The 72,089-nt window shown below is 43.0% G+C and overlaps 1 protein-coding gene across 3 annotated transcripts; it reads left to right on the top strand.

Annotated features, from left to right (window-relative positions):
- Window positions 1-23,460: 23,460 nt before the first annotated feature.
- On the top strand, window positions 23,461-60,079 carry LOC117267587 (uncharacterized). 3 transcript variants are annotated; one of them, XR_013493315.1, is made up of 14 exons: window positions 23,461-28,650; window positions 28,776-28,844; window positions 28,955-29,093; window positions 52,257-52,449; window positions 52,742-53,018; window positions 53,105-53,282; window positions 55,059-55,135; window positions 55,229-55,415; window positions 55,505-55,753; window positions 55,968-56,139; window positions 56,235-56,368; window positions 56,467-56,628; window positions 56,777-56,890; window positions 57,149-60,079. XR_013493315.1 is itself a non-coding variant. In XM_078174857.1 (13 exons), exons 4-13 carry the CDS (start codon window positions 52,436-52,438, stop codon window positions 56,809-56,811), a joined length of 1,440 nt encoding a protein of 479 aa, XP_078030983.1. In that variant the 5' UTR covers window positions 23,461-28,650; window positions 28,776-28,844; window positions 28,955-29,093; window positions 52,257-52,435; the 3' UTR covers window positions 56,812-60,079. The 3 variants fall into 3 exon arrangements, 2 of the variants coding, with proteins under 2 accessions (XP_078030983.1, XP_078030982.1); XM_078174857.1 differs by having other exon boundaries at window positions 53,105-53,237; window positions 56,777-60,079; XM_078174856.1 differs by having other exon boundaries at window positions 56,777-60,079.
- The last annotated feature ends 12,010 nt before the right edge of the window (window positions 60,080-72,089 follow it).

The raw sequence follows: 72,089 nt of genomic DNA, 5'->3' as shown, positions 1-72,089 counted from the left end.
GCAGCTGTGCATGTGCCTGGATGAGGGTTTAGATCCAGTTACTAAAAGAGGCTGGCTGCTAATAGGGGCCCAGTTTTAAATTGAGGAAATACGGTATGTTGATGGTGGGATGGGACGAGAGTACGCCTCAAAATAATCACCGGAACACGGGAAGAACATGCTAACTACACACTCATAAATAACCACAACTCCTGAGGGAACAACAACATAAAATGTTCCCTAGCAGTCTGTTTATTCCCAACAATGAGAACTAATGCCAGTCACTTCACTATGCTCTGGGCAAGCACTTATCCATAACATAACCACAACAACATTTGCATTTTAGCCTTATTTACCATGCTTGGGTTGTAGGCTATGTTACTCAACATGAAGGTAATGTTACAGCAGAGGGATTGCTGAGCAAAATACACAACAATCACTTACCACATCTGCTGGTTTTGTGATGCCGACAGATGGTATGACAGTATCTTTCAAGAAAAGCGTTTGAACCATTCCTGAGCTTCTGCGCTCCATCCTTTCAGTGTAGTCCTCTGGTAAAAAATAGTTGGCGTAAATAAACATTTTCCGGACCGTTTCCACAGGCGTGTGGGGGTCAATGTCCAGCACAAATAGCCATTGTTTCATCTTGTCCATATTTTTGGTTGGTATACTACGTGAAACGTCGCTCTGCTCCATGTCTTCAGCTTGTTACCGCAACCTTTCACAATACATGTGTAAACCATGATTTACAACAACACTCTGTAAACTTTTCTCAAACTTTCTGGAGCGTCCAGCTGACGATACCGCAAATGCAAGGCTGCAAGCAATAACTACGGCACTGGGCGGAGTGACACAGTGTGTACCTGACGCACTGTATCACTCCACCCAGTGGTTTACTCAAGAAAGTAGTTCCGAGTATTTGCTTCATATGTCGTAATGTTACTTATTTATACATTATTATTTCATAGCATGCGGAATGCGCAAGCCATGTGTTTTCCACTAGAGCGTTTTGGAGTCATTTGATGGTGTATTTAATTAGTTTTGAGGGAGAGAGGGGCTGTATCGTTCACCTCCATTTCAGCAGGCAGCTCTGTCCCACTGACCTAAAAACAGCAGGCACTGACAATTAAAGGTATCAGATGCAAATGCTCACCATTCTTGACCCGTGTATCAATTTTCATGAGGATATGAGGCCAGTGAAGCCATCAAAAAGCCAAACGTATTTGATGGAGAGGGTGGCGCCATAGCGGCCATGCTCCTTGACATAGAGAAAAGCTTTTAATAACTTTTGATCAGCATCGTCTCAGGGTGATCTGCACCAAATCTGAAGTTGACTGGACAAAATCTGTAGGAGGAGTTCGTTAAAATACAAAGTTGTCGAAATCACAAAATCGCCACCAAAATGAAAAGTTTAAATCAAAATGTCCGACTTCCTGTTTGGAGTAGACCATTGGGGGCCAGAGACTTTTTTGTGCTTCTGGGTGACATACGCATGTGTACCAATTTTCATCTTCCTACTCCAAAAAAATTCCTATGGGGAGGGGTTTTTGAAAATTTCAAGGGGGCGCTATAGAGGCATTTTGTCCCCCCCATGGGTGATGCCCTATCAGATGTAAGAGCTCGACATTCTTGACCTGTGTATCAATTTTCATGAGAATATGAGGTCGCTGAAGTCATCAAAAAGCCATTCAAGAGATATAAACTTACCATATTTGTAGCGCCCCCTAGTTGCCAAAATTCGCCAAATTCGGCTAATGCCCTCACAGTCTTATGCCAACCAAGGATCTCAAATTTGGTGTTAATAGCATTTAGTTTGACCGAGATATCCAACAGTTTGCATTTTTATAGGTAGCTATAGAAGTTTGTTTGTTAATAATTTGCGCATTTTTTGACTGAATAAAATTCTTTTGATAACTTTAGATCAGGTCCAGTAGAAAAGTGTATATGTCAAGTTTCACGCATATTGGACAAAATCCCAAGGAGAAGTTTGAAAAAGTAGGTTTTCCAGTTTTCACGATTTTGTGAAAAAACCTCCAGGCGCAAGTGGGCGTGGCCTATGGCAAAGTGATTCAGCTCTATTCAGGGAAGCTGGGGATACAAGATTTTTGAATGTGCGACATACGGTGTGGGAGCTATAGGCAAAAACGCATTGGCCTAGGTTATAGCGCCCCCTGCAGGCAGATATACATCGTTTTTTGCGTGTGAGGTACGTGCAGGAGTCTGGACCACCCCTCCAAATTGCACCGCCCTCCCTTGCACGGTTTAGCCTGCAGCACCACTTTTACCTACGGAAGAATAAAAATAAAAATCTTTACAAAAACAATAGGGTTCATAGCACCGCTGGTCCTAGGAAACGCGTCTGCTTGCATACGCATTCCCTCAGCCCCTCTGGCTTGGCCCCCTAATAATTAAAGCTGCAAGCAGCTCTGATCGGGCACTCACTCCCCCATGCAACCGTGGGAGCCTGAGGCACGTGGGGGCTGTGGCGCGAAACTAGAAGAGAGAAAAAACCTGGCAGGAGTGAAAAAACGCAGTGTTTCGTTCATCCAACAGGTGGCGCTACGAGCGTAACCAGATGTGACCAGGTGCGTTCAGGGGTGGACCCTCATCACACATGTGAAATTTCGAGCAAATCGGACAATGCATGAAGGATTTATACCAAGTTGATGTTCCGTGGCGAAGGATGAAAAGTCACCACCGTTGCTGTGGCAGCCTGCAACATGACAGGACACATGTGTCAATGTGGAGATTCATCGCCTTGATCGTCATGTGGCCACAAAATGTAGCTGATCAGGTCAGGAGCTTGAGGTTAGTGTTTGTCAGTTTAAAAGATGGCATTTCCTGTTTCTACAAGAGGGCGCCATGAGCAAGATTGCCTTCGAGCATATGGAGGTGTTGAGGGTGGGGCTCTTATCATGTACAGAAATTTTGAAGCAGTTTGGATGAAGTATGTGGGAGAGAGAGCTGCTTGAATATGCATGGCGATGCATCAAAAATAGCAGCGCCATAGCAGCCACACCCTTTGACCTACAGACATGCAGAGCACAACTTTTGATCGGCATGGTCTCTGGATGATCTGTAAAAAATTTGAAGTCGATTGGATGAAATCCCTAGGACTAGTTCGTTAAAATACAACATCAATCAATCAATCAATCAATCAATTTTATTTATAAAGCCTAATATCACAAATCACAATTTGCCTCACAGGGCTTTACAGCATACAACATCCCTCTGTCCTTATGAGAAATCACGCCAAAATGACAAGTCAAAATCAAAATGGCCGACTTCCTGTTTGGAGTAGACCATTGGTGCCAGAGACTTTTATGTGCGTCTGGACAACATACACATGTGCCAATGTACCAAGTTTCATGTTCCAACTCCAAAAAAAAACCCTATGGGGAGGTGTTTTTGAAAATTTCAAGAGGGCGCTATAGAGGCATTTTGTCCCCCCCATGGGCGACGCCCCTATCAGATGTAAGAGCTCACCATTCTTGACCTCTGTATCAATTTTCATGAGGAGATGAGGTCACTGAAGCCATCAAAAAGCCAAACGTATTTAGTGGCGAGGGATCGATAGTCGCCACGCCGCCACATGGACACCATTAGACGTAGCTTCACAGCGTTCATAAGGAAGCTTCACCAACTTGTTCTGCATGCATTAGAAGTGGAATGAAGTTGATGCGGTCAAGTTTGTGGCACTAGTACATGTTAAAGTAAAAACTGGTCACTTCCTGTTACCACCAGGGGATGCTATGAGTAAGGTGGGATTTTAACATATCGGGGCTTTCAGGGCGGAGCCATCATCATGTCCAGCAACTTTGAAGCTGCTGACATCAAGTACGTGGGCGGGAGAGCTGTTTGAAATTTGATGGCAAGAAAACGAAAAGTTGCCAAAATTTGTCACGCCCTAGAGACTACACCCCTTGACATAGAGAAAAGCTTTTAATAACTTTTGATCAGCATGTTCTCAGGATGATCTGTAGTGAATTTGAAGTCAATCGGACTAAATCCCTAGGAGGAGTTCGATCAAATTTAAGTTGTGGAAATGGCTGTAACAAAAAAATTCAAAACAAAATGGCCGATTTCCTGTTTGGATTTTACCATGACGTCAAGAGACTTTTTTGTGCGTCTCAGTATGATACATGTGCATACCAAATTTCGTTTGCCTACGACAACATAACCCCAATGGGGAGGGGTTTTTGAAAATTTGTAGGGGGCGCTATTACGGCATTTCGCGTCGACCATGTGTAACCACCCAAAAATATCGAATTTCGGATGCGGCCAGACGAATGTGGAAAGTTAGAAGCATTTTGAAATTTGGGAAAGGGGCGAAATTGGGGCACGAAATGTCACAAGAATAATAATAATAAGTAAAGCTGCAAGCAGCGAGGAACGGGCCCTCGCAGTCCACGCGAGTCGGGGCATGCTGCCGTCGGGGGGTGTGCACCTAGATGTCTTGTCAGCTGTAATAAATAAAAAAATAAACGTTTTTTCTTACTTACATTTCCAATATACAGGTAGGCACCCAACCCACGTATGTATTTTTCCAAAAAGTAGAAGCTGAATACATGCCCAATAGTTCAAGGTCTTCTGATTCTTTAAAAGTTGACATGGTGTCTCTAGCTCAAAGTATGAGGGACAAGAAGAGGTTGAAAGTCGATGAGTTTTGAAGAGGATTTGAAGATTTTCCAATTTACTTCCATTCACACTAATTAGACTGCCACCAGAGCACCACCTATTGGCCGATTTGCATCGAATTTTGCACAAACCCTCATCGGGCCATGGAACACAATTACCGCAAGTGTTGTGGTAATCCGACTGTATTTGGTCAAGATATGAAAGACTGTCTGTTTTGAAAACAATGTGCAGGAATTTGTTGTTTTATATTTTGGGCGTTTTTTGGACTATCAAAATTCTTTTAATAACTTTTTGTCAGGAGGGTCCACAGATGCTTCATGCAAAGGTTGGTGCAAATCAGTCAAATCGCCTAGGAGGAGATCGAAATAGTAGGTTTTTCATTGTTCGCGATTTTGCAAATGGAAATTTAATGCAAAAGTGGGCGTGCCTTACATCAGACAATTCAGCTGAATTCAGGGAACACTGAGATATAAGGTTTCAAAACGTGCGACATGTTATGTGGGAGTTGTGGGCTAACAACGCTTTTGCATTGAAAATCGTGCCACCTGCTGGTCATTTTTGGTGTGCGAGTTACAGGGGCCAGTCTACACCACCCCTATCAATTTAATTTTCACAAGTGTTATGATGTTGGCACAGTGCCAAATATTAAATTAGACTGCCACCACAGCGCCACCTAGTGGCAGATTGGTAACTCCTTTGTCAGATACCCTCAGGAGGGCATTGACAATAACTGTTCTAAGTTTCGTGTTAATACGAGCAACTGATGTTGAGATATAAAATACTTCAATTTAAAGAGCGCCACCTGATGGTAATTGCCTGACATTTTGCACAGAGGCTCAGGGGCTAATGAGGAAGTAGTAAACTGATTTTCATGTCATTCGGACACACCAATGTGGAGATATGCAACACTTCCTGTTTTGTACCAAATCTGCAGGAAGCTGCTATTTAATAACTTCAATATTCTTTGGAATATCAAAATTCTTTTAATAACTTTTTGTCAGGAGAGTCCACAGATGCTGTGTGCAAAGTTTCGTGCAAATCGGTAAAATTGCCTTGTAGGAGTTCGAAAAAGTAGGTTTGTCATTTGTCGCGATTTAGCGAATGGAAAGTTACCATGAAAGTGGGTTTGGCTTACACCACACAATTCAGCTGAATTCAGAAAATACGTAAATAGAGGGTTTAAGAATGTGCGACATATTATGTGGGAGTTATTAGCCAAAAACGCTTTTGCATTGAAAATAGCGCCACCTGCTTGTCGTTTTTGGTGTGCGAGTTACAGGGCCCAGTTTATACCACCCCTATCAATTTTATTTCCATGAGTGCTATGGTGTTGGCACAGTGCCAAATATAAAATTTGACGGCCACCAGAGCGCCACCTAGTGGCGGATCGGTAAGTCCTTCATCAGTTATCCTCAGGAGGGCATTGACAATAATTATACCAAGTTTCGTGTTAATCCGCCCAACCGATGTTGAGATATAAATTACTTCAATTTAAAGATCGCCACCTTGTGGTCATCACCCGAAATTTTGCATTGAGCCTCAGGGCCTCATTAGGAAGTAGTAAACTGAGTTTCATGTCATTCGGACACACCAATGTGGAGAAATGAAACACTTCCTGTTTTGTACTAAATCTGCAGGAAGTTGCTATGTAATAACTTAAGTATATTGAATATATCAAATATATATATATCGAATATCGAAATTCTTTCAATAGCTTTTTGTCAGGAGACTCCACAGATGCAGTGTGCAAAGTGTCGTGCAAATCGGTGAAATTGCCTAGGAGGAGTTCAAAAAAATAGGTTTGCAACATTTTACAAATTTGCGGAAAATAACGGGAGGCGGAAATGGCTCGTGGCCTATATCACGAGATTCAGCAAAATTGACTGAACGCGTTGATATAAGGTTTTTGAATGTGCCACAAAGTATATGGGAGTTATAACCCAAAACGCACTTTCCTTGATTATAGCGCCACCTAGCGGTGACCATATGCAACCACCCAAAAATATCGAATTTCGGATCCGGCCGGACGAATGTGGAAAGTTAGAAGCATTTTGAAATTGGGGAAAGGGGCGAAATTGAGATACGAAATGTCGGAATAATAATGATAATAATAATTAAAGCTGCAAGCAGTGATGAACGGGCCCTCGCACCTTCACGCAACTCGGGGGGGCTGGCAGGACGCCTTCTGACGCGTCAGTTCATTTCTGTCAAAGTTAGATATTGCATGCAGGAGTGACTCTGCATATCCTTGATACAGTGCTGGAATAACATATTTCACATGTTGTATCACTTCCTCTTTCCACTAGGGGGAGTTGCAGAGCGCACTAATTATACATCATGTTTTTGTACATCAAATATACACCACAACATGTAACTTTCAGATAAATCGAAAGATAAATGTTTGATGAGACCTACTTCCTGTCGCCACTAGGTGGGTCTATGAGTATCAGGCAATATGGTAATGAAAATGTGTTCAAGGCGGGACTAATATGAATCATGTGAAGTTTGGTGGAGACAGGACCATTTATGCCAAAGCTACAGCAATTTCGTTTTTCATGGCGAGACCTCAAGATTCAACGCTCAGCAGCGGGCGCGCCATTCAACATTGGGCAAATCCTGTGATAACTTTTGGTCACAACGTAGTCACACTTACATACACAAGTTTGGAGCCAATCTGATTAAATCTGTAGGACAAGTTCGTTAATTTACAAGCCCTGGACATGGACAAAAATGCACAAAAGTGGCACAAGTAAATTCAAAATGGCGGACTTCCTGTTGGGTTTGGAGCATGGCTCCAAGAGGCTTTTTTGAACGTGATTGAGTGTTACAGGTGCCTACCAAGTTTCATACATGCAGGTCAAAGAAGCTTTGAGGGCTGCTTAATTGAAATATTCTAGGGGGCGCTGTTGAGCCATCTTGGTGCATCAAAGCACAAAATTCACATCAGACAACAGGACTTGTGACCTGTGATGTGTATGCCACGTTTGGTGAGTTTTCAGGCATCCCTTGTCCCTTCAAAACAACATCGTGTTTAATGGCGAACAAGGCGGTGCCACGGTGACAGCGTTTGATGAAAACTCAAAAGCTTCATTTTTAAGTATCATCAAGGTCTAAGGACTTAGACCAGCAAGTTTGAGGTGGGTTTGATAAAGCTACTAGAAGTGGGACATCAAAGAATGTATAAAGTAGCTTTCTGTTGCCAGTAGGTGGCGCTATGGCGGTGATTCAAAATTCCTCTGTAGATGTGTTCAGGGCTGGACTGTCATCATATGTGTGAAGTTTTGGCAAGATATTCCCACGTGGAGTCAAGTTACAGCAACGTTTATCATCACGGCGAAACATCAAAGTTCGCCGCCAGGCCATGGCCACGCCCTTCGACCAAAACTCACAGTTTCCACAATAAAGCATCATCAACGTCGTATGACTCTTTTCACCAAGTTTGAAGTGGATCTGGTCAAGTCTGTAGGAGATGTACATTAAAGTGTAAAACATGACATTTCCCATTGCCAGTAGGGGGCGCTATGTTTATTTCTAATTATTGACATGTAGATGTGTTCAGGGTGGGACTGTCATCAATCCTGTGAAGTTTGGCCAAAATTGGACCATGTATGCTGGAGTTATAAACTACTTCCTGTTTAGTGGCAAGACCCCAATAAACAGGAAAAACTCAAGCTTTTGATAACTTTTCATCTTCAAGGTCTTGGGATGGGACAGACCAAGGTTTGAAGTCAATCGGATGAAATCTCTAGGACTAGTTCGTTCATTTATGACCCCTGGAAATGGCCAAAAATGCATCAAAATTGCACAGTAAATTCAAAATGGCTGACTTCCTGTTGGGTTTAGAGCATGTCTCCAAGACGCTTTTTTGTACGTCTCCCGGTGTTACATAAGCCTGCTGAGTTTCATACATGTAGGTTAAACTAGCTTCAGGGGCTGTTTCCTCAAACTTTTGTAGGGGGCACTACTGAGCCATCTTTTGGAACCCACACACGAGACCCTTAAAATATCAAATTTTTCACCAGTTCTGAGATGTGTGCAAAGTTTCATGAGTTTTCGGGTATGTTAAGCCTCCCAAAAAGGCAATTCATTTGGAGGAATAATAATATTAATAATAATAATAATAAATCCTTGCATTTCAATAGGGTCCTCGCACCGCTAGGTGCTCGGGCCCTAATAATAATAATAATAAAAAATCCTTGCATTTCAATAGGGTCCTCACACCGCTAGGTGCTCGGGCCCTAATAATAATCATTCGAAAAACAATAGGGACCTCGCAGGTCTGTGACCTGCTCGGGCCCTAATAAACAGCGCTATTACAATAGGGTCCTCACAGACGACTTCGTCGTCGCTCGGGCCCTAATAATAAACAGCGCGGTTTCAAAAGGGGTCCTCGGACGACTTCGTCATCGCTCGGGCCCTAATAATAAATAGCATGATTTCAAAAGGGGTCCTCGGACGACTTCGTCATCGCTCGGGCCCTAATAATCATTCGAAAAACAATAGGGACCTCGCAGGTCGAGACCTGCTCGGGCCCTAAAAATCCTTGCATTTCAATAGGGTCCTTGCACCGCTAGGTGTTCGGGCCCTAATAATCATTCGAAAAACAACAGGGACCTCTCACAGGTCGAGACCTGATTAATTAAAGCTGCAAGCAGGCCCTCGCTCTCCCGCACCACCGCAGGGGGCCGGCAGCACGCATCACTGAAGCGGTTATGTGAAAACGCCCCTATCAGATGTAAGAGCTCGCCATTCTTGACCTGTGTATCAATTTCATGAGGATTAAGGTCACTGAAGCCATCAAAAAGCCAAATGTATTTGGTGGCGAGGGTGGCGTCATAGCGGCCACACCCCTTAACATAGAGAAAAGCTTTTAATAACTTTTGATAAGCATGGTCTCAGGGGCTGAGACTGCCGAGCAGGGGCTGCAGGGAGACCCAGAGCCAGCATGAATTGGTGGTGTAAATGTGGGGCTTACTGGCCACTTTATTAGGTACACCTGTGCAATCTAATACAATCCAATACAACAGCTCTGCCACACATTCTACATTTACAAAGCTTTTACATTTTCAGCTTTTGTCAGAAAGGTGATTATTCTACTTTATTATTGAGGTCGTAGTGGGTGGTGTTGGTGTACTGGAGTGCAATATATTTAAAAGTGTTCCTAATATTTTGTCCACCTCAATTAGACAAAATTAGGAGGCAACCCCAGTACACCACCACCATTCACTATGACCTCAATAATAAACAAAATAGAATCATCACTTTCTAGACGATGTCAACAACAACCGAAAATTTATAAGCTTCGGGGAAAAAATCATGGTATAGTCGTTCTACTGGATTGCATTAGATTACACAGGTGTACACAAAGTGGCCAGTGACTGTATGTTACATACATTCCGTATTTCCTCAAATAGTAGCCGGGGCTACTATTAACAAAAAATGAGTTTGGGACCAGGCTACAAATAGGGGCAGGCTACTATTTGAAGGAGGCTTTTAATAAAAGAAAAAAAAATCACAGCCAAATTTGAAAATACAAATACTGTATTTTTTTTAATTTAAACAGCAGAAATATTTATGTAAACTTTTCTTTACAGTAAAAATGTATATTTTCTATATAGTATTACAAATAAAGTACTGTATTATTTACAGTAACAAACGTAAGTTTTTGGTGTTTTGTAAATCACCACTATTTACTATTTACTACAGCACAGTGTACTAGTTGTCCTGCCTTGAAACAGTGAATCATCTCATCCTCTGTCCTATCTGCAGCCACCGTGATGCCACACACCTTACAAGACAACATGCCACAAATTAATTTGAAAACTAGGCTACATTCATAATTATCAGAGGTGGTCCTGGCTAGTTTTACGCCCTGGGCAAACCATCCCTCGGCGGTGAGGTTTGTGGACCGTTACCTGCCACAAAGACGGAAATGTGAACGGCTCGTTTCTCCTCTGACACGCCACATACCTGTGTGCCGCCACGGCTCGGTTGTCCAGGTACTACTGGGCATGGACTGCGGAACGCATCTGAACAAGGGGGGCCATAATTTCAAGTGACACGGAGGGGGTGGGGGGGCATATGCATTGAAACAGACAATATTACTGATGTATTAAATAACGTTGCAGACCACTTTTTTTATTCCGACACAACACAGTCACATCTACAGTACACGCATGAACACATGCTTGCTTAGATTAACCCCTCTGATCCCACTCTAACATTCACACACAACAGGCCAAGCCTATTTACACATAAATGCACAGATGAAACTATAGCAATCAACAAAGTACATCCAGGCCACAACCACAACCAAAACTCATCTTGCTGCCTTGAATCTAAATCAACATCATATTCATTATCATCACAAGTCGGCACTCATATCAGACTGATGCGCAGAGCCGCACACGCACACACACACACACACACACACACACACACACCCAACAACAAAACAAGCGCAGCTGCGCAGTTACTGAAAAGTAACCAGAACGCTGAATTTCTGACCATTACCGCCTGCAACCGCAATGTGTATGTCTACTCCCGCCCGCTCCCGCAAAACTTTTTGTGTCTTCTCCCACCCTGCAGGAGAAAACACGTCATTTTATAGGCTATTAACCCTATGGGCCCCAATGACGCATAGTGTGTCCAAATTCACACCTGTTCTTCTCTATTGATTTTCTCAGCAACTGTGCATCATAGAGAGAAGCCGCATATCATGTGAAACAGCGGAATTGTAGTTTTCCGACAAGACCAAGCACTTGTTGGTAGTCCAATGTTTTCACAGCGAAAAAAAATGATAAAGTTACACTAAAATTATGTATAACAGAGCTTTCATACAGCTTTGCACACACATTACTCTTGGATGGATTACTCGCGAATGCATGCTCGCACAGAAATGCCATGCATATCACATGAAAGCGCAGGAGCAGAGTTTTCCAATGATACCACACACATCACTGTGCTGTCATCACATCACACTATAAATACAGATCAATTGTCTACAAAATAAAAACCTGACGAATTTCTTTACAATCCATTATACAGATCTTGTTATCAGTCACTTCATATAGTGAGGAATATCAAATCAAAATCAAATCAAATCAACTTCATTTATATGGCACTTTTCATACAACAGTAACACAAAGTGCCTTACAGAGGTTAAAAATAACAAAGATCCAAAACAGAAAACAAAAAAGAAAAGAGAAAACCCAACCCTCCCACCCCACATAGAGATACGTAAATATACATATACATATACATACACACACACACACACACACACAAGCTATCACTAAAGAGACATGGCCTAGCACCGAGACCCAAGGCAAGGAAAAAGCCACCTCTGGGGGCCATCCACACCGAGAGGGCCCATGGTCCACGGCCACAGGGAGCGCCGCCATAGAGACACCCCGACCCGGGCAGACATGAGGCCCCACACCGAGGTGCAGTGCCCTACAACCACCCAGGTCAGAGCAGTCTCAGTGTGATAGGCCCCCATGAGGAAACACTGGAGCTACAAGCTGAGGGACTAAAACAGTAAGATAGGATAAAAGGTATAAAAAGAACCAAATAAACAAAAGCTATTTAGCTCATAAAATTGAGTTAGTAGCTAGGTAAGAATGATCTAAAACAGAGACATAAAATGCATCAAAACTAAAACCTATAGGCTAACTAAAATAACAAAAGATAAAGGTTAAATGAGATAAGAACATAAAAAGAGGAAGGGTAAGAATATAAAAAATAAATAAGAAATAGATAATAGATGGATAAATTGGTTATAAGAGGAATTTAAAATAGATAAATAAAGAGATCAGTTAAAAGCCTCATTAAAAAGATGAGTCTTGAGCCTCTTTTTAAAAACATCAACAGTCTCTGCAGCTCTGATGTTCTCTGGCAGGCTGTTCCACAATCGGGGGCCATAATAATTAAATGCCGCCTCCCCGTGTGTTTTAGTCCTAACTTGTGGTATGGTTAAAAGGCCGGTGCCGGAGGACCTCAGGGTCCGCGAGGGTTGATATGGTAAAAGCAGGTCAGATAAATAAGAAGGCCCAAGACCGTTAAGACATTTAAAAACTAATAAAAGAACCTTAAAATCGATCCTGAAGTGCACGGGGAGCCAATGCAGCAATTTTAAAACTGGTGTAATGTGCTCCCGCCCTCTGGTCCTCATCAGCACTCGTGCAGCTGAATTCTGTAATAATTGTAGATTTGAGATACTCTTTTTGGGAAGACCAGAGAGCAGGGCATTACAATAATCTAACCTACAGGAGATAAAAGCATGCATCAGCACCTCCGTGCTGGCCTGAGAGAGAAACGGGCGGACTCTCCCTATATTCTTAAGGTGGTAGAAACCTGCCTTTGTTATGTTTTTAATATGTGGAATAAAACAGAGCTCAGAGTCAAAAATCACACCCAGATTTTTTACAGATTGTGTTGGTTTAAAATCCTGTAGTTTTGGTGAAAGTTTCTCTCGCTGGCCTTCAGGACCAATGACTAAAACCTCTGTTTTGTCCTGGTTGAGCTGCAGAAAATTCACTGCCATCCATGACTTTATATCTAAAATGCAGTTAAAATGGGCATCAATTGGCCCTGTGTCATCAGGAGACACGGCGATGTACAGTTGCGTATCATCAGTATAACTATGAAAGCTGATACCGTGCCTCCTGATGACATCCCCCAGAGGAAGCATGTAGAGATTAAAAAGAGTTGGACCTAAAATTGACCCCTGGGGGACCCCATACTTTATCTCATGGGTTCCTGAGGAACATGTATCCATACTTAGAAAGAAGTGTTGATCAGTAAGTGTTGTATACAACACTTACTGAACTTACTGAGGTTGGAGGTGATGCTTGAGGGATGGAGAATTGAACTGAATGAGACATGGGAGGTTGAGGTACCTGAGGCCTGGGGAGTTGAGGTTGGAGCATGGAAAGCTGAGATGGCTGAGACATGAGCATCCTTTGAGGGGCAGGAGTGCCTATCCTGGATGGAGGGAGATCGTAAAAGGAAGAGTTGGCTACATCTCCATTAGAAGGTGAGAAGATAGGAGCAGTTTCAACCAGGTGATCTCCAGAGACGTCAGGGGTATTCTGGATGGTGAAACTAGTAATGAGCTTTGCTGTCTCTAACTCCCTTTCCTTGATACAAATACGTCTGTCTAGGTCTCTCTGTCTAATAAGTCTCTCCCTCTCCCTGTGTGCTTCTTCCTGCAATCTCTGAGCATCTCTAGCCTTCCTATCTATTAATGCACATTTCTCATCTAGTTCTTCTTCCTCCTGCCTTTGTTTCCTAAGCTCCTCCAACTCATCTCGCTTTGCCTTTTCACCAAGGATGCAGTGCTGGGTGTCACTCAACCTAGAGGTATAATTACCACTCAACCTGCTGCTGTGCTTACTAGCCGCATAGCCTATAAGCTGGCTAGGGGCTGACTTGGAGTAATGAGTCCCCTTCCTCTGGGAGTCACATGAGCCATGGGATTTAGTGGGTGCCGGATACCCTAAGCGGTCAGGGGGGCGTGTATTTCTTTTAGGTCTGGCCCCGGGCTCATGGCTGATATTCGGCTGAATTGACTGGGTAGGGGGTGCAGCCAATGGTTGCTGGAGCTCAACTGGTGGCAGTGGCAATATGGGATCAGGCAGAGGTGAAGATGGTTTGTCTGAGGGGGCAATTAGGTCTCCAACCTCATCGGGTTGGGCAGCACTGGCTATGGTGGTTCCTCCTTCGACTCCACCAGCATTGGGCTTGGGTAAATTAGCTTCAGTCTGAAGCACGTCCTCTTCATCCATCTCGGAAGTGCCTGAGGTAGTGCTTGAACTCTTTGGCTCACCAGGTGGCTTCTTGGCTTGGATAATTAGCAGTTTGGGTCACTGGGGAGTGTGGCTCAGCCTCCGGCTCGAAGGACCATTTGTTGTATACAATGGAGTTCTACTGGAGCCACACACCACCAGGAAACGTTTTCAATTAAATCAACAAATGTTTTTCAATTTTCAATTTTTCAAAGGTTGAGTTTCAAAGTTGAGTTTGCCATGGTTCTAGACAAGAACAGAAAATAGCATTAAGTAATATCATCAATATCAACAAATATCAATATCACTTAATATCATCAAGTATCAAAGATATTAAATTTCATGTCAACTAAGGTCATATCAGAATAAATGAATAAAATAACAAATAAACTCTTGAAGCAAATAAATCATCACATTGCAGCTTTCATTACTTACATTGATGTGGTTTCAACAGACACATAGCATGGCATTTGTTTGGAACCAAGGACAAAGAGTGAGTGTCAATTTGGGCTGCCCTTTTATAGGAGGCGTCCCAGGAAGGGGGCATAGTCCCACTGAGACTGGTGCTGCAGATTAAAATGTTCAGTGTCTCCTTCTGGAGAGGAGGGTTAGTGCAGGGAATGAATGGATTTTAGTGCAGGGAATGAATGGATTTCTGACAGTAAGGTAAGAGATGAACCAGTTAAAAACAGTACCAGAGAGGCCGACCAGGTGCCTCAGTCTATTTAATAAAATGTGATGGTCTACTGTATCGAAGGCGGCGGTTAGATCCAGTAGTACCAAGACTGTGAGTTTATGGTTATCTAAATTGCACCTGATGTCGTTTAAAATCTTTAAAAGGGCTGTCTTGGTACTGTGGTTCATCCTAAAACCAGACTGATACTTCTCTAAAGTGTTATTTGTATTTAAAAAATCATTTACTTGGTTAAAAACCAGTTTTTCTAAAATTTTGCTTAAAAAAGGTAAGTTGGATACAGATCGATAATTATTAAAAATGTTGGGGTCTAAATTGCTCTTCTTCCGAAGGGGCTTCGCCACCGCCGTTTTCAAGGAGGCCGGGAAGACACCTGTCTGAAGAGAGCAATTCACCATGTACAGTAGCTGTTCCTCAAAGAATCCATAAAATGTTTTAAAAAATGGTGTGGGAATTGGGTATAAAAGGCAGGTTGTGGGCTTTACTTGGGAGAAAACTCGACCAAGTGTCCTCGCATCAACCAGGGCAAAACTCTCCAGTGTTTCCTCAGGTAAAAGCAATTATCCAGGTGTGTCGACAGTTAAAATCTGTTGCGATAAAAGACTGGATCTGATGTCATTGATTTTACTTCTGAAGTGGTCTGCAAAGTCCTCACAAAGGGCATTGGTTGTTGTCTTAGGTGATCTGTTAAAATTACTGTTTGTTAAAATATCTATTGTGGAGAAGAGGAATTTGGGATTGTTTTTATTGTCAGAGATTAGTTTTTTGAAGTGGGAAATTCTTGCCTGTTTGAGTGCGTTATTGTAGGTTTTGAGATGTTGATGTAATATTTCGTAGTGGACTGTTAGGTTTGATTTTCTCCATCTTCTCTCAGCACTCATGCAGTATCTTTTCAGTTGTTTGATTTCCTGATTTCTCCATGGGGGTGTAGGTTTTGTTCTAATTGTTTTGATTAAAAGTGGAGCCACTGAGTCCAGCGTTGACTTGAGTTTGTTGTTAAAATTGTCCTCAATAAAATCACAGGGTGCTGGTAAAATCTCTGCAGGAGTGCTCTGTAAAATCTGGATAAAATTTGCAGCCACTTCAGAAGTTAGGTAGCGTTTCCTCACTGTTCTCACCGGGGCCTCCTGTTGGTTAAAACTGGTGATGTTAAAAAACACACAAAAGTGGTCGGACACAGCCAGATCCACAACAGAGGACACACCCACGGACAGGCCATAGGTTATGACCAGGTCCAGGGTGCGCCCTCTGCTGTGGGTCGGCTGCGTGATATGTTGTTTAAAATCTAAACAGTTTAAGAGGTTTAAAAATTCTCTGGATACTGGGTCCGAGGTGTTGTCAATGTGTAGATTAAAATCACCAGTTATTAAAATCCTGTTGTAGGTGGAGTGAATGATTGATAATAATTCAGAGAAATCACTGATAAAATAAGTGGAGTACTGGGGTGGTCTGTAAACCGTTATGCAAAGGATAGGAGGGCTGCTAAAAACAAAGGCATGATGCTCAAATGACGTGTAACTGCTAAAAGAAACTTCATTTGAGGACACTGTGGTTTTTGTTACTGATGCAGTTCCACCTCCTCTTTTATCTCCCCTAATAGAATATAAAAAGTTAAAATTTGGTGGGGAAGCCTCGGTGAGAACAACAGGTGCGTCGGTGCCAAGCCATGTCTCTGTAAGGAGAATACTGTCTAGGTTATTGTCTAAAATTAAATCATTTATGATAAAAGATTTGTTTAAAAGGGAGCACACGTTCAGCACTGCCATTTTAATGTCTGTGCTGAATGTGCGCTCTTCATGACTTTTCAAATGGATGTTAAAAACACGGTTAGGTCTAAAAACCTTCCTGGGTTTCAACTTTCTAAGTGTAATGATAGTTTTTATGGTGTGAATGTCCTGTGTTTCCAGTTGCAGAGAAGGTGTTACTGAGGGAGAAGTGTGTGTGGTGCAATGTGTAGTGGAGGAGGGTGGAGGTGGGTGAGCAGTGAGTCAGGAGGTGGCTGTGGTGCAGGATCGGACGTATTGTATCGTATCTTACCACGTCTTAGTGTGTTTCTCCCTGTCTATCCACATTTGTAGTCCAGCTTTCAAGATGCAAATATCTCCATATTGTCCAGTTGACACTCCATCAAACTTTGTATGACAAGACCAGCCACTTCACCTTTGCGCACTCAGACAACTGAGGCCTAATTATGCATGCATGACAGGGCTGTAGTCACTATATACATTGAGGGGGACATGTGTCCCCCCTAGTGCCCAAAATGCCCCCCCAATATATAACTGAAACTGAAAAACAACAACAAACTTTGTTTACTGCAAACAAAGTGGCACATATTATCTTGGAGGACATCATTGCACTTGGTTGACTATTTTTCTATTATCTTAAATGTAAATATTGCATGATTCTTTCAGATAAAACAGATTTTTGACTTGTGAATGAGTCAATGGAATTTCTTGCAATAATGAAAAAATACTGGCAATCATGTCCGCCTGGCACAAACCACATGTTTTGGACAACTGTGAAGTGACAGAATGTCCCAGCATCATGGTTCTTATATTGCCAGATTCCAGAGAGTCTCCCCTCTTCATATATGGCAGAAATATGTCTTCTTCCAACTTGCTATGCTGAGATACATGTAAAAATGTAAGAATTTAGTCACACAGATTTGTTTTTTTCATTGATATAAAAAGTAATATAAAATACATGCACATAGAAGGACATGAAGTGATGGTGGCAAATCTGGTTAGCCCAGATTGTCCTGAAAAAAACAAGATATAGCATGTGTATGTAGCCTTTATAATGACTGTGATATGAGCTTAAAAGTAAAGGCAGTAAAAATACCCCAAAAACGCCTAGGGCCCATAGGGTTAATAAAGAGATTCATGGGGTTGTTTGTTTCGTTTCCCTGGTCTGCATGTCCTTTGACGCACTGGTCAGGAATAGCGTGCCTATTTCGTTGTTTTCATTTAGTTTTTAATGAAATAAAGGCTGTTTCATTTCATTTCTATTCTCCTCCTCTGTATTTATTTATTTTTCTACCTTTATATAATCACGCAGTGATTGCGGTTAAGGCAAGCCCGACGCCAGGATGAAGTTACTGAGGGGGCGGTTAAAAATTACGAGGGGCCGAATCTTTATGATGCAACATAGGTTCACACAGTGAGTTATAAAGAGCACGCAGATGTACATAATAGTCACGCGTAATGACAGCTCGTCGCCGGTGAAACACAATAAACTGCACGTCTTCTTTCATGTTTGTCTCATGACAGATGGAGCTGACAGACAGACAGACAGGTGGAATTTGTATGAAAGCTGGTTCAGGGCATATTTGTCCATTTATGAATAAATATGGAGTGGAAACGCCCATGCATGTGCACCAAGTTCCTGTGTTGACATCCTGTCGCTAGGCTACATCTTCTTCTTCTTTTTCTTCTTCTTCTACTGTTTAATGGGGAACCGCGGGACCCGCGGGACCTGGCGGGACATTCGAAATTCGATGGCGAGAACACGAAAAGTCACCAAAATTTGTCATGCCCTAGCGGCCACGCCCCTTGACATAGAGATAAGCTTTTAATAAGTTTTGATCAGCATGTTCTCAGGATGATCTGTACCAAATGTGAAGTCGATCGGACAAAATCCCTAGGAGGAGTTCGTTCAAACATGTCAAAACTTCAAATCAAAATGGCCGACTTCCTGTTGGAAGTTTTTTTTTTGTGCGTCTTGGCATGTTCTATGAGCCCACACATTTTCATTCGTGTAGGTGAAACTCACAGGCGGGGCTCGAGGCATGAAATTTTCTAGGGGGCGCTATGTCGCCATTTCGCCCCGTCTACATAAAACACCGAAATATCAAATTTTTCGCCAGACCGAACGCGTGTGCCAAATTTGGTGAGTTTTTGAATTTGGGAAAGGGGCGAAATTGGGGATTAAAGGGTCAGTGTGTAATATTTGGCATGGTTTATTGTCAAATCTGAATCTGAATATTCTACCCATTAATATGTTTATGTAAGTGTATATTTGCTATAAAATAAAATTTTGGTTTTCGCAGCCTTATAATTATGCTTTTATATATATATATACATGTAGCAAGAGCCTTGCTTTAGAGAGGTCACCATCTTGCGCCGCCATGTATGTAAGGCAACCTGAGCGGACAATCCAGCCAGCCAGAGAACGCATTTCATGTGTATAAATAAACCAACAAAGACAGCGGGAGGAAGGAAGAAGGAGGAGGAAACAGCAGAGAGTGTTAGTAGTTCGTCGATGGAGAGTAGTGAAGCTACTAGAGCTACTAGAGTGGAATAAGTTTTTTTAGTCAGAAAGTTTGCGAATGGACCACACTTATCACGCAACAGGAGAGAATGAACCCGAACCGTCATCTGCGAGGAAAAGAAGATGCAACTTCACTCCTTGTGATGCACTCTCTGCGGCGCTTTTCCTCCTGATGATATATCTCCCCAGCGATGGTAGCACTGAATCCCATTCTGTGCAGCAAAATGGGAGCGGAGGATTCAGCCTCTCTTCTCGCCCGCTCAGCATCCAACACATGGAGTTCCTCATCTGTATGCTCCGGCTCAAACAGGTATGGCTCTGGGTCTGTGTCCACTACAAGAAATTCTTCAAAATTGCGTTCAAAGTCGTCCATTGCAGCTACTATAGTCCAGAGATATTGCTAGGCTAAATAAACAGCTGAGCTCTGTTTACAGGCTAAGCTGTCAGTCAGTGTGCAGGCTGGAGATTGGTAGAGCAGAGAGGGGAGGGGGTACCAGCTAGGTACTGTAAGTGAGTATGTGTGTATGAAGAGTGTGTGTTACGCTAGAAGAGTCAGAGTTTGGGACGGAGTCTTTTACCCCCTGGAGTGTTACCGGAGTTTTTGGAGTGCTGAAAGAAACGGGCCTTTTTCCCGAATGCTACTCTGGTCTCCTGCTCGTTCATTACAATATTGTAACATGGTTTAGATTTCTAAATAAATATTCACCTCGTCACTAAATAGACCTACTCCTGAAAAACTCGTGTCTGCGCAAGGCTTTTTGTCCCTACAAGGCCACCGTCATTTACCCGATGGGAGGGGTGAGCGAGTGAGCCCTGCAATCTAGAATTTGACCACTGATGTCACTGTTTTCAACCCATTTTACACACTGGCCCTTTAAACGCAGAGAAGACTAAGGAGATGATTATCAACCCAAGGAAGAGGAGAGACCAGCGCAATCCACTTCACATCGGTGAGACGCAGGTAGAAGCTGAATACATGCCCAATAGTTCAAGGTCTTCTGATTCTTTAAAAGTTGACATGGTGTCTCTAGCTCAAAGTATGAGGGTCAAGAAGAGGTTGAAAGTCGATATTGAAGAGGATTTGAAAATTTTCCAATTTACTTCCATTCACACTAATTAGACGGCCACCAGAGCGCCACCTATTGGCCGATTTGCACCGAATTTTGCACAAACCCTCATCGGGCCATGGAACACAATTAGCAAAAGTGTTGTGGTAATCCAACTGTATTTGGTCAAGATATGAAAGACTGTCTGTTTTGAAAACAATGTACAGGAATTTGTTGTTTTATATTTTGGGCGTTTTTTGGACTATCAAAATTCTTTTAATAACTTTTGTCAGGAGGGTCCACAGATGCTTCATGCAAAGTTTGGTGCAAATCAGTCAAATCGCCTAGGAGGAGATCGAAATAGTAGGTTTTTCATTGTTTGCGATTTTGCAAATGGAAATTTAATGCAAAAGTGGGCGTGCCTTACATCAGACAATTCAGCTGAATTCAGGGAACACTGAGATATAAGGTTTCAAAACGTGCGACATGTTATGTGGGAGTTGTGGACCAACAATGCTTTTGCATTGAAAATCGTGCCACCTGCTGGTCATTTTTGGTGTGTGAGTTACAGGGACCAGTCTTTACCTCCCCTATCAATTTCATTCCCATAAGTGTTATGGTATTGGCACAGTGCCAAATATTAAATTAGACTGCCACCACAGCGCCACCTAGTGGCATATAGGTAACTTCTTTGTCAGATATCCTCAGGAGGGCATTGACAATAATTGTTGTAAGTTTAGTGTTAATCTGAGCAACTGATGTTGAGATATAAAATACTTCAATTTAAAGAGCGCCACCTGGTGGTCATCGCCTGAAATTTTACACAGAGCCTCAGGGGCTAATGGGGAAGTAGTAAACTGAGTTTCATGTCATTCGGACACACCAATGTGGAGATATGCAACACTTCCTGTTTTGTACTAAATCTGCAGGAAGTTGCTATTTAATAACTTCAGTATTCTTTGGAATATCAAAATTCTTTTAATAACTTTTTGTCAGGAGACTCCACAGATGCTGTGTGCAAAGTTTCGTGCAAATCAGTGAAATTGCCTAGGAGGAGTTTGTCTCAAACCTTTTTCAGTTTGCGAATTTTTCAATGTGCCATAAAGTATATGGGAGTTATGAGCCAAAACGCACTTTCCTTGATTATAGCACCACCTAGTGGTGGAAATTCAGGACGACAATAGATTATAAAATTTTTCACCAGGTGGGACTTATATTCCAAGTTTGATGAGTTTTGGGCTATGTTCAGGCAGTGAAAAATGCGATCATTTTGGCGGAAGAAAAAAAGAAAAATTAAAGCTGCAAGCAGCATTGGGTGGGACCTCGCATCCGTTTCAGCCTCCAGCTTATGTTGTCATTGTGAATTATTTAGAAATATGAAACATATTGCCACAAACATCCGAAAATCCTTACAGAGCTGAACGTTTTGATGTTCAAATGCTTTCTGTAGCTGTAGGTACAGTACAGGCCAAAAGTTTGGACACACCTTCTCATTCAATGCGTTTTCTTTATTTTCATGACTATTTACATTGTAGATTCTCACTGAAGGCATCAAAACTATGAATGAACACGTGTGGAGTTATGTACTTAACAAAAAAAGGTGAAATAACTGAAAACATGTTTTATATTCTAGTTTCTTCAAAATAGCCACCCTTTGCTCTGATTACTGCTTTGCACACTCTTGGCATTCTCTCGATGAGCTTCAAGAGGTAGTCACCTGAAATGGTTTCCACTTCACAGGTGTGCCTTATCAGGGTTAATTAGTGGAATTTCTTGCTTTATCAATGGGGTTGGGACCATCAGTTGTGTTGTGCAGAAGTCAGGTTAATACACAGCCGACAGCCCTATTGGACAACTGTTAAAATTCATATTATGGCAAGAACCAATCAGCTAACTAAAGAAAAACGAGTGGCCATCATTACTTTAAGAAATGAAGGTCAGTCAGTGCGGAAAATTGCAAAAACTTTAAATGTGTCCCCAAGTGGAGTCGCAAAAACCATCAAGCGCTACAACGAAACTGGCACACATGAGGACCGACCCAGGAAAGGAAGACCAAGAGTCACCTCTGCTTCTGAGGATAAGTTCATCCGAGTCACCAGCCTCAGAAATCGCAAGTTAACAGCAGCTCAGATCAGAGACCAGATGAATGCCACACAGAGTTATAGCAGCAGACCCATCTCTAGAACAACTGTTAAGAGGAGACTGCGCCAATCAGGCCTTCATGGTCAAATAGCTGCTAGGAAACCACTGCTAAGGCAACAAGCAGAAGAGATTTGTTTGGGCCAAGAAACACAAGGAATGGACATTAGACCAGTGGAAATCTGTGCTTTGGTCTGATGAGTCCAAATTTGAGATCTTTGGTTCCAACTGCCGTGTCTTTGTGAGACGCAGAAAAGGTGAACGGATGGATTCCACATGCCTGGTTCCCACTGTGAAGCATGAAGGAGGAGGCGTGATGGTGTGGGAGTGTTTTGCTGGTGACACTGTTGAGGATTTATTCAAAATTGAAGGCACACTGAACCAGCATGGCTACCACAGCATCCTGCAGCGACATGCCATCCCATCCGGTTTGCGTTTAGTTGGACGATCATTTATTTTTCAACAGGACAAAGACCCCAAACACACCTCCAGGCTGTGTAAGGGCTATTTGACCAAGAAGGAGAGTGATGGAGTGCTGCGGCAGATGACCTGGCCTCCACAGTCACCGGACCTGAACCCAATCGAGATGGTTTGGGGTGAGCTGGACCGCAGAGTGAAGGCAAAGGGGCCAACAAGTGCTAAACATCTCTGGGAACTCCTTCAAGACTGTTGGAAAACCATTTCAGGTGACTACCTCTTGAAGCTCATGGAGAGAATGCCAAGAGTGTGCAAAGCAGTAATCAGAGCAAAGGGTGGCTATTTTGAAGAAACTAGAATATAAAACATGTTTTCAGTTATTTCACCTTTTTTTGTTAAGTACATAACTCCACATGTGTTCATTCATAGTTTTGATGCCTTCAGTGAGAATCTACAATGTAAATAGTCATGAAAATAAAGAAAACGCATTGAATGAGAAGGTGTGTCCAAACTTTTGGCCTGTACTGTATGTAGAAGTGATGTTACAATATGCAAATCAGAATCAATACAAAACAAATCTACTGTGTAAATATGTTCAAAATGTTGTTTTACTGAGATTTATGAAATCCAATATGGCCGCCACCTAATGACACCACAATATGCAAATTGGATGAGTTAATTTACTCCTATCACAAACTTTGGGTCATGATGAATAGTTTTCTCATTTACAGTATGCCTTTATCTCTCACCACTTTCAAGCCACAGCCTTTTGAAATGTTGAAATGAAAATGGAATATTTTCCTCAATAAACTCTGGCACCTGAAGAGTTAAAATGGAGATTGTGCCCCTGTCATGTCTGCATGTAAGATGTAGACACGCACAGACATCATAGCTGTGTCCCAATTCAGGGTCTGCATCCTTCGAAGGACGCGGCCTATGTAGCCTCCGAAGGCTAGTCCTTTGGAGGTGCCTCCGAAGGAGTCGTCAGCCGTTGTTAAATGGGACGGTCTAGCCTACGGAGGATTTCCTGGTTGCGTCACCACGTCATGATTCCTGTCGCCCAAGCTCAGGAAAAACACAACAGACGGCAGCGACAAATGGACATACCGGCGATAAAATGGGGCTAGAATTTGTCATTTTGTTTATTTAATTTACTTTTTGATTGAGGAAGAGGAGACACCGGCGGCTCGTTTATCTCTGGCTGGGAGAGAGCCGAGGCGAGGTAAACCTGTTATTTTAACCCACATTAATGTTCATATAGCTAGCGTAGTTCGTGGTAATTAATATACCCGTTAATAAATGATACCATTAAGTGACAAATGCTAGCTATATGTGGTTAATGTCATTTAACCATTACACTTGATACAGGGTTCATATAGGTGCTTAAAATCTTTGAAAATGCTGTAATTTTAATGCTGTATTTTCAAGGTCTGAAAAGTGTTTGAATTTTAGTTTAAATGCTTGAAAGGGCTTCTAAAGTGCTTGAACTGGACCTAGTAAAATGTGTAGGAACCCTGTAAATATCCCTGACTTAATTTCAATATGAAAATGTTTTGTCATTAAACATCAAAACCATGTTGAGAAGCCAAAGTGGATAGATGGACAGATATAGCATTATTTATCCAAGCTATAGCTTTAACTAGAATTGTCTTATTAACCCAAAATTAAATAGCTATTGTTGCTTTGATCATTTATGTACTCCTGATCTTAACCTCCTTTCCCCATCCAGACCAGGCCCCTGTACTGCAGAATAAACCTGGCTGTTCCGGTGCTGCAAAACTTCTTTAATCATGGTGACACAAGGCAAGATTTCAGGCTGAGCAGAGTCCCTGGAGGTGCTGCTGGACACGTTTTACATCATTTTATATTTGTTCTCTGTAAATAGTGATTTCTGCTGATCTTTTGTAGTTGTACATGTTAAGAATGCCCACTTGTAAACTTGTAAATAGTTAGAAATGTTCAGAGTGTATCTTTGTAAATACTTGGTTATCAAAGAAAAAAATAAATTCTGTTGTCACTGAAAAGTAGTTCAAACGTTTACTCTAGTTGTAAATAAGAAATGGAACTGATAATGTATAATCCCTCCTGTCGCTGGCCCTGGCTGCCTCTCCTCATCCTCCTCCTCATGCTGCTCACCCACTACAGCACCTGGCCCTGGTGTGTCCTCAGGGATGGAGGCAATTAGGACAGGAGGGGCAATGGAAGGCCTCTGTCCTAAACCCTCATCCTTGAGGACAAACCAGGGCCAGGTGGCAGCAGTGGGCTTCCTGCCGACCCCCTGACCTGTCCCTGGATCTTTGCATTCCTAAGGGAGAGGAAATCAATCACAACAGCAGCAATTTTCTGCAAAGTATTTATTAAAAAAGTCTTGAAAAAGAAGTGCATCATGGACTCAAAAAGAAGTATGTTTGAGGTGCTCTTTGGAATGGGATTCATGTAGTCATAAAGAAACAAAGAAAAAACTCCAAGGCCTTGGAGTTTTTCTCCCAAAGCAGTTAAATGCCTTTATTCTTATGGCATGGTCATATAAACCTTAAAAACACAGTCCATCGACACGTTTCAGCATCAAGCCTTCATCAGGAAGTCAAACAGATTCAAGGAATAAAGAATAAAGGCACTGTAACTACTATGGGAGAGTGCCTTGGAGTTTTTTCTGCATTTCTTTATCAAAGTTTTATCACATACTTTATTTATTTGTATTTTTTTAAATTTGTCCCACGTTTTTTGCCTGTTGAGGCTCCACTCTTCCCTCCAGGACCATTTTATGAAGGATTGTTCTAAACAAGAGAGAAGCATGACAAAAGGTAAACACATATGATCACAAAAGGTGACATCAGGACAGATAAAAAACTCCCACCCCACCTAAAAACAACATTCACTTATTGTGATCTTAAGATTATATTTGTACTTTGGTTTTTATACAGGATTTGGGTTAATTTAAGAAAACCTTTACATACAAATATGTATAGAGTACAAATGGGCTATTTATTATTGCCTTAACAGGTACCTCTATTCGAGTGTGGCTTTATTCCTGGCCCCTGTGAACAGGTGGTCATTTTCACCACGGAGTTTAATAAACTCCTCCGTTTGCTCCTTGCTCCCTACAACAAAATGAAACGTAAGACATATTTTCTGTTATGTCAATAGGCAAAATGATTGTTCTATATAATAACGATAATAACAATAATGCTTCTGAAGTTAGCTCTTTATTCAATCCAAATGTTTACAGTCTTACAGCCTAGAAATACAGCGGGTCTCACAACCTATCCTCTCATTAACTTTATATTTGTTCATTGTGGTGCGTTTATGCACCTGATGTGAGGTATAAAGAGCCTACAGCGTCTCCACAGTTACAATAAGATATAAGAGCTTGTAACAATTGAAAGTGAAGCGGTTAGGTTTTACCGTTACCGTTACTTTTAAAGGCTAACTGAGCTCCTCGTATCAACAGGTTAGCCTTAAGCTAACGTTACATCACGAAGCTGGCTACCATCACTAACGTCATGTATTTAAACAGCCATTTAGAGGTTTTAAGGCCCCTTGAACTTCTGGCGTTAAGTAAAAATCCGTTACTTACATTTTAAGGTGTATTTGGTGCTGCTACCGGTGCCAGTACTTGCCGCCATTGTAAAGAAAACTCTGTGTTGAACAGAGGCGCGCAAAGAATCTTGGGATATGGGAGGCCACGAAGGATAGTTGCGGTGCATCCTCCGAATACAGGGAAAAGGAGGGCGCATTTGTTGGCTGCATTTGGAGGAGCCTTCGAATTTGGATGAATTGGGACAGCCTTCGCGCAGCGTTGTGACGTAAGTGGCCTTCAAATTCGCCCTTCGAAGGATGCAGACTCTCAATTGGGACACAGCTCATGTTTCTGTGAGTTTGTGTGTGACAGCAGTTGCCATGGTAATTAAGTAAGTGCACCTAGCAGAAGAGCAGAGAGACACAGACAGAACACAGAGAAGAGACCTCTTTTAGTGGAGATTTAACTCCTCGAACAAGTTCATCCCATTCCCAAACTGTTGGTCCAATCATCAAAATAATGTGATGGTGAGACAGATAAAGTTATACAGAAGATCTGTTTAGCAGCAGTTGAGGTGGCATGTGTGCGTCTTTAAAGCCGATACAATAAATGGTGTAGGGGGAGATGTTTTTTTTAAGACCACATTTGAGGCGAAATCTTACTTTGAAAGAGCAAATAGCTCACTTCCTGTTGGATTTAGGTCATGGGTGTCAGCACGTGATTTGTAGGTCGAACACGCCAGTTTTGGTTTGATCTTTCTAAGACATTCCTACGGGCTGCAGTGGCCATTTTAGTGTGCCTAGGTGGCGCTAGAGAGCCCATTTTGCCACTTTAGGGGTTAATAATGTGTATTTGCTGTTTTAATTGAAGATTCCGCCTGGCGTAATCTGTCCTTTAAAGACTGTGAGACACAGATACAGAGAGCTGTGTGGCCGTGTCTGTGTGTGCAGCCGTTGTCATGGTGATTAATGACTTGCCTGCACCTGAGGGGCACACAGAGAGCTCATGAGAGAGCAGATCAGCAAAGGCTGTTTAATATGAGTTTGAACTCCTCGAACAAGTTCTTCTAATTCCCAAACCATTGGTCCAATCATGAAAATAAAGTGATGGTGAGAGAGAGCCACTTCTCGTGAACGCACGTGTCATGTTTTATATCTCTAGAGTCAAAAATGTGGTCACACGAGCGAATTTAAAATGTGTTGCACCTTAGCTGTTTTCCAGAAATTTCTCCTCTCAGTTTACATGGGAGTGAATGAGAAAAAAATCAGAGCTCCCTTCGCTTTGGAGCCACTCAGCAAAAATGTGTACATGTGACAGATTCCATGTCAACATATCTGTGACCTGTGTTTTTTGGTATAAATTTTGTATGTACAGTGGAAATTGTGGTCATGGCAGCAAGTGAAAGACAAAAGTTTTAGACGTTTTTTAGACCCCTCTCCACTCTAGCTCACAGCATCCCGTGCAATACACACTGTGCTGCTAAATCCTGAACTGCTTCAATGTCATCTCATTTTTTTTTTTTTCTGAGGGAAACCCCGCAAAAGAAACAGGGGTTCCTGCGCAAAATGCTGACATTAGGCTCATTCAAGATGAACTGCGCCTCGCCTGAATAGTAGACGAGAGCAGGCGGCCCCACCGGGGGGCGGTGACAAAAAGCTGCAGTGAAGTCGGACAGTTTCCCGACAGTTTCCAGCAGTCTTCAGTCCGTGCAGAAAGTCACAGACACACTAACATCCTGTCTGGAATGATGTCAATTCATTAAAAAAGTGATCAGACCCATATATCAGTTTGTTTTCACCATCAGTCATACAACATGTTTTCTGTTCACAGAATAAACCTTCAGGTCAGACAAATACAATCTTAATCTCTACAATTCAACACAAATGAGTAGTTTATCTAAAATGTCATATTGTTGAGTCGACATCTGAACCAATGAGCTGTTAGATCAGGTGAGAGCCAGGCGGTGCAGTCGGTGGAGAGCAACTGCCATGGAGAAGGTTTCCCCTTCTTCTGGCTCTGACTGCCCTGCTGATCCGCCACCCAGCCAGGTAAGCTGTTTACACATTGCATGAACACTGTAGAGGTCAAAACAGGAGGACAGTTTTTAAAGAGGTTTGTTTTCCTTCCTACAGACCTTCCATATGAAGCGTCAGGTTGGTGGTAGGTTGGTGTTTTTTTTTTGTAGGATGTTGATGTAGAATTTTTTTTTATATTTCTAAAACATATGCCGCAACAAAGTGAGTGCTGCGTTTTAATGGTTTTTGATTTTTATTCTGTCTTGATAGGTTCCGGCAACACCTGTGCCTGCCCCTGTGACCGAGTCTGCCTCCAAGGCCGGCCCAGCAGTCCAGGAGGTGTGTTTCATTTTAAATATAATGTTACTTATTGATGATTTTAGGAAGCAGTAACATGTCGTCTTTCATTGTATTATTTAGTAAAACCTCATATTTTGTTTTTGTGCCAGGTGCAGGTCACAGCCCAGCCATCCGTGGAGGTGGTGGAGGAGGTTGCTGCAGCATGCCTTGCCGTGCCGATGGAGTTTAGCTTTAGCCACGGTGACACAGTGTTGGGTGAAGCAGGCGTGACTGAGGGTGAACACTAAGGTGACTGAAATCGGTGCCTGGAATTGGGCCTGGCGGCTCCCGACCTCGTCCTCCTTGTTTCTTCTAAAATGTCATTTGCTGTTAATTCAGTAGCTTAGGTTCGGCTGGCAGATACTTAGAAAAACACTGGAGATAGGCAGAATCTGGTGCAATTGAGTTTATTGTGTTCACAGGCAACAACACAGACAAACTCACGAGTCAGCCTCCGGAGGACGACTGAAAAACTGCTCTCAGCGCTCTGGCTTATATGCTGGTGGAGGTCGAGGAGATCTCCACCCATTTCTGTAGTCCTTCCCATTTCGACCCGTTTTTACTGGTAGCAGACTTTTGCCTTTATTCCTGCTCAAGCTGGAATCTGCCACCAGTATTTCCGGGGCCACTCTCACTCTATTTTTTTAAAAACCCATGTGATCTGTGGGGACTCACATGCTACAGTTCCTCGTGACACAATCATTTGAATGTATGTGTGACCTTTATATAAACTCCTAAGTGCATTAAGCAGTACAATCAAGTGAGTGTGCTATCTTCTTCACACAGCACGTGGTAACTTGTATGAGTGTCACTATAAGTTCACAACACCATGTGAGTGTAGGTTAATGCATTATATCATTACACAGCGCGTGATAGGTTATGTGTGTCAATAAGAGTTCACAGCTGAGATGTCACTAAGAGTTCACACTGTTATATTGCATATTACACATGAATGCAGGATTCGTTTTTGCAAACGTCTACACACTAACATGGTTATATAGCTATTTGTATCTCATCCAACTTATATGGTCTCATATCTGATGAGGGTTTTGACTTTTACACTACATTCCCCCCTTTGGGGCTCCATAGTCCCACACGACACTTTTTAAATCACAGAAGAAGGGGTGAAAATATATATATTCCCCCTTTGGGACTATATAGTCCCATAACATTAGCTTAAGATTTGTTAGCACCATACATAATATCATTTTCCAGTGATTATATCCGTAAATCAGTAGTAGATATCACACATATATCACACATAAGTCACAGAGAATGAGCGCTAGCCTGATAATGTCATCTTGTGGCATAAGGGTGTAGAATGACATTCATATACAGTGACTACAGTCAGTACAACATGTGCTACAAAGGATACCTGATGATTTTCACATAACGCGGGCCTGGAGTGGCAATAGTCCAATCTGGAGTAAGAACAGGCCAATCTACTCCTTGCCCTGGACCCATCTGGGTTTGACCTCCCTGACTGGAGGTATTGGCAGTTGGGTTGAGTGATTCTGGGCAGGTTCCCATGTAGCTGGGGCTTGCAACTGGTTCTGGGTTAGGGCAGGACAGTAGATAGCGGATCAGGTTGGTCGATGGAGGGTGGTTCAGTGTCTGGATCGCTGGCTGTGGGGTGTGGAGTTGATTGTAGAGCTCATCCAGTGGCAACTCAGGGGGATGGGCTGGCGGTGGAAGGCCGGTCCCGGGGTAGGTTTGAGGGTGAGGGGGTCTCATCACATGTGGTCCCTACTGCTGGTACCAGAACACAGACTGGTCTCCCTGGTTCTGCTGGTCTGGATGTGGTGTTCTCCAAGACCCAGCCATGTTCTGCTTTATCTTAAAGGTGTAGAGGACATTTTAGTGCATTCTCCCTATAATAGTTTTTACTCCTTCCTATTTACTCTTAGGTTTACGCTACACATAAGCCATGCAAGAAGGATTAGTATGTTAGTGATAATGAAGCTTAAGTATTGGTGAGCAATAGTATTGGTCTGGTGACAGCAAAGGTACCAGGGTCTTCTTATGCAATTTCGTCATACACTTCTTTTGCTGACTTAGTTCTCTGGCCATATTGAGCAGTTCCCAATGCTCTGTCTTGTAGCATTATCTCATACTGGTTTCTACATTTTCCACCTGAGCCCTCCTCTTGTTTTTTAATGAGCTGTCTTTGGGAACCAGTCATGTCTTCATAAGATTCAGCGCCGGTGGGCCGCGGCCCTTGGTCTATTACGACAAATTGTCCTGTAACACTTGTCATTGTTCGCTTGATTACAATCCGCACCAGGGGAAGAACACAGCAGGCTATCATGAGAAGGGCCAACACAACAATTCCCAATAACATTCCCATCATTTTTAATATCTTTTCAGGGGATAATGTTGATAACCAGTCCCACATTGAGGGGATCCTGGTGTTCCAGTTTGAGTGTTGTACATGCTGATCTCGTAAGGTGCGCATGCCTTCCAAAGCTTTGGTCAAATTGCCACCCTCCCCCGTGTGCATTGGAATGACAGTACAACAGTTTTCCCCTATTATGTCACAGACGCCTTGATCATGGGCTAGCAGGGTCTCAATGACAAGTCTGTTCTGTACCGTCATTAGGGATGTGGCATGTAACTGCTCGTTTACTCCTTCAAGGGCCCTTATAGTCCACTTCACAAATCTTTGTTGGTTATACCACAAATAATTTACCCAACGGCTATTACGGGCTATATATTGAGCGTTCACTACAGTTCCCCAAATTGGTCATGAGCCCAATACCCTGCCTGTCTCTATCCATTCATCTGCTATAGCCTGTTGGTCCCTAGGGACTCCTTGTGGTATCTGGTCCCATGTAATGTATACACTAGCATCCTCCTCCCAGGAACATCCCTGAGGTTCAGATGACCTACGGCGTCTCGCTGGGGTGCTGTTAGTTAAACTGAGTATCGTAATTGGTCCTGTTAACATTGCTGGGGCGCAGAGTCCCATCCAATTGGCTGGCAGTACTGCTTTTACCTGAAGGTCATTTTCACATATCCAAAATATGTCCGCCAACGGAGTGGTACCATTGGTCAAGTTTAGTACCCAAATCCAGGTGGTATCATTATAATTTTGGCCTAGAACTATAGAATCATCACCCCCATTGACCACCTGGTGGCATTGGATTTTGGCTTCTCGGGTTGTATTACATACCTTCTGTGCCTCTGAGAGCTGCAGTGTACCTGCTGACGAGGACACATTTCCTATGATCTTTTCATACCTGCATTGAATCAGCCTCTCCGTCTCCTGGGAAGTGTTAGTGTGGGTGGCATTGCTCAGCCAATGTTCTATCTTGTTTCCTCGTGCTACGCAAAATGGGAATATGAGGTCTGGTGTCAAATGTACTACTGGAGGTACCTGGAATTCTTGTTGGAACTGATCAGAGGCATTTTTAAGATTTTCTGGACAGATTGCCGTTGTGTTGGTCCATCTCTCTCTACCCGCTGCCATCCACATGACACATGCAGCAAAACATTTATCCTGCTTCCAGCAATTATCTATGTCTGGGAGAGGCCTCACTCTAGGTAGGCCCCTCCTTCTGTGGCATGCTACACACGTAACATTGGTTACCTGTTTAGCAGAGTATTCCAGCCATTGATAGAAGGCATTGGACTTCCAAGTGGAGGTTCTTACTAATTCCACCCATTGCACTGGCACATCTCTTGGCTTCCTTGGGGATCTGGGGCCTAATTGAAGCCATTGTCGTGCCACTTTTAGGGATATAGTGAACCCTACTTCCATATTAGTACAACCTCTCATACTACACCAAACTCTTGCTGTCACCATTCCTTCCACGCTACAGCGCAATCCTGTGGATCGTCCATGCAGTCTAATGTTTCCTGGGCCCTCCACCAATACATCATCGTAAGCATGTGATTTATAGTAGGTTAGTCGTATTGTTTCCCTGTAAGGTAGCTTTCCCTGTTTTGCAGCCAAAGCTCCTAGCACCAGCAAGCACTCGCCTTTCTCTTTCTGGTCTCCTTTACCCTGTGCTACTCCCTCACTCTGGTGTACTCTTGTTGCGATTAGCAATAGGGTTAGTATTATTACAGCTACTGTGCCTACTTTAGCTCCTCGTTGCATGCTGACTGAACCCTTAAGTCTGCCGAGGGGCTGGTCCCTCTCCGGGGTCTGAGTCTCTTGTGTCTGTGTCTCTTGAGTTTGAGTCTGAGTCTGAGCTTGAGCTTGAGCTTGAGTTTGAGTCTGAGTCTGAGCTTGAGCTTGAGTTTGACCTCTCTGGGTCTCTTGCTTCGCCTGTTTCTGAGCTAGGGCTTTCCTCTCTTTCTTCTCCTTCTGTCTCTGCTCCCACTCCCTCCGATCCTTCTGCCTCTGCTGCCACCTCTCTCTCTGCACTTGTCCCTTCATGATTTGTCCTGTCACTAGCAGGTGATGACTCATGAGACTGAGGTTGGCTGTCAGTCCGGGGGGATGAGGAGCCTCCCTCTGAAGAGCTCTCTGCTCCTGTTGATACCCTCTCTGGTAAGGACCCACTGCTCTCACTCTGGGCTGAACCGCTGCTGTCACTCTGGGCTCTCTGTGCCCTGCGTCTCTGTGCCACGTGCGTAGACCTTCTTGTCCCCTGTTCCTGTGGGGAGGCATCGCCATCCCCTTCTGGTTGGTCCCTTATTGCCCTTGGGGCGGCTTCGCCGTCCCCTTGTGGCTCTGGAGTTACTGCTCTCTGTCTGGCTCTAGGTCGGGGAACAGGTGGTCTCTCTGGGGTGTTAGCTCTGCAGCAGTGGTTAAGATGGAACCAAACGTCCTTACCTTCGACTTTCAAGGCAGTTGGTGTGGCTAATATGACCTTGTATGGACCTTCCCTTCGCGGTTGGTCCCACTTTCTTTTGAACACCTTGACGTACACCTGTTCTCCTGGCCGTATTCTCTGGAGGTCTGCAGGGATGTCGACCCCTCTGTCCTCTGTGGCTCCTTTCACCTGCTGGAACACAGCCCTGTGGATACGAGTTAGACTTCGTAAGTATTCAAACATTTCACCTTGCAACTGTTCCAGGGACGGTCCCTCATAGGGACCTCTTAAGTATGGTAGCGGCATGGGCCGGCCCGTAAGCATTTCATGCGGTGTTAGATGCGTGACTCGGCTGGCTTGTGAGCGCATAGACATTAGTGCAAGTGGTAAAGCATCCACCCAGTTAAGCTTATTTCTGCTGTCTGCCACTATCTTGGCTATTTTTGTTTTCAAGATGCCATTTGCCCTTTCTACCGCTCCCTGCGATTGGGGATGGTAAACGCAGCCAAATTTTTGTTTGATTCCTAATTGCTTTAGTGTCTCTTGTATGACATTGGACACAAAGTGGCTGCTGTTGTCTGATGATATGGTGTCTGGCATTCCAAATCTCGGGAAAACTTCACACACAAAAACACAAAAATTTTGCGACTGTTTTGTGATCTGATTTTGCAGTGGCTTTTGCCTCCACCCACCTACTATATCTACATATGACCACTAAAACGTATCTCAGTCCCCTTACTCTTGACTGTGGTCCCATGTCTATATAGTCCATCATGAGATGTCTGAATGGTCCGTCTGGGGGTGGTATATGTGCCAATGGGGCCGAAAAAACTTTCCTGATGTTGTATTCTGCGCAAACGTCACATTCATTTAGTACTCTATCCACCGTGGCTGCCATGAATGGCGACCACCATACTGCTTGCAGTTTCCTTAGGATCTCCCCCCTTGTGCAATGGTCACTACCATGCGCCCAAATTATTGCATGTCTTAGTAGTAAAGTTGGTAGTACAAAGCGGCCATGGGCATCCAGCCAAACACCATGCAGTGGACCCCGTGTTGGGCCCGTTTGCGTATTCTTAATAGCTCCCCTTTTTACCCATAAACGTTTCTCAGCCTCTTCTACTCTATCTCGAGCGGCTATAAGGGAGGGCAAGGATGTGAGAGGTTCGCAATCTTGTATGGTTAATATGGGCGCCATTACTGCCCCTATTGCTGCTTGTTTGGCTGCCTCATCTGCAAGATTATTGCCTGTAGCTATCAGTGTGTTGGTCTTTTGGTGGGCTGGACATTTAATGACAGCTAGGGCTGTGGGAAGCGACATGGCTTCTAACAGATCGAGGATGGCAGCTCCATGAGTTACAGGGGTGCCATCAGCTCTGCGAAATCCCCTTTGTTTCCAAATGTTAGCGTGAACATGGCACACACCATAGGCATACACAGAGTCCGTGTAGACGTTTAGCGATTTTGCTGCAGCTAATTTACATGCTTCTGTCAACACTTTTATCTCTGCGAGTTGGGCTGAGCAGGGCTGAGCAAGCTTACGTGCCTGTAGTGTGGCGAAGGTTTGGTAGTCATTTTTGAGCTGAATAATCCCGTAGCCTGCATGGCTACCAGTGGCGTCACGAAAACATGAGCCATCCACGAACAATGTGAGGTCGGCAGGAATTGGCTGATTATGCAGGTCCTCTCTAGCCCGCATAAACTTGTCTGTGTCATGAATGCAGTCATGTGGAGTACCTTCTGTTGGCAAAATCAGTTTAGTGCCGGGGTTAATGACGGTGCAGCGCTGAATATTGAGTTCAGGGGCTGACAGGATTACCTCATAGCCTGTGCGTCTGGCTTGTGTTAAGACGAATCGTGGACTAGTCAGTAGTGCATGAATTTGGTGGGAAGTATACAGTGTCACAGGATGTCCCATGGTCAGTGATGAAGCTTTCTGGAAGGCAAAGACAGCGGCTGCCAGCCCCTGATAGCAGGGTGGCAGGCCAGCCTCGATGTTGTCCAGTTTAGTACTATAATATGCCAATGGCTGTTTACCTGTGGGTGTGTCTTGCATCAGGACGGCACAGGCAAAGCCTGATTTTTCTGCAACATAGAGATGAAAAGGTTTAGCATAGTTTGGCGTCCCTAAAGCGGGAGCGGACTGCATGTCTATTTTCAGGGCTTGGAACGCACCTTCTGCTTCCTCTGTCCATGTTAACTGTGCTGTGTTATTTGTTTGTCCTGCTGCTCTTATCAGAGCCCTGAGGGGAGCAGTTTTTATAGCATAGTCACAGATCCAAGGTCTGCTGTAGCCTGTCATGCCCAGAAAAGATAACATTTGGCCCACCGTTTGCGGTTGAGGGGCCTTAATCACTGCCTCTAACTGGGATGGTGCAATACACCTTTTGTCCCCACAGAGTCTTCTCCCCAAGTACTCTACTGACTGTTGGCAGAACTGTAGTTTAGTTTTACTGACTTTGTGTCCGCCTTCTGCTAAGGCCGTGAGCACTGCAATAGAGTCTTTTTCACATTGTTCTTTTGTAGGACTGCAAATGAGCAGATCATCTACATATTGCAATACTGTGCTTTGCACGTTCAAACTGGCGAGGTCTTGTGTCAACACACGATTAAAGATAGATGGGGAATCCAAATACCCTTGGGCCAACCTGGTATAGGTATATTGTTGATTCTCATACGTGAAAGCGAACAAATACTGAGAATCTGGATGTAGTGGTACGCTGAAGAAAGCTGAACACAAATCAGTGACTGTGTACCACTGGGTGTCTGGTGGGATGTTGGAAAGCAACGTGTGTGGGTCTGGCACAAGTGGTACTTCTCCGTCTACTACCGCGTTAACAGCTCGCAGATCATGAACTAAACGGTAGTCTGGTGAATTTGGTTTCTTGATGGGAAAAATGGGTGTGTTACAGGGGCTTCTAGTTTTTACCAAAACTCCTGCTTCAATCAAGCCTTGGATTGTTGATCTGATACCGTCAATTACATGCTGTTTGAGAGTGTACTGTTGCTGATATGGTAAGTTAACGTGTGGTTTTAGCTTAATGTGAACTGGTTGCGCTGATTTTATCAAACCTACATCAGTCTTGTGTGCTGTCCATAACTGAGATGGAACTTTGCTTAGCATGTCCTCATGTTCTGCGGTGACTGCCATTTGTGTGGGTGTGCCTCCATCTACTACCACTTTGTCTGCTAAAACCTCATCACCTACTTTGACTGAGATCCTGATGAACTGCTTATCTTTAGAAATGTGAATGTACCTGTTGTTTGTGGACACCCACTCTTGCACCTGCAGGGCACGCCTGACCATAGGACCGAGATGATGAGACTCATAATCTTTGGCCACTAAAAGCGTGACGTGCGGTGTAGACTTTGGTACTTGAAACCATCCAGATAATTCTTCCGGTAGGCGGACAGCCGCTGCCACGCACTCCGGCCCCAAAAACATGTCTTCACTGGTGATGAGATATGGTTTTTTATTGATCCCTGCATCCCAACACTCCTGGTAATCTACATGAGTCTGATCTCTGTCATACATGAGCGTGCAATGCAGCTGCAGAGTGGGGGTATGTGTGGTGTCATAGTGCATGCGAATCCATCTCTCCCACTCAGTCCATTTCTGTTTAAGGTGTGAGTCTTCTGGTGTCAGCTGAAGACAGTAGGCCAGGGCTTGTTGTTTGTCTGTGGTACCTTGGGGCAGTTGTGACATCATGCTTTGTGGGGGTTCATCTGGGAAGTCCAGGTACAGTCCATCTTGGGTACACATGATTTTTGCTTTTAATGTGCATAGAATGTCTCTTCCTAGCAAGTTTACTGGGGTATGGGCTGAGTATAGCAAAGGTGCACATATGACTTTGCCTGCAATGAGCATTGGAACGGGCTCCGTTAGCGGTATGATCTGTGATTTCCCAGAGAAGCCTATGGTCTTTATGGATGACTTAGAGAGGGGGAACCCGGAGCCTTCTTTTCCAATGCATGAGTATGTGGCTCCTGTGTCAACCATAAAAGGATATTCACGGTCATGGATAACAACAGGTACGATGGGTTCCTCATGTGACTGTAGCGATATAGCTGGTAACATTAGTTCCCCCTCAGGCTCCTCTGGGCACCCCTACCAGGGTTGTGGCTGTTCCATGCTGGGCCAGTTCTGTGCTGGACCTTCCCATGGGTTGCTAGGACATTGGGCCCGTATATGGCCTGGTTGACCACACCCCCAGCATTGATTGTCAGGTGGAGCCGGGTTAGCTCCTGGATAGCCTGCTCCTACGTGTGGTGGGCCTGGTGGCTGGTTGGGTGCATCCTGGAAGACATGGTGGTTCCCTGGTATGTAGTTTCTGCCTCCTTTCCATCCTCCCCTGAAGTTTGTAGACTGAGCATTTCCTCCAGGTCCCCCACGGCCCCGCCCTCTGGGGGTTCGCTGATTGCCACCACCTCTTGGTATTTGCTGGTAATAATAATGGTGATGTGTGGCGTTGGTAGGGGTGTCTTTCCCTGTTGCATTGGGGTCAGTGGGGGGTGGCTGCAGAGGTGCTTGGGGCTGGATGGTTGGAGGAGCTGCTTGGGTCGCTGCCACCACGGGAGCTTGGATTTTAGATTTCTCTTTTTCCTTTTTGACCAGCTTGCTCAGTTCTCCCAGCTGCAGCTGGGTCAATTTGTTGACTAGTTGTTTGTCTTCTTCATCCTTTTTCTTTCTGTCTTTTCTGTAGAGCTCAACATGGTGGACGATGTGTTCTGAGAACAGTGGCCAGTCCATTTTCATTAGTCCCACCACATCTTCCAAACGTCGCTGTACACTCTCTGGCATGGTCTTCTTAACCATCATTTTGAATAGGCTTTGAGTGGTTTTATTGGCATTCCATGCTTCTCCTGTTTCTTCTTTCCATTTCTTTTGGAAGGTGTGTAGGAACTTAGAGGGACATTCGTCTTCTCCCAGCGTTTCCCCTTCCAACCTGGATGGGTCTCTCTTTGCCGGGTAGTGTTTTCTCAACTGGCGCCACACCTTGGAGCGGTAATGCCCAAAGTCCACATCGTCGCTGTAATTGTTTCCAATCGCCGCCCCCACATTGGCTTCTGTGAATATTTCCTGGGTGGTTTGCTTCCCAGCCACGTAGGTAAGCAAAGCTTTGACATCTCCCAAGGCTAGCTGTATTCCAGCTGTTGTTTCTTCTAGAGCCATTATCCATTTATCTGTGCCATCGGTGAGTGCCGGTAGGCGCTCAGCCAGGCCTATCATGTCCATGAAGGGCCAGGGCTCGTACTGCCTTTGTCCATTAGGTTGTGTTATAAGGGGACACATGGTGGTTCTGTTACCTTCCTCATCATACAGATATATGAGATCCTCAGTCTCTCCGAGGACTTTTCCTCCTCTCAATCTCATGCCTCCTTGACTTTGAGCTCTGTTGTCTGTTGTTGGTCGTCTGTTGTTGGTCGTCTGTTGGTGTCCCGCACCTCTTTGGGCTGTGTTTTGTTCGATTTCATTGTACCTTGGAGAGTCAAGGTGATGTGCTCTGTGGTGGGGCTGGCTTGAGGCTCCTCTGGCTCCTGCTGGAGACCCTCTTCTTTTAACTGCTGTTCTTGTATTGTCTCCAATAGTTGACTCATTTGCTGCAATCTGCCTTCTGTTCTCCGGCTGATCCCTTCCAGCTCTTTGAGCAGCTCCTGTCCTCGGGTGTCGATCAGTGACGCACCTCTGGGAGTGTGTTCTTGGAGACTGTGATCACTTTCATTGTGTGGTTCTCTCTCCGTCGGTGGGTCTGGATATGGTGGCGGGCTAATGGTAGCTAGCCTCTGGTGATCTTCTTCCTCGTGCATCTGGCGGTTCTTTACCTCCCATTCCAACATCTGTTGCCAGTGCTCGTACCCAAAGGTACTCATGGGCCTGGGTTTCAATTCCTCAATCTTTCCTTTTTTCTTACGCAATTCTATTGTAGGGGAGCCAGATCTCTCTGTGGGGAGGCTCGAACAACTTTTATGGTGAGCTTTGCTTCCGTTTTTCACCTGCTTCTGTCTCCCTCTGTCTTTGCGCCCTGCAGTTGGAACTTGCCCTTCAGTGGAGCGAGAGCCTTCATCACTGGCGCTGTCTGTTGTCTCTCTAGCAGTAGTTCCGGTGCAATCACTGCTCCTTCTACTACGATGTTTGTATATCATTGGAGGCTGTCCAGTTTCACTCTCAGTGAACTCTCCATCCTCCTCATCACTTGTTGACCCATCAGTGCTCTCCGTTTCTGAGGACGGTTCTGTTTCCAGTTTTAACTTCTTCCTCGGCCCCTGTAGTCCCCTCCTATTGGGTTTCTTGTCATTATTTTTTTGTCAGGGTCACTGTGAATCTCCCTTCTAATTGGCCCTCCATTTCCGTAACTTTTGAGCCTCTTAGTGCGTACTGTCCCATTGCTGGCTGTGTTGGCTCCTGTGGGTATGGGGGTGGTGGCGGTATGGGTGGGGGTGGTGCTGTGGGCGTTACTTTTTCCTGTATCTGGTGTTCTTTGTCTCTTTCCTCCAGCTGCACCATTATTCTTGTTCCAGTTTGTCTGAACCATCCTAGCACTTCTCTTTCTTTGGCTCTCTTGTTTTTTAGTTTGTAGCTTGCCTTGGTGTCTCGAGCTTCAATATGTCTTAATTCTGACTCTACTTCATCACAGCATGCCAAATTGAAGGTACCATCCATAGGCCAGCGATTCTTCCCGGAGGTTCTTTTGTGCCATTTGGCCACACAGCGCTGAATGCGCTTGGCTCGACTTGGGTGTTGTTTTATTACCATTTCTATCGGGGTCAGAACCCCTTCTTTCATTTTTCCCTGGTTGGCTCCCATGAAGCCTTGTTTTACTGCACTAGCTCTTGGGATTTCTGGCTGTTCGTCTGTTTCTGTTGTGCGTATTAACACCACTATCTTCCCTACTGTTATGGCAGTTTTGTATTTCTTTTCTCTATAGGGGTTGTACTCTAAGTCACAGGACCCGTCCTCTTGGGGTTTCCGTTTACTTAGACACCCAAATTTACCTGTTTCCCACTCAACTTTTCTGGGCACAATGACAATTTGCAGCCGCGGGTTGTATATTTCCCCTCCCACTGGTCTTTGTATGCGTATTTGGTGCAGAGGGAGTGTGGCTACTGGTGCGTTCTGATAATTGTCACACAGACTCTGTAGTAGCGGATTTAGTGAATAAGGAACCCACAGCCTTCGCAAAATCGCTTCCCACGGGGCCCCTGGATACTCTTCCTTTACTCTCTTTAAATTAACAAATTTAGTGATTTGCCAGAGTTTTTGTTGGATCTCTTGTTCGTCTTGCCAATGCTCAGCCCCTTCGCTATCTACGTAGCTCCGTTCTAACCAAAAGTGGGTGCAGGGCCCTCTGTTAGACAATGTTCTTCTCCCCAAATTTCGTCCTCAATGATTTCCCCTTCTTCCATCTATTTTTAGGTGCAGCTGTGAATTACGTTTGCTCTCACCTTTTGACTATTAGTAGTATCTCTATGTGTTTGCCCTATTGATTTCCCTTTAACACAATATTGCAACCGTGCAGCCTGTTTAGTTGGTTTATTCGACAACATAATTAAATCTCTGTTGCCAACACTTTTCTACATCCACCATTTTACAATTTCCTCTATAGCTTACTATATTTACAACACTATGCAGATGACATGCACAACGACGTCAAGGATTATGTTTATACTATTTTACAGATTACTTTTAGATATATTTACAGTTTTTACACTTAGATCAATCAGTTAATTTTTTCTTTTTCTTTTTTCTTTTCCTTAGCTACCTGCCCGTTCAGACCTGTTTTCTGAGGTAGTTCCCCTGCCCTCTTGGCTAAGAGGTCTCCCCTAAACAGCGGTATCCACAGGAGCTTTTTAACTTCACTTTTTTAGCTTTCTGCCCGTTCAGTCCCGTTTTGTCTACGGTGACCTCCCCTCCTTCTTGGCTGGGAGGTCACTTTCCTCAAAACAGCGGTATCCACAGAAGCTTTTTAGGCCTTTATTCACTTATTCTTTATAGCAAACCGCCCATGCAGTCCTGATGTCTCCCCTAGACACACCCTCCTTTTATAGGCTTAAAGGTGTACTAAGCAAGCCAACAGCGGTATCCGCGGATTTGCTTAGCATTCCGCAAACCTGCCGGCTGGCTTCAACACCCCCGCCCCTACAGGCTAAAGGGAGTGTTGGCGAGTTTCGGCAGTAGTAACCACATATATGCTTTTGAGTATCTCTGACTCTTTTCTTCTCTTATTGTGCACTTTTGTCTCTTTAAATACTTTAAATACTCTTACTACCTTATTGCCTGTACTTCATTAGTTATTATTCATCCAACACACACATTCACTCTTTCCGCTCCACGATCACACCTTATGCAGCAGAGTTACCCGTCTCCAGTGATGTTAGTTGCTTTTCCAGTGATATCTCTTTAATCAGTATACTATATAACTAGGTTCTTTAGGAGAGAAATTTGTCAAATACCTTTGACCTGGGCGGCTCCCAGCACTGCACCCCAGACACACCTGGTTTTAAACAGAAAAAGGCTCTGCTTACCTTATTTGGTGGCGCCACCTGTGTGTCTGACGTACAGCCCAGTGCTCCCGATCTCTGGCTTCGACCTTCCTTGCCTCCTGGCTGGCTGCGCCACTTGAGGTGACTGAAATCGGTGCCTGGAATTGGGCCTGGCGGCTCCCGACCTCATCCTCCTTGTTTCTTCTAAAATGCCATTTGCTCTTAATTCAGTAGCTTAGGTTCGGCTGGCAGATACTTAGAAAAACACTGGAGATAGGCAGAATCTGGTGCAATTGAGTTTATTGTGTTCACAGGCAACAACACAGACAAACTCACGAGTCAGCCTCCGGAGGACGACTGAAAAACTGCTCTCAGCGCTCTGGCTTATATGCTGGTGGAGGTCGAGGAGATCTCCACCCATTTCTGTAGTCCTTCCCATTTCGACCCGTTTTTACTGGTAGCAGACTTTTGCCTTTATTCCTGCTCAAGCTGGAATCTGCCACCAGTATTTCCGGGGCCGCTCTCACTCTATTTTTTAAAAACCCATGTGATCTGTGGGGACTCACATGTTACAGTTCCTCGTGACACAATCATTTGAATGTATGTGTGACCTTTATATAAACTCCTAAGTGCATTAAGCAGTACAATCAAGTGAGTGTGCTATCTTCTTCACACAGCACGTGGTAACTTGTATGAGTGTCACTATAAGTTCACAACACCATGTGAGTGTAGGTTAATGCATTATATCATTACTCAGCACGTGATAGGTTATGTGTGTCAATAAGAGTTCACAGCTGAGATGTCACTAAGAGTTCACACTGTTATATTGCATATTACACATGAATGCAGGATTCGTTTTTGCAAACGTCTACACACTAACATGGTTATATAGCTATTTGTATCTCATCCAACTTATATGGTCTCATATCTGATGAGGGTTTTGACTTTTACACTACAACACATCGACAGCGGTGTGTTCATCAGTCTGAGAAATGGACTGGAGAGGATCTTCATTCAGTATAGTACATGTATTATGACGCTGTGTGGGAGTAGTTCTGTCATCATTTGTGAGGATGGACCGTTTGCTGTGGTAGGCAGTCACTCGCGTAGTGACATTGGGTTAGTGCATAGTGATGGTAAAAGTGTGGTGTTGCAGTTTGATTGTCTGGATGCTCTCTATGGATACATCTGTTGTTTGGCAGACAGTCTCAGTTCTAGGCAGAAGCTCTTTGAGCTGAGTGGCGTTTGTGTCAGTGAGGGTGCAAGCCCAGTGCTGTCTTGTGTTTCTGTGGAGAGCTGTATTACTGAGATGAGTACCGCTCCAGTGGCAGAGTATAGTGATGTTTCTGAGGCCAGGGTAAAACACATTTCCTCCGAAAATTGTGTGTCTGAGTGTGGTGTTGGTGTAACTGTTAGTCCAGCACTGTCTGGCATTTCTGTTGTGACTTTAGCCAGTTAGGTGAGCAGTGGTTCAGCGGCAGAGTCAACAGTTAGTGATGGTAGAAAGCGTAAAATTTCTTCTCGCACTAGTGTGTTGAAGAAATTAAAGACATTTGATGTTAGTGAGGTTAATGCAGATGTAGAATTTGTTAGTGCTGTGGCAAAAGAGGAGCTGCTCTTCCATCCTCTTAGTGGAGATGTCTGTAAAGTGTTGTGTAGCAAGTTAAGTGTAGACTTGGGGAAGGTCAGTGGTTCTGTGTCCACAGAGGTGGGGTTGTTAGGGGTCCCGTGTTTAAATGAGAGGATTGTGGCTGATGGTAACTGCTTCTTCAGATCCATCTCTCAGGCTGTGAGTGGCTCACAGAAGCACCATTGCAAGATTAGGCTAGCTGTATGTAAGGAGTTAGAAAGGAATGCAGATGAGTATGCAAGTCTTCTGAGAAGTGAGTATTCGTCTGTGTCAGAGTATCTTCAGCAGTCCAGGATGAGAAATGTGAACAGTTGGGCTACAGAGGTAGAAATCCAGGTCACAGCAGATTGGTTAGGAGTTAGTGTGTGTACTTTTTATGATGGATGTTGGTTGAAGTACAAGTGTAACAGTAAGTGTTTGTCAGCAGAATGTGTTTATGTAGAGAATGTCATGGGACAGCATTTTGAGAACACTCTTTGTGTGCATAAGCCTGGACTGCAGATTTGTTATAGTTATTATAAAGTTAGTGATGTGTCAGGTTATAGCATTAGGTCTAGAGTGACAGATGTTGTGGATAGTGAGAAGTTAGCCGTTGGATGTAATGAATGTGTAGGGTCTGAAGGCGTAGGTCATAAGTCTGTGAAATCAAAGTATTTGAGGCAGAGAAAAGGGACACGGGAGAAAATGAGTAGGTTGCTTAGGGACAGATGTCAAGTAAAGTTTATGAAGATGTATTAGGAAAATGTATTGTATAGAGAAAGTGTTAAAGCAAGGAAGGTTGGTAAATATAGAGAGAACATCCAGCACAGGCAGAGGGTTAAAGCGATTAGTAAAGCTAAGAGTATAGTGAAGTACAGAGAAAGCATCGAGCACAGGGAGAAAGTTAAAGCGCTGAGTGTTAGTAAATATAGAGAAGACATCCAGCACAGACAGAGGGTTAAAATGATGAGTGTTGGTAAATATAGAGAAAGTGTTGAGCACAGAGAGAGGGTTATGGATAGCGTCAGGTTAAGTAGGAAGCAGAGGATGGAGAAATCAGTAGACTTTGGTTTTGTTATGGAGCAATTTTTGGAAAAGGTCAGAGATGGTCCAGATTTTGTGTGTTGTGTGTTTCATAAGTTGTTGTTTAGAAATCAGGTGCAGAGCTGTGTAAGGGAAGTGTATGGTAGTTTAGCTACATAGGTAGGTATTGCAGACGAGTGCATTAGTGAGAAGTATTTGCATAGATGTAATGATCAGTGTGTTGTGCCTTGTCAGTTGGTGTTGTGTAGAGGTCAGCTGTGGATTTGTCATACATGTCATCGTAAGATTAGTGCAGGTGAGATGCCAGCTGAATGTTGGAGTAATAACTTGGATGTTGATCCCGTTCAACCAGAACTGGGATGTCTCAATAGTTTAGAGCAGCATTTGATAGCCTTGCATATTCTTTTTATGAAAATGTTGGCATTGCCTAAAGGGGGGCAAAATGGTGCATGGTCCAGTCACCTGTGTTCCCGCCAACATTACACAAACTAGTAATGTGTTGCTGCATTCGAGTATGGAAGGGTCTTTGGTGCAGGTGAAGTTAAAGCACAAGTTGACATATTAAGGGACATTATGAATACCAGTTTGTGGATCCGTTGCATGTAAGACAGTCGCTGGAGTATTTAAAGAGGACCAATGTTCATTATAGAGAGATAGAGTTTAATGAGGAGTGGATTAATGAGTTTTTTAGGCAGGAAGATGGGGACAGGGAAGAGGCTGGATCAGCTAGTGAGGATGAAGCTGGTACAGGAAGTGAGGTTGCTGGTCAGGTTGTAGAAAAGGCTGAGGTTGATGATCTAGCAGAATCAGCAGATACAGCACAAGATGAAATGTTACATGACAGACAGCAGCACTGCATGTTTCAGGACACTTGTCTTATGCCTGTTGATATTGGTCAGGAAGCATTAGATCAGTATTTTGATGATATTGTGAATATAGCGCCTGCAGAGGGAAATAGTCCAGTTAGGATGCTTTCTGACCGGAGTAATGAAGCAAAGAGTTTCCCTGTGTTATTTCCTATGGGTCAGAAGACCTTCCATGACAGTCGGCGTTATCAGTTGAGTCTGTCGCGTTATTTCAACAATTTTGCACATAATGTAGAGTACATATTTTTTGCTCAGTACATGTCAGAGCTAGATCAGGTGATGTCGAGTGTTTCTGTGGCGTTGCATAAAGGTAAGGGAGGTCAGAGGTCTCAAAGGATTAGTCAGAGTATGCTGAAGGATGAGGAGTCTCTGAAGCAGTTGTTGCAGTTTGATGATGGATTTAGGTTTTTAAAGCCCGTCCGTGGAACGTCTGCCTTTTGGATGTCAGTGCAGAAGGACGTCTTGGCCTGTGTGCGTCAGTTAGGGATTCCGACGTGGTTTTGCTCGTTTTCGTCTGCAAATCTGCGCTGGCAGAATCTCCTGACCAGCATCCTGAAGCAGGAAGGCAGAACGCAGACATTAGAGGATTTGGAGTGGGCAGACAGGTGTCAGTTGTTGCGTGGTTGTGTTTATGCCGACAGGGAGTAATATAGTGAAGATGAGTTTACCCCTCAGTGTTTTGAAGCAGAGAGCATCTGCATGACGAGCTTCGTGAATAGATATAGGAACAGGCCCGACGGTGATGTGTTTGAAAATATGTGTATGGCGACATTTGCGTCAGAGTATCGTGTTCTTGCCAAAAACTAAAAGTCTACGGACATGATTCGATTGAAAAATGATTTGGGCTTCATTTTGAGAAGAACACGTACTCAGTTTGCGGTTGTTAGGTACATGCGCGTTAGTTTGGAAAAACATCCGGAGGCGCATTTTCAGAGTTTGCTGCAGTTGTTCCTTCCTTATAGAACTGACTCAGACCTCAGACCTGAAGGCTTTGAGCTGTTTGAACAGTTCCATGAGGATGGAAGTGTGACATTTAGTGACGGGTCAGTACATGCGGTTAAGGACGTGGTGAAGAATAATATCGCAGTGTTTGATGTAGATTGTCCAGATTTAGAGCGTGCGCAGGAGATTGCAGAGCAGCATGGCGTAGATGAGGAGGATGCTTGGGGGGAGCTGTGTCCTGAACAGGAAGTTGAACGCCTTGAGTGTTTAGAGGAGAGAAGGCAGCAGCAGGGTTCTGAGATAGCAGTTACAAGAACGTCTGGAGAATGTGCCAGATTTGGTTGGTGGTAGTAGACAGGTAGCGCAGTTGGAGAGGAAGAGAAATGTGATGTGTAGAAGTGAGGGTTTAGCTTTAGTTAGGTCTCTGAATGAGACACAGATGGCTGTGTTTTATAAGGTCAGACAGTGGTGTTTGCAGAAGGTGATGGGTAAAAACCCAGAACCTCTGCATGTGTTTGTGACAGGTGGTGCAGGGACGGGGAAAAGTCATTTAATTAGGGCTATTCAGTATGAGGCAGAGAGGTTGTTGTCCACACTTTGTGATCAACCAGACGATATTTGCGTTTTGTTAACCGCACCTACAGGCATAGCTGCATACAATTTAAATGCAGCAACAATTCATCACACATTCAGTATTGGCACACATGCTGGTTTACCTTACATCCCTTTGGGTGAGGACAAACTAAACTCTTTGAGAGCCAAATTTAGTCACCTCCAAATTGTAATCATAGATGAAATCAGTATGGTTGATCACAATCTATTGGCATATGTTCATGGTAGGTTAAGGCAGGTGAAGCAGACGGGCGACTTTTCCCCTTTTGGTAATGTTGGAGACTTCTATCACTTGCCTCTCGTTAAAGGGAAGCCTCTGTATAGTTGTCAGCTTGGTGTGGACCTGTGGTGTGGCTTTAGTGTAGTGGAGTTGAAAACCATAGTTAGGCAGAAGGATAGTGTGTTTGCAGCGTTGCTGAACAGGTTGAGAGTGCGTTCAAAGGCCACCCCCATGTTAGCTAGTGATGTTGGAATATTAAAGGCTCGCGAGACAGGGGAAGAGAACTCTGCTTTGTATATTTTTCCAACCAGTATGCAAGTAAGTGAGCATAATTTTATGCAGTTGATTACCATGTGTCCAGATTATGTTAAGATAGAAGCCAAAGATTTCAAACATAACAGGAAAACAGGCCAATTGGAATGTACAGCAGGGCATCATAGTAATGCGGCGGACACATGTTTACCGGAGAAGTTGTGTTTGGCAAGGAACGCGCGTGTTATGTTATGTAAGAACGTAGATGTTGAGGACGGTCTGGTCAATGGCGCATGTGGCACAGTAACTCAGATAGATTTTGGTGATGATGAAAGTTTTCCTAAAACAGTTTATGTCAAATTTGATGATGACAAAATTGGCTCACAGAGGAGGAAAACACGTGCACATGGGGCAGTAGAATGCAGGTATTCTACTGCTATTGATCCCGAGGAGGAGAGGGCAACTAAAGCAGGTGGTCTGCGACTTCAGTTTCCTCTTAGGCTAGCGTGGGCGTGTACAGTGCATAAAGTGCAGGGATTAACGGTAGATGAGGCTGTCGTGTCTTTGAAGAAGGTGTTTGCACCTGGGCAGGTGTATGTAGCTCTGAGTCGTGTTAGGGCTTTGTCTGGACTGATCATCAGGGATTTTGAAGAGAAGGCCATTTACTGCAAGGATGCCATAAAGGAGGCCTTAGACAGCATGCCTCCATTTTTGATTGAGCAGCCTAAACCTTCATTAACTGCACACAGTTTCTCTGTGTATTTAATGAACGTTCAAAATTTAAGTCGCCACCTGGTGGATTTGGTGTCTTGCACACAGCATTTACAGCTCAACGGTATTGCTGTCACAGAAATGTGGCTCACTGCACAGTCCACGTTAGACAGTGTCCAAATTGATGGATATACTTTCCACAGTCGTCCACGAGGTTTGTGTTACAGCAGCAGTAACCCCAAATTGTTAGAGCTCCAGGATCTAGAACATGGTGGAGTTGGTTTGTACAGTGTAGGTAATTTGGACTGTACCATCCTGCAGGCACCCGATTTGAATCTGGAGTGTTTGGTGTGCCTGTGTGGCAAATTTAACATTCTGATGGCAGTAATTTATCGTCCACCATGTTATCCAAATTCTTTATTTAAACAAAATCTGGGGAAATTACTTGATTGGTTGAATCCAATTAGTGACACAATTGTAGTAATGGGAGATTTCAATGAAAACATTTTGAAAAAGTCATCAATTTGTAAATTCATGGGGCAAAAAGGATTTCATCAGCATATAACACAAGAAACAACAGAGAAGGGGACATTAATTGATCATGTTTATGTTATAACAGCACAGTATGATGTGGAATGTGCAGTGATGCCCACGTACTTCAGTGATCATGAAGGTATTCTGTGTAGTTTTAGTGTGAGAGATGATCAGGGCGAGCTAGAGGACTTAGACAGGTTGTTTAAGGATTTAGAGGTGGATGTGTAGTGTTATTTAGATGTGGATTAGATCAGGTTGGTTTGTGTAGTCTTTGCGATGTAGCTTCATGTGACTCATACAAAGTCCCAGTGCAAATGTAGGTAGTGGTGGTGTTATTATTGTTGTCATTGTGTTTATCTGTAGGGTTTTAAGAGGAAATTGACTTGTAGTTTGTTGTTGTTTTGACATTGTGTAGGTTTGCACTCGCGTGAATTTGTCTGTCCCGCTCCATCGTGTGAAGATTGTGTATTGTAGGGAGATTTGAGTGTATTGTGTGGAAATGTTTTTAGTATGTGGATATGATTATTGTGTAGAGATGTTACATGAAACAAATCATGTGTTACAGGTGGAATGAGTGGAGTGTTAGCTGTTGTGAACAGTGTAGTGTGTAGAGAGTTAATTAATATAATCATGGTTTTCACAGCTGTTAGTGATTGTAGATGTGTTGGTCTCTGTCTGCCACATGTTGGTTGTTGGTCTCTGTTACAACTGTGAATGTATGTATTTATGCATGTTAGACTTTGTGGTTCTTTCACTCCTGATGTTTTCATGTGCAACTGTTTCAGTCATGAAAATATGAAAAGGGTAATTTGAATCAAACAAATACATCTCTAAAGAAAATAGACAGGCTTGATGTTGTTTTCTGTATCCCTCTAGTGTTCAAAATTCTGATCAGTAACTTAGAAAAGATGCAACAGTTAAATTATGATGTTACATATGAACACAACAGGAAATGATTGTATTTAATAAGTGAGCAGTTAATATTATGATTGTTGTTGTTATTATGTATTCATGTATTATGTATATTAACCTCAGGAAGAGCAACTGAGGAGGGATCCCTCTTCCCGGATGGACAGACGTGCAATAGATGTCGTACAGAACAGATCAACATAATAAATTAACAGTAATCCGTATGACACAATGAGACAGAAAGAGAGAGAGACAGAGACAGAGAGAGATGCAGGACTGACAGTAATGACAGTAGCTTACAACAACATTAATGAAAGTAATAATATTATAATTATAGTTCTGGTTACTGTGGCACAATATGTTGAAAGTATATATTAATATCTGATAGTATACATATGTGACAGAAATCATATGTGTATAATAACAGTAGAAGTATGACTAATGATAACAGCAGCAGCAGGAGGCATCTGGCAGGACCACGGCAGCAGCACAACCACATGTCACACTATCCAGGCACCGCTGCAATACGAGTTAACCTGTTATTCCTGTTCCTTTATTTTGAGGATGATATGACCGAAATAACACAAAACACAAGAAATCTACTGTGTAAATATATTCAAAATGTTGTTTTACTGAGATTTATGAAATCCAATATGGCCGCCGCCTAGTGACGCCACAACATGCAAATTAGATGAGTTAATTTACTCCCATCAGATTCCTGTTGCTTTATTTTGAGGATGAGATGACAAAAACAACACAAAACAAAAGAAATCTACTGTGTGAATATGTTCAAAATGCTGTTTTACTGAGATTTATGAAATCCAATATGGCCGCCGCCTAGTGACGCCACAATATGCAAATTAGATGAGTGAATTTACTCCCATCAGATTCCTTTTACTTTATTTTGAGGATGAAATGACAAAAACAGCACAAAACAAAAGAAGTCTACTGTGTAAATATGTTCAAAATGTTGTTTTACTGAGATTTATGAAATCCAATATGGCCGCCGCCTAGTGATGCCACAATATGCAAATTAGATGAGTTAATTTACTCCCATCAGATTCCTGTTCCTTTATTTTGAGGATGAGATGACAAAAATAACACAAAACAAAAGAAATCTACTGTGTAAATATGTTCAAAATGTTGTTTTTACTGAGATTTATGAAATCCAATATGGCCACCGCCTAGTGACGCCACAATATGCAAATTAGATGAGTTAATATACTCCCATCACGAACTTTCAGTCATGATGAATAGTTTTCTCATTTACAGTATGCCTTTATCTCTCACCACTTTCAAGCGACAGCCTTCCCAGATAGTACACATACATGTGGCCGACGTCGGCCTAAGGTAACACATTGGCCCTGAATTTATAACGTCTGACAAGCGTCGGCTGCATGGGCGGATATCTTCAAATTTAATACTCTTTTGTCCCAGCTCATCAAACGTCTCTGTTACGTCGGCTTTGGGTTGGCCCAGTGCCGTAGAATGTCTGCCCACATACGGAAGTCACCACAGAGGCGGAATTTAATCTCCGCAGTCTTTAGGCCCGTTTCCACCACTGAATAAGTTCTGGATGTGACGTAATCGTTGCGCTACCATTTTGACCGGGGCGACGTAGGGGCGTAGGGACGCCGTTAGCTGTTAGCAGTGTCTGTAATAACTCCAGTCACGGTCCGTGAAAAAAATATTTTTTCCAGCAGATGTCTTAGTTACAACATGATTGAGCTAACTGGAGTAGTTTCATGTTGTATCTGACAACGGGAGGCTTTTAACAGATGACGTCCTGATGTTAGCTTTGCTGCTGCTGTTAGCTGTCCCTGTCAGCTGATGCTTTCTAGACATCGTGATTTCCCAAAACTGAATAAATACCACACATAGCAACACAACATGAGTGATCTAGCAAAGCAGTTTTGTGTTGCTCACATAAAGTCCCTTCAATTATTTTTGTCTCTTAAATCATTTAAATGAAAAAATTATAATAGTATTTATCATTTTTTATCAAAACCAGTTGGTTTTTAATTTGATTATCTAATTGTCCAGTCACTGGCCCATCCTGTCCAGTATGCATTCTAGGACAAAGGAAGGACATTTCTCAAATTTTATGGAAATATGTGACATATCTTTACTCAAAATTTGAGAAACCTACATCTATACACCATTCATTTCTTAAACCAATGTGTACCTGAGTAAATATTTTTCATATTTATGTGCTATATCATCATTATTGCATAATAAGAATTGCATGAGAGAATATAAAATAACAACTCTGCTGGCCAAGTGTGCCAGTGGTGCAAAAAAGTTGTTATGGACAGTGCCCATGTTAATTTAACTAGTGCAATGCTGATTCAAAATGTGCTTGTCCAGATGGGGCTGATTAATGTTTACATAGGACAACATCTGGTCCACCCTAATTTTATTTTGTCAATGGAAATGAGGCTTACTGTTGAACCTTTTATTTGTGCACAGCTACTCAGGCCAGAGCCCCAAACAGGAGTGTGTCATGTGACACAGATACTCTCCTTGCTGTTCCTGAGGCCTTTGCAATCCCTGTGGTTCCCCTGTCAAGCTCCACCCCTGTCAAAAGGCCAAGATGTGAGGTATCAAATGATGACTCCAGCTATCATCTTGAAGTGACCAACAGCACCATGGATTGTACAAGGTAAGGGATGTAGTTCACAACACTATTACTATTTCTGCTATGTTTTACACATTCATATAATTGTATTAGTGCTTCATTTGGAAGTGCTATACTATCTATCTATCTACTAGATTGTGTAGGAGTGAGATATATCCATGATTAATGTAAAATTCCAGAAAGATTTCCTTTTGTTCTAGTTTGACATGCAATTTGAATACTATCACGACTACTGGGAATAAAGTTTCATGTTGTTAGTGTCATTGCCATAGTCACACAATGACATTTATGTTTCATTGTTTTCTATTCCTCAAAGCATTGCTGATGGATTGCCACCTCATACAGTGACCAAGTACATTGTCAATGAAGACATGTTAATGGAGCTGTTCAAAAAATGCCCAGTTTGCACCCGGAGCTGTATCATCTCAAGAACTGTCATTGGGACACTCCTCCAAGTTAATCAGAGCTGTCCTCACTGTGAGTACGCTCATCAGTGGTCGAGCCAGCCAATGGTGAACAACATACCAGCAGGGAACCTTCAACTATGTGCAGCTGTTCTGTTCACAGGATCTTCATTTGTTAAGATCTCAAAGGTAAAAGAGGACATCCTCACTGACAAATTCATTTACAGTAGTATATTGTAATATGTCATCACCTCACATTGATGTTTTCCACTTAGTTCCTGGAAGCATTCAAGACCCAAGGAATCTCGGAAACAACCTTCCACAAACACCAGGCCAATCTCCTTTTCCCCACCATCAACTGGATGTGGCACCAAAACCAGGATGACCTCATCAGAGAAACTATAGCTGGTGGGGATGTTACTCTTGGTGGCGACATGCGTGCTGACTCACCAAGTGATTATTTAATTTGATGATTATTTACTATATATATATATATATATATATATATATATATATATATAGATATATATAGATATATAGATATATACAGTACAAGCCAAAAGTTTGGACACACCTTCTCATTCAATGCATTTTCTTTATTTTCATGACTATTTACATTGTAGATTCTTACTGAAGGCATCAAAACTATGAATGAACACATGTGGAGTTATGTACTTAACAAAAAAAGGTGTAATAACTGAAAACATGTTTTATATTCTAGTTTCTTCAAAATAGCCACCCTTTGCTCTGATTACTGCTTTGCACACTCTTGGCATTCTCTCCATGAGCTTCAAGAGGTAGTCACCTGAAATGGTTTCCACTTCACAGGTGTGCCTTATCAGGGTTAATTAGTGGAATTTCTTGCTTTATCAATGGGGTTGGGACCATCAGTTGTGTTGTGTAGAAGTCAGGTTAATACACAGCCGACAGCCCTATTGGACAACTGTTAAAATTCATATTATGGCAAGAACCAATCAGCTAACTAAAGAAAAACGAGTGGCCATCATTACTTTAAGAAATGAAGGTCAGTCAGTCCGGAAAATTGCAAAAACTTTAAATGTGTCCCCAAGTGGAGTTGCAAAAACCATCAAGCGCTACAACGAAACTGGCACACATGAGGACCGACCCAAGAAAGGAAGACCAAGAGTCACCTCTGCTTCTGAGGATAAGTTCATCTGAGTCACCAGCCTCAGAAATCGCAAGTTAACAGCAGCTCAGATCAGAGACCAGATGAATGGCACACAGAGTTCTAGCAGCAGACCCATCTCTAGAACAACTGTTAAGAGGAGACTGCACCAATCAGGCCTTCATGGTCAAATAGCTGCTAGGAAACCACTGCTAAGGAGAGGCAACAAGCAGAAGAGATTTGTTTGGGCCAAGAAACACAAAGAATGGACATTAGACCAGTGGAAATCTGTGCTTTGGTCTGATGAGTCCAAATTTGAGATCTTTGGTTCCAACCGCCGTGTCTTTGTGAGACACAGAAAAGATGAATGGATGGATTCCACATGCCTGGTTCCCACTGTGAAGCATGGAGGAGGAGGTGTGATGGTGTGGGGGTGTTTTGCTGGTGACACTGTTGGGGATTTATTCAAAATTGAAGGCACACTGAACCAGCATGGCTACCACAGCATCCTGCAGCGACATGCCATCCCATCCGGTTTGCGTTTAGTTGGACCATCATTTATTTTTCAACAGGACAATGACCCCAAACACACCTCCAGGCTGCGTAAGGGCTATTTGACCAAGAAGGAGAGTGATGGAGTGCTGCGGCAGATGACCTGGCCTCCACAGTCACCGGACCTGAACCCAATCGAGATGGTTTGGGGTGAGCTGGACCGCAGAGTGAAGGCAAAGGGGCCAACAAGTGCTAAACACCTCTGGGAACTCCTTCAAGACTGTTGGAAAACCATTTCAGGTGACTACCTCTTGAAGCTCATGGAGAGAATGCCAAGAGTGTGCAAAGCAGTAATCAGAGCAAAGGGTTGCTATTTTGAAGAAACTAGAATATAAAACATGTTTTCAGTTATTTCACCTTTTTTTGTTAAGTACATAACTCCATATGTGTTCATTCATAGTTTTGATGCCTTCAGTGAGAATCTACAATGTAAATAGTCATGAAAATAAAGAAAACGCATTGAATGAGACGGTGTGTCCAAACTTTTGGCCTGTACTGTATATATATGTATAGATGTATACATACATTTCTTTTTTCTTGAAATGTTTTAGGACATTCAGCCAAGTACGGGAGCTACACCATGATGGACCTCAAAACTAATAAGGTCATTGACATTCAACTAGTCCAGGTAAAAACACTGATACACTCAAAAACTGTTTGAACCAGGAATTTATTTATTTTGTATTTACTGAGCAGAGTTTATTTTATGTTGTTTCGGCAGAGCAATGAAGTTGGAAACAGCTGCCGGATGGAGAAGGAGGGCTTTCAGTGTAGTCTGTCTCTCCTGGAGCACAAAGGAGTCACAATTAAAGCCATTGTTACCGACAGACATCCAGGTATACAGAAATACATGCGGGAACAAAGGCATGACATCACTCACTACTTTGACCCTTGGCATATGGGAAAGGGTAAGTTTTTCAATTGAAATATTATAATAGAAAAATACAATACTTTTCTTTTACTATTTGTGTTTGTAAATACTCTGTCTTTTGTCCAGGTATTGGGAAAAAAATGGATGTGCTGGCCAAAGTGAGGAGAATGCAGGATGTGGGACTGTGGAAGAAGAGCATTGTCAATCATCTCTACTGGTCGGCATCAACTTCAGCATCGGGGGAGGAGGTTGTGGCCAAGTGGAGCTCTGTGGCTAACCACATCCAAAATGTCCATATCCATGACAACACCCTTTTCCCCACTTCTCTCCACCAGCCTCTAGTTGGTGAGCAGGCAAGGCAGTGGCTCAAACCAAGTAAGAACGGTAGTACATTGACCAAAATATTATGAAGGTGTTCAATCATTTAAGTCAATTCTCCTCTTCTGGGGTTGCATTTATCTTAGTAAACTGCCGCACAGAAATACACAGTGACATTTCTCATTTTCCTGTGGTATATTCTATAGTCAAGTTTACAGTTATTTATTGTTCCTAGATTGCCTTAATTAAATTACATTACTCCTGTGTGTAGGTACAGCAGCATGTGAGAAATTGACAGCGATTCTGCTGTCTACCAGACTACTGAAAGACATGGAGAAGATCAGTCCACAATACCACACTTCACAGATTGAGTGTTTTCACAGTTTTATCCTGAAATTCGCACCCAAGAATGTGGTGTTCTCCTACACTGGAATGTTGTGCAGGTATTGTGTAATAATAATTCAAACTTAATATTACCATGTTCGTATTTTGTATTTATTAGTAATATATTTTAATCTGTTTAATAATCATTCATTAGACTACAGCTTATGGCGATGCACTGTAATGAGAACGCAACAAGAGTTCATTCATCCACCACAGCGGGAGAACTCAGGTACTCCATTACATACCTGAAGTACAAACATGGGGACTTCATGATGCATCAACTCAAGAGTAGGTCAACTGTAGGTAATTAGTTGATAGACAGAAAAACTGCATAAATATTTAACTGGGTAAAATTATCATAACTCTGTCTTATCTGTATCATGAAGGCTACATTGACGCGTTGATGGAACTGCTTTTCCACAATGTTGTGGAAGACCTGCGTCCATATCAGGAGCTCCTGGACAAGATCCCTGTACCAGAGCCACTGTGTGCCCAGTTCACCAGGCCAGATAACAAGCCAGACACAAGTCCCGCTTTTCCAAGGACAGGTGAGGTTTGGCTCAATACATAATATGTTGTAGGAATACATGTATGGTTATTGATGTTAATTTAATCATTTGTGCCTTTTCTATTTCCACCTGTCGACGTATACCTGTCTTCAAACTCTAAAATCAGTCTACTTTATTTTCTCAACAGACACAGATGAGTTCCTGTCTATGGATGGGGGATAAGAACAGGCCCAAGCCCCAGCAGCCCTACTGACAACATTTCAGACTGAGCTGAGTACTTCATGGTTGCAGTCTTCACATGGTATTTGAGACCATACACAAATAAGTGATTGTATTAATCAGACACCTGGTTGTATAATACTGAACATCTAACATGTAGAGAATTGACCAATGTTCTACACTGGATACAATTTCAGATTCCTGGCTGGTAATTTTATGCTTCCAAAATAGCATTTGAAACTCTAAACTTACTAACAACACAAATATTTACTTGTAATGACTACCTCATTGACCAGAGTTTGTATCTTGCTGAAGCCTCTTTTTATCTTTCTCCTACTAGAGATGCTGAGGACTGATCATCTGCTAGAGGTTGCAATCTTTCCTCTCTGGTTACATGAAACATGTCTCAGACTGTCGTCCACACGCACAGGGGCCCAATGAAGTTCCACATCGCTCAAAAGTTCCTCATCTTCAACCTTCAAGTCCCTCTGTTACCAAACACCTAATTACATTTCAAAGCTCGGTTAAAATTTCATCCATAAACCTGCACTCCACAAACACCATCGGGCTGAGGTCTATGTTGTTAAGGACATTGGTGTATATTCCCCTATTATCAGGGTCCCCATGGTCATGAAAATCATTTAAGCCCTTGCTGATAAAAACCCTATCCAGTAAATATGGCAGTGTTTTGATGCTATCCAAGCCAATGTTCATATTTATCATGCTTTAATTGTAATGTGGTGTTGTCAAGGTTTCAAAATTGCTTGACTTTTGAAAAAAATACTTGAGATCTGAATTCAATTCTGGACAGATAATACTTACAATAATGTAATGGTTGTTTCATAACAGTAGAGGGCAGAGTAATGCCCAGAGAGGGGGGTTTAGTTCCCCTTTAAAGATTGTGAGACACACACACACACAAAGCTGTGTGTGCGTGTCTGTGTGTGCAGCCTTTGTCATGGCAATTAATGACTTGCCTGCACCTGAGGGGCACACAGAGAGCTCATGAGAGAGCAGATCAGCAAAGGCTATTTAATATGGGTTTGAAATTTCTCTAACAAGTTCTTCCCATTCCCAAACCGCTGGTCCAATCATGTGATGGTGAGAGAGATCCACTTCATGTTTTATATGTGTAGAGTCAAAAATGTGGTCACACGAGCGAGTTACAAATGTGTTGCACCTCAGCTGTTTTCCTTAAATTTCTCCTCTCAGTTTACATGGGAGTGAATGAGAAAAAAATCAGCGCTCCCTTCGCTTTGGGGCCACTCAGCAAAAATGTGTACATATGAGAGATACCATGTCAACATATCTGTGACCAGAACAAGTTTTCCTACGTTTTTTGGTATAAATTGTGTCTGTACAGTGAAAATTGTGGCCATGGCAGCCAGTTAAAGACAAAAGTTTTAGACGATTTTTAGAGCCCTCTCCACTCTAGCTCACAGCATTCCATGCAATACACACCCATTATAAACGGTCAATTTCTCCACATTTGCTCATGGTACTTTGAGAGGCACAGATTAAAAACGGTAAAAGATATGAAAAAGATGAAAACATGAGTGAATAGATGAGACCTGTGGCAACATTTGAGAGTTGGAATGGAGTCTGTAGCACAAAGTATGGAGACGCTGTAAAGGCTAGACAACGGCCAAAGATTGGTCCCTTTCTCCCCCTGCTGCCATTCATTTCCTATGGGACATCTTTCGAAGATTGTCAGGACATTTTGTGACATGTCACCTTTAGGAGCCCATAAAATCCAAACCGTTTGAGTAATGAAAAAGTTATACAGAAGATCTGATTAGCATGAGTTGATCTGTCGTGTGCGAGTTTGAAGTCGATACGCTAAACGGTGTAGGAGGAGATGATTTTTTAGGAAGTGCAGTTTTGAGGTCTTGATGAGACGAACACGCCAGTTTTGGTTTGATCTTTCTACGACGTTCCTACAGGCAGCAGCGGCCATTTTAGTGCGCCTAGGTGGCGCTAGAGAGCCCATTTTGGCACTTTAGGGGTTTTCTAAAATTTTTCACCAGGTCTGACATGCGTGCCAATTTTGATGAGTTTTTGAGCATGTTTAGGGGGTCAAACTCCAGCTCAAAGAGGCGAGAGAAAGAATAATAAATGCAGCCAAGGTCCCTAACAAACGTACCAAAAACAAGAGGGTCCTCGCCCTTCAGGCGAGGTCCCTAATTCCTACAAAGATAGCTTGTCCTACATTACATTCATTTTTTCACTGAAAATTAGGCCCTATGTTCCCACAGCCCTATGTTCCCACAGCCCTATATTCACACATTTCTAAGATTTTTCTCAAAATTAAACCCTATTTTCCCACATTTCTAGGATATTTTCAAAATAAGGTCTTGTTAGGTCTTGTCTTGTTCCTACATTTCCCTTCAGTTTAAGCCCTATCCTCCCACAACGGTTAGGGTTAGGGTTAGAGGGGATAATAGGTTGGGTGTAATTGGCTACCAAATTGGGAGAAAGGGGGATAAAATCTGATATAAATTTATGAAAAGGAAATGTGGGAACATAGAGCTGTGGGAACATAGAGCTGTGGGAACATAGGGCTGTGGGAACATAGGCACGCTCCCTGTTCAATCCCCAAGATATGGAAATGTGCTAAGGTTATCCCCCTTTTCAAAGGTGGAGATTCCTCTGATGTAAATAACTATCGTCCTATTTCTATTACAGGGGTTAAAGTTCTCCGGCACAGCGCTGGATTTCCGGCGTGGCGAAGTTTCTGTCCAGCATGGGCAGAAGTGCTCTACAGTGCGAGCATTTCACTCGCATTTGCCCCTAAAAATATATATATGTGCGAACCAGGAAAATTATTTAGGCGCACAGTGTGCGAGTAAACACAACTTACTGTTTACCATAATCGGCATCGAACTTTTTCTCATCTATAACCGATCAAATAAATGTATTTTAAAACTCGCTCCTTTGGCACTGATACAGCCGTCTCCCTCCCTGCCTGCAGTCCCCACTGCACTGGGCTTTGTAACAATGTCCCGCCTACAGCCCCCTCTGATTGGTTACACGGCACAAGTGATAGCCAATCAACACTGATGCCTGTGTATGCTTTCACATCATGTCACACTGAGATTTGTCTGGGACTGTCTAGTGGCTGTTTTGGTAAGCAACTGGAACCATCAGTTAAATTTGTCAGGCAAAGCTTCTGTAGCAGCTTTAAAGAGGTTCCTCAAGTTTCTTGAGGAACCTCTTCTATAACAGACTTTTGTACGTCCACGTTGAAATGATTAAAATGTATCGATTGTGGTAACAGTCTTCACTCTTCTTTCTTTTCCGATTCAACTTTCCAACGTGGAGAAACCGGAGACGGAAATCAATGGTGCGCCAGAATTTAAAGTTTTACTTTGGTGAACACTTTTACTTTGCTTGCACTTTACTTTTACTCTCTAGACCGGAAACAGAATCCAGACAAAATTCAGAGTGAATGGAAACCAGACTCTTCACTGTACGTGAAGAGCCTGGTGACACGAGGCTACATTGAGACACAGAGCACAGATGGAGCGGGAGAGGCTCTGGTAAGCCAGCGGTAATTTTGAAGGTAAGGTAACAGAAACCAGACAGAAATGAAAGTTGCAATAAAAATCCTCTATGCTGAAGTTTTGAAGTCACCACCACAACATTATAGTCCAGGGGCCATGGCAGATTTTGGTATCACTTCAAGGGACCAAACAATTTTGGCATTTTTGACTTCCTCTGTGTCTCTAGTTTACATTTTGGTATGATAGACCTGCCTATCTAGTAGCTTAATAAATTTTTTTGGATGATCTTTGGGTCCTCCCCAAAATCGAAAATAGTCAAAATTGAGGCTTCTCCAAAAGGGACAGTGTCTGCGTCATCACATGAATCTCGGGAAATTATTATCAGAATGTCAGCAAATTTGGACTGAATGTTCACAGGCAGTTGCTGCACACAATGCAGCAAAGATTTCATCAGTACCTTGCTCCTTTTAAAGAATGTATACACCTAAACACACATGAATTATAGGTGGACATGGAATAAGGAATAAAAAATCCAAAAGGCATGTATGTATGTGTTTGCCAATATTAATTATTAATTGCATTTATATGTGCCAAAGAATGTCATCTTATCATTAAAGTAGGTTATTAGATTATTCACCTCACCATCTGAAGTCACCAGCCCCTGACAGGTAACTAGTGCAGCCAGAACTTCAAACAGACAAATAGAATGGGGCCCTATTAGTCCAGGGGCTAAAGGGATCGTTTTCACAACTTGGTAGGCATTTTTATCTCTCTACAGGTCTCTAGTTTATATTTTGGTATGATAGCCCTGCCTATCTAGTAGCTTAATTATAGTTATCACTCTGTAAACAAACTTACACCCATGTAGGCAAAAGACTACAAATAGGGTGAAAAATTAACTAATAGATATCCCCATGAAAGTTGCCCAGTTGATCACTCATATTAAAGGGCCAGTGTGTAAATGGGTTGAAAACAGTGACATCAGTGGTCAAATTCTAGATTGCATGGCTCACTCGCTCACCCCTCCCGTCGGGTAAATGACGGTGGCCTCGTAGGGACAAAAAGCCTTGCGCAGATGTCACGGGGTAAAACCCAAGTTTTAAATTGACTGTTCTGATGGGGAGCACTCTGTCCACAGCAGCAGACAGACAAGTTCAAGGTGTGCAACAAGATCAAATTTATTAAAAGCAAGCCACTTGATTAAAACACAACTTAAAAGAAAGGGCCCCATCTAAAAGTCCTTTTCCTATAATAAAACCAGTGTCCAAGTCTTCTTCCTTGGGGTCCCAGGAGAGGCAGAGTCCAGGAGACGGTCGGTACAGAGCCTGAGTACAGAGAGTTTTGTTAAGAATTGGGTTCGTTTGTTCGGCATCTTCAAGATGTTATAGACTACTCAAATAAATAGATCTAGAAGTCCATGCACTGGGTCGTTAGTTATAAAAACACAGCAAAGTAAAACAAGCAAAATTTGGATTTAAAAACACAACAAATAAATGACCCAGGCTAGTAATTCTAGTGAATAAAAACAGTTCTAGGACGTGGTCTTTTCTTCGTGACAGATGGCTTTAGAATCAGGAAAAATTAAGGAGAGGTACTTAGCTGACAGGAGAGGCGAAGCGTGCTTCACCTCTCCACGTGTCTCAGTGCACCTCCTCTCCGCGTTGCTCTCTTTCTTCCGCTCCCTCGCTGGAGCCGATCTGCTGCCGGGGCACCGCTTCCGCCGTTCTCCCAGTCGGCCTCTCTCGCTGGTGCGCCTCCTGATTCTCCTCACGGGGCTACGCGTCGTCGGCCCCTCCGTTGCTGCTGCTGCTGCTGTTTCACCCTCTCGCCCTCTCGCTCCGGTACTCTTCGTCTGTCTCCGGCTCGCTCCTCGTGCTTTCTCCTGTAGCGTCTTCCCCCTCTGTTTCTCTTGCACACCTGTGTCCGATTGCCTCCCCGCACACCCAGAGAGAAAACCCACACCCCTTAAATGCGCGCAGCAAGCGCGCTCTCCCAGTGCCGACAGGTGTTCCAAATCAAAAATTAAGGTTGTGCACCCAGGAGAAAGGGGAAGAGGATAGACTTGTGCAGAAACAAAAAACGAAATAAGGAAAGGGTTCCGTCACACACACACACCCTTTAACACAGACACAAGTTTTTCAGGAGTAGGTCTATCTAGCGACGAGGTGAATGTTTATTTAGAAATCGAAACCATGTTACGATATTGTAATGGATCCCTCACGAGCAGGAGACCAGAATAGCGTTGAAATTATTAATTTTTGAAAAGCTTATTTTTAACCAACTGTCACAGTACCTCCAGTCCTTCCATACTTTGTCCTTCTTTACATGATCATGGTAAGAGCTCGAGGACGCATCATACAAGCAAGTCTTCTGCTGCCACAACTCCACAAGGTTTTCCTTTTTGCTGGAATCCCACACATTTCTTTTAGCACATTTTGCCTGCACAGCATGCTGTTATCTGTCTGTTTGTCTGGATTTGGCGCTAGTGCATCATTTTATACTGCATTGTGGTTGTTTAGTAGATTTGTTTCCTAACAGCAGTCACACAGGGAGATGGTCATCCCAAATTTCTTACACTGCCAGAATTTTATCTCAGGCAGTCTTTGATCACATTACCATGACAGCCATCCTCTAACCTCTCTTACTGTGTAATGTAAAACCACCATTTTAGAGCCACGGCCAAAGATATCGCCATGTTTCTTTCATGTTGGTAATCGTTTGACTGGGACAGTGCAAAATCACAGTGTATACCTGGCTGTAGAAGATCAGGAATGGCTGTCAATGACAGAGCTTCAATCAAGGTCATCCCGAACAAAGTGATTTGTTATGATTGTGGTTCTACACACAGAGGAGAGGAGCCCACAGATGGTCCAAAGCCCTGTATTTAGTTCAAGAATGATTTTCATTGACAGAGCTTTGAACAAGTCCATCCCCAAAAGAGCGATTTTAATAAACGGTGACTCTACACACAGAGACTCCACAGATGATCCAACGCTTTTTTGGTGGTTAAGGAATGATTTTCCATGACAGAGCTTTAAACAAGTCCATCCACAACAGATGATTTTTTTATGATGGTGGCCCCAAGATGGTGTCAAGCCCTTTTGGCAGCTCAGGAAGTATTGTCAAAGACAACGGTTTGAACAAGTCCATTCCCAACAAAAAAGTATTTTATGATGTTGGCACTATACACAGAGGATAGGAACCCAGTGATGGGACACAGCCACTTTTGTCATTAAGGAATGATTGTAACTGACATAGCTTTGAGCAAGTCAGTCCCCAACAGCGCAATTACTTTATGATGGTGGTTCTACACTCAGAAGAGAGGAACCCAAAGGTAGTCCAAAGCCCTTTTGGTGGTTAAGGAATGATTTTCCATGACAGAGCTTTAAACAAGTCCATCCACAACAGATGATTTTTTTATGATGGTGGCCCCAAGATGTGTCAAGCCCTTTTGGCAGCTCTGGAAGTATTGTCAAAGACAACGGTTTGAACAAGTCCATTCCCAACAAAAAAAAGTATTTTATGATGTTGGCACTATACACAGAGGATAGGAACCCAGTGATGGGACACAGCCACTTTTGTCATTAAGGAATGATTGTAATTGACATAGCTTTGAGCAAGTCAGTCCCCAACAGAGCAATTACTTCATGATGGTGGTTCTACACTCAGAAGAGAGGAACCCAAAGGTAATCCAAAGCCCTTTTGGCAGTTAAGGAATGATTGTGAATGACAGCGCTTTGAACAAGTCCATCCCCAACCAAGTGACCTTTTATGGTGATGGCTCTACACACAGAGGAGAGGAACCTAAAGATGGTCCAAAGCCACTTTTGAAATTCAGCAATATCAGAGTCAGCTGTTCTTAATGATTGATGTCATGAAGCTTTGTGAATAACCACAGCAGCTTAAAGCCACTCATCTTCATCTGGTCAACCTACAGTTCATTCAGTTCATGTATTTTCAGGAGACAGTGAGCTAAGGACATACATAGGCTCCCCGCAGCCTTTTTCTTTATCAGCACTTGATCATACAGTGACTCATTATAGCTTGTTGGCAGATTACACCCAGTGCCCAGTTTACCTTGTTTGCTTGTTTCCATCTTATTATTATGTGACCTGCAATAATAGCCTACAAACACCACAGACTCAGCACAACAGAAAGAACTGTCAGAAAGAATCTCTTTTATTTTAGAGCTAATAAATTCTATTACAACAACTAGTACTATTCTTTCTGGTACTATAGTACTTGTACTAGAATTAATACTGTACTACTACTACTACTAGTTCTACTTTATTTATCGATGAGACATCAACATTCTACATAATTGTAGGCATGTTACGAGAACTGTTTTTACTTGTACACAGCACTATAAAATTAATTTCTAATTTAGTATACTGAACTTACCAACTACTTTGTAAAAATTTATAGAATTATTCACAGTGGCAGGGGCAGCCGATTTTTACTGGAGGGGGAGCTTGACTATTAATTGGAGGTGCTAAGGAGTTGTGGATATAGCCTACCAATATAAGCACGCAGAGTCCAAATCTAAAAAAAATCATTCACAATGTGGAATTAGAGGGACCACCAACAACACGTCTTTATTTTAATTTTGCTGGGCTCCACAATAATCGAGGAAATAGCAGCTGGATATAACAGCACCTGAGAGAGAGAGAGAGAGAGAGAGAGAGAAAGAGAGAGAGAGAGAGAGAGAGCATATTTTCACGGGCCATAATACACACACTGAGCAATACAAAAGAACGATAGCTCACTGTCCTTAACAGAGAGCCGTAAGCTGTTTCAGGACCAAGGACAGTGTCTGTGATTAGCCACGGACAGCGTCCGTGGACACACTGTCCAGGCCCACACTAACGCAACACAACAACAATATCGACTATGCCAGAGTATAATAAAAAATCATTCCTGTACTGCACCTATGGCAGGCTAATATATTGTTACTCACCACTAGACGTCTTTACAGAAGAACAATGCGTCTGTTATTGTGATTGTTGGCAAAGGCATCGATGATTTTATCTGCGTCCATATCTTTGGTCCTCCTGATGTTAATGGTCAAGAATGCCAGGTTACTGTTGCATGTATCACCACTGCCATTCCTCAAGTATGTCTTCAATCGCTGAAGGCAAGAGGTGCTGCGCTCGGGCAGGACCTTTCATAAATAATGGATTATCGGGCACCCAATAATACATTATTTATGGTACGTTCGCTAATTGATGCATTGGCCTATTAATAATATGACCACCAGATAATGTCACACAATTGAACAAAAACAATATGACAGGGGTACTATGGGCATTCATACTTGGTTTCTTAGGGTAGTATGTCCCTATTGCATGTGGGTCCAGTGGGATAACCCAATGATATGTTGAACTACGCTGCCCCACTAAACCTTATTTATAGCAACCCCGTTTAACTTCTCTTTACTTATCTGTTGACATGTTTGAGGAGTCATAGGCTGGACAGGCTTTTACCATTTTTTAAGGAAATTACACTGTGCTGTTTTTGATGCCAAAGTTGCCAACACTCTGCTTGTAACGACAATTTATTTGTCTGCTAACTGCTGAAACAGAATAGTTAAACACATAGTGTATACTTTATAGAATAAATGAATACATGATAAATGAAGGACACCTGTAAGAGAGGTGGGAATAATCTCAAACAGAATGGAGTTGAACAGAAAAGACAAGACAAGAGTGGTTGAAAATTAAATATATACTGCCTGAGCCTTCAGTGGATTTTTTGGGCTTTTTGGCCAAAGGTATATTTCTCTCCAACGTGCGTTCGCTGGCCAACAAACTGGAGGAACTTCAGCTACTGATGGTGAAAAACGGAGACTTTTCTACATCTGCAGTTTTGTGCTTGACGGAGACGTGGCTGTGTGGACCGATACCTGGCAGACTTCCAACTCTTCAGAGCAGATCGTGACACGGAACTTTCCGGCAAAACCAAAGGTGGAGGTATCTGTTTTTATACTAACAGTGGCTGGTGTAATGTCGTGACAGTGATCAAGCAGCACTGCTCTCCTGATTTGGAATCCTTTTTCATCAACTGAAAACTTTTTAACTCCCCCCGTGAGTTTGCTTCACTCATTCTGGTCGGTGTTTACATCCCACTGCAGCCCAACGTGCAGGAGGCACAGCGCACGCTCGCCGACCAGATAATGTGTGTGGAGCGGACTTACCCAGACTCCTTAGTTATTGTCCCTGAATGGGGGAAGACATAACGAGTTAAAAACAACAGCAACTGTTCAGCTCTCAAGTCAGTATTTTTAATGACTCAAATAACAATTCAAAATAGTGATACATATGAGCAATAACATAGAAAACCACGTTACCTGAATGGGGGAAGACATAACTTGAGTTAAAAACAACAGCGACTGTTCAGCTCTCAAGTCAGTATTTTTAATGACTGAGAGTCAGTCCAATAGCACCCCCTACAGGTTCTATACCGGAAATGACATCACTAACTCAATTCCCCTGTCTGTCAAAATAAGACCACAGAATAGTAAGTAATATGAAAAATACAATAGTTTACATAACATACAAATTAAGAGCGTGTTACTTTATATTTCATATAGCAACCACTACATCAACAACGTCTATCATGCCATCCACCACGCTGCACTGGGCCACTCTGACCACGCAACCGTCCACCTGATTCCCTCATTCAGGCAGAAGTTAATGGGGTTTTTTTTTCCAATAGACTTTTAATACACAGTCATGATTCAGTGGTGTCTGCCATCATTGTCAGATGTGTTGTGATCATTTTAGTCTCTTCTGTATTTCCAGATTGTAAAGTGGATCATTCAACATTTAACCTGATTCTCATGTATTACTGCTTGACAGATCAATGATTCTATTGCCCACTGACATGGTTTTAAAGCTATTATTCAATGTTTGCACTTCAAATGTCTTTAAATACACAGGTAAGGGAAATCAAAAAAATCTTTTTCACATATTTTACACACAAGCCCAAGATGTTTTTTTTAAATATGATTCTTTGAATCAATAACTCAATCAATTTTATTTATAAAGCCCAGTATCACAAATCACAATTTGCCTCAGAGGGCCTTACAGCATATGACGTCCCTCTGTCCTTAGGACCCTCGCAGCAGATAAGGAAAAACTCCCCCCCAAAAAAACCCTTTCACTGGGAAAAAAATGGTAGAAACCTCAGGAAGAGCAACTGAGGAGGGATCCCTCTTCCAGGACGGACAGACGTGCAATAGATGTTGTAAAGAACACATCAACATGATAAATTAACAGTAATCCGTATGACACGATGAGACAGAAAGAGAGACAGAGACAGAGAGAGATGCAGGACAGACGGTAATCAGAATCAGAATCAGAATAACTTTATTGTCCTCAGAGAGGAAATTTGTCTTGAACAACAAGGCGGCTGCGGCTCACAATTTAGAATACAAACGACATTAACATTTGAATTATAAACTGCATTCAAGACAAGACATAAGAACATACAAGGACAGTTTCAGTGCTTAGATGGTATCTGGATAGTCCATCCGATTTTTTTGCACATGACCCAAAAAAGAAAAAGTGGTTTGTGCAGGAATCAAGTATTGCACATGACCCAGCAAAAATATATTGCACAGTTCGAAAAGTGACCTGTGCAGGGACCAGTACACAGATAACATGGCAATGACATGACATAAAAACATAAAAAGATTATTGCACATGACCCAGCAAGAATTTATTGCACAAGCTCAAAAGTGATCAAATAATCAAAGATAGGATAAGCACCATAATAAAACAACAGGCAGGAACCAAGTGCAGTTTTTGATTTAAAACTGAGATTTAGCAGGTTGTTTGTTCAGAACAGCAATTGATGCTGGAAGGAAGGAGAACCTGTACTGGTTAGTTTGATACCTACAGGCTCTATATCTTCTACCCGAAGGCAGGAGTTCATACTCTGGAAACAGAACATGTGAAGGATCATTCAAGATACGATGAGATTGTTTGATTACAGATTCTTCATAAGTGATTTGAAGGGACGGATAATTTTTTGTGCCGATCACCTTCATGGCTGCTTTTATCATTTTCTCTATCTTAGATTTGCTCTGTGTAGTGAGGGAGCCAAACCAAGATGCTAAGCCGTATCTGATCAGGCTACCCAGGACAGCATTATAAAAAGTTAACATAATTTTACTGTCAACACCGAACAATCTGAGTCGACGGAGAAAATGCAATCTCTGAGCCAATTTGTTACATAGAAAGTCCACATGTCCGTTCCATTTGAGTTGATTATCTATCATCACTCCCAGATATTTGTAGGAGCCAACCTGCTCTATTTTGTAGTCATCTATGACTACAGGATCGTGTGTGCCCACACCTCTGGGGTCAAAGATCATTTCTTTTTTGTTTCATTTTTGTGAGATTAAGAGAGAGATGATTCTTTTCACACCAGATCTTAAAAGTGTCAATTTCTTTGTGGTACACAGAGGGGGAAACATCTGCTCGTAGCAGGCTTAAAATTACAGTGTCATCTGAGAATTTTATGATGAAGTCATTCGACTGGTCACTTCTGCATTCATTAGTGTACACAGTGAATAAGAAAGGAGAGCTCACAAAACCTTGGGGAACTCCAGTGCTGCAGTATTTTTTTTCAGATAAAGTTCCATTTATACAGACCTGTTGTTGTCTGTTAGTTAAAAGCGAGTGGAACCATTTGACCACAGAGAGGTTTACATTTAGGTCTAAAAGCTTATCAATACGCAGCTGTGGACAGACTGTGTCGAATGCTGAACTAAAATCAGCAAGTAAGACTCTAGCGTAGGCCTGAGGGTCTTCAAGGTGTTTGCTGATTAAGTGAGACACACTAATTATTGCGTCTTCCATACTACAACCTGCTTTATAAGCAAATTGGAGGGGGTCAAGACTAGAGGATACCGCAGGTTTTATCATGTTTATTATTATCTTTTCAAAGCATTTCATAACCGAGCTTGTTAAAGATATAGGTCTGAAATGCTTATTCTCTGTAAAACATGTTACCTTTGGAACAGGAATGATTTTTGATTTTTTTCCAGAGCTCAGGGACAGTGTGATTCTTTAGAGACATTAAAAATAGGATGCCATGCCTCAGTCAGTTCAGATGAGCAATATTTGTACAAACATACAGGTAGGCCGTCAGGGCCTGTGGATTTCTTATTGCGTACATTTTTAAAGGCTGACTGTACCCGTAGGGGATCGATTTCTACCCAATCAGATGGGACACCAAAAGAATCAAGCATTGGGGCATCGGTGGGTTGGTGGTGGAGCGGGCGCCCCATGTGCGCGGCTGTTGCCGCGGCGGCCCAGGTTCGGCTCCGGCCTGTGGCCCGTGGCGGCCCGGGTTCGGCTCCGGCCTGTGGCCCTTTGCTGCATGTCACTCCCTCTCTCTCTCCCCCCTTCACACTCATCTGTCCTATCAGTTAAAGGCTTAAAAATGCCCGAAAAATATCTTTAAAAAAAAAAAAAAAAAAAAAAAGAGAATCAAGCATGCAACACATTTCTGAAGGAGAGGAATTTGGAGAGTCATGTCTTAAAAAGACGTCATTAAGATCATTTGCTCTGTCCAAATCATTCAGTGTCACAATGTGCTTTTTACCAGAAGACATACTGGTGACTTTTTTCATAGAGTTCCAAAGTTTTTTGTTGTACATTTTGCAGAAGCTCTGTTCAATTGCTCTGCGATGTTTGTCTCTTGCCTCCCTCAGCATCATGTTCAGCTCCTTTTTTGCTACAGCCACGCCCATTCGGTCCTTATTTTTAATGGTGAGCTTCTTTTTGTTTATGCAAGCTTTGACCTCCTTAGTGATGTGTGGCTTGTTGTTAGGGTAATGGACAACACATTTTTTAGGGACAATGCTGTCAACACAGAATTTAATATAATCTGTGATGGTCGCTGTAGCCTCATTCAGTTCCAAGTGATGGAACATGTTCCAGTCTGTGCAGGAGAAGCAGCCTTGCAGCATGTCCACACTGTCCTCATTCCACTGCAGGATCATCTTCTGTTGGGGTTTGCTCGATTTGAGTGCAGATTTGTATGTGGGCAAGAGGTGGACAGTCAGATGGTCAGAATTTGAGAGAGGAGGAAGAAACTTTGCTTTAAAAGCTTCTTTAATGTTACTGTAGCACTTATCTAGCAGCTATCTATCTGCAGCTTCCAGATGACAGTGATTTAGGTCCCCTAAAACAAAAACAGGGGCCCCCAGGGTGCGTTGCAGTTGGTTATGTACACACTTTGCTATACCATCTGCAGCTCCAGCAGCATTTCCACTGGGGGGTACATAAGTTGCACACAAGATAATGTTCCCAAAAGGGTCTCATGGATATACAAATCATTTCAAGGTCGGGGTCACATATTGTTTCTCTGATAGTTAGTTGACTGCACCAGCTGTCTCTAACATATATGCAAATACTCCCACCTTTAGTTTTCCCAGAGGAGGCCTCTCTGTCTGCCCATACACATGAAAAGCCTTGCAGCTGGATCAAAGAGTCAGGAATATCCATGCGGAGCCACGATTCTGTGAAGACCATGATACACGATTCTCTGTATTCATGGCAAAATCGTGTGTTTAGTCTTAGCTCCTCCATTTTACTGCTCAGTGATCTCACATTACTCAAGATGATTGAAGGAAGAGGTGGTTTATTACACCTTCGTCGAAGACGTTGTCTGACGCCTCCCCATTTGCCTCTCCTTCGCCGTTGCGGTCCTCTGGCAGCCGGTCTCCTTATCACCTCCGAGGACAGGTGCTCCGGCGGCATGTCCCCACTCCGCTGGCAGGCAAGCAGGAACTCCTTTGTGTAAATAAGGCGAAAAGCATTGTCTGTGGAGGGTGTAGAGGGTTGGAGCAGGCTCTTACAAAGTTCACTGATTGTCAGGAGAAGTAACAGTAGCGGTAGGAGAGTCTTCATGGTTAAAAACTACTCAAGTGATCTGCTGAAGTTCACTGAAGAGCATCAGCTGCTGCAATCAGTTAGCAGCTAACTAGCTGGAGGCTAGTGAGTGGTAGGTCCGAAGTCGGCGTCTGCTGGCGTCACACAAGTTTGCGGTCAGAAGTGCATTTATTCGGACGGACAGTTCTTGTGTGCCAAGTAAAACGTTAGTAAAATACACATAAAAGAGGTTAAAACGAGCAACAAGTTGCCACAGCAGCACCGTGTCCATGTTGCCTGCAGTGCAGCGCCACCGGAAGGTGGTAATGACAGTAGCTTCCAACAGTATTAATTAAAGTAATATTATAATTCTAAAACGGCTATTGTGGTACAATATGTTGAAAGTATATATTAATATCTGATAGTATACATATGTGACAATAATCATATGTGTATAATAACAGAAGTATGACTAATGATAACAGCAGCAGCAGGAGGCATCTTGCAGGACCACGGCAGCAGCACAACCACACACGTCACACTATCCCAGCACCGCAGCGATATAAGTTAACCTGCGAGACAGTGGAGCACAAAGGCTCCGGAGAAGAAACCGAGTTAGTGACATGCAGTACAGCCGAGTTAGCAAGATGCAGTAACAGGACATGAGTGTTAGCAAAGGAGAGAGAGAGAGAGAGAGAGGGAGAGAGAGAGAGAGAGAAGGAGAGAAGGTGCTCGGTGTATTATAGGAGGTCCCCCGGCAGACTAGGCCTAAGTCAGCCTAACTAGGGGCTGGTACAAGGCAAGCCTGAGCCAGCCTAACTATAAGCTTTATCAAAAAGGAAAGTCTTAAGTCTAGTCTTAAATGTGGAGACGGTGTCTGCATCCCAGACCACAA

Source organism: Epinephelus lanceolatus, chromosome 15 (assembly GCF_041903045.1).
Source record: "Epinephelus lanceolatus isolate andai-2023 chromosome 15, ASM4190304v1, whole genome shotgun sequence".
NCBI classification, from domain to species: domain Eukaryota; kingdom Metazoa; phylum Chordata; class Actinopteri; order Perciformes; family Serranidae; genus Epinephelus; species Epinephelus lanceolatus.
The sequence above is the reverse complement of the archived record's forward strand: the minus strand, read 5'-3'. Positions and strand labels throughout refer to the sequence as shown.

Coding starts and splice junctions, on each gene's coding strand:
- LOC117267587 (XM_078174856.1), top strand. Junction 55,416..55,504: donor CCCTTGGCATATGGGAAAGG/GTAAGTTTTTCA, acceptor TCTTTTGTCCAG/GTATTGGGAAAAAAATGGAT. Junction 56,369..56,466: donor CATGATGCATCAACTCAAGA/GTAGGTCAACTG, acceptor TGTATCATGAAG/GCTACATTGACGCGTTGATG.